Source organism: Anoplophora glabripennis, unplaced genomic scaffold (assembly GCF_000390285.2).
Source record: "Anoplophora glabripennis isolate ALB-LARVAE unplaced genomic scaffold, Agla_2.0 scaffold1547, whole genome shotgun sequence".
Lineage (NCBI taxonomy): Eukaryota > Metazoa > Arthropoda > Insecta > Coleoptera > Cerambycidae > Anoplophora > Anoplophora glabripennis.
Window position 1 is genome coordinate 1 of NW_019417620.1, and position 56,451 is coordinate 56,451.

A 56,451-nucleotide genomic window follows, 5' to 3' on the forward strand; every position below is an offset into this window, starting at 1 on the left:
CATCTTCTTTAAAGGACCCCTCCTAGCGGGAATCTGCCCGGAACATCTTCTTTTTTTACTTCTTCTTCAAAATCTAAAACCCCTCTTCGCGGGAAAATGACACATCTTCGAGGAAATCTGCCCTCAACATCTTCTTCACCCCAAAATTATGCAAATTGAGCTGGATCTCCTTTTGCTTATCTACTTATAAAAGCATGCGCAATAAGAGTTCATACTGACTCAGGAACAATAACGACTGGAGAGGTAGTCCCTATTCCAGAATTTTGGGAACATCTACGTCGGAACCAACTATGGGGATGGTATCCGAAAAGACGGTTCCACGGTTTCAATTCCACAATCCATTTGGGAACTTGTATAGAGGGACAAAGTAAATGAGAGAAAAAGTTTGATGTCCTGGAAAGATGGTATACGGACGGTTCCAAAATGGCTAGAGGGATGGATGCAGGTATATATATATGGACTCAGACCGAGACATAGAATGTAAGCTGCAATCTGAGGAGCTTTCCGATTGTATTTCAAGCAGACATTTTCGCGATAATGACGTGTTTAGCAGAGAATGTACGTAGAGGTTTACAACTGTACTGGCTACCACTGATACCAGGACACCAAAGGCAGTGACTGAAATGAGAAGCGAATGAATTTGCTAGGAAGGGATCCGAAACAGAATTTATTTCTGGATCCCGAGGGGCTAAGAGAAGTGTCGGCAAGGAAGCTTAAAAAGGTCTAAACTGCTTGCTGAATAGGATTGAATAGTGCGATGCAATAGCCTGATAAGACCGCGGTGTTATGTGACTTGAATAGAACCAATGGTACAAATAGAAGAAGAGATAGATTTTAAGTACATCTGTGACTTTTATACCTTTATTATACAGGGTGTTAATGAACTTATGTAAATAATTTAACGGACGAAAAAGGAGCAAAAACTGAGTTAACTGATGTCACAAACTTGTATCAGAAGTTTAAGGTCATAGAGAAAATAGCTAATTAAAAATGTTCTTAACACTATTTTGGAACTGCTGAAATACATGTATTTTATCGCGGCGTCTACTTACAAAAAATTCCGGACTGTATTCGAAAGTCAGTTCGTAATACATTGTTGTAGTGATTGCTGTGCTGTTTTTCGAGAGTACCTACATTTAATAATCGCATTTCCAAGTTTTCTTTTGAAAATGGCGCATTTATTTAGCAATCGCGGATATTATAATATGATTCGAGAGGATGTGGCAATGTTGCAACGCGTGCGAGCGAATCGGATACGTCGCGCTGAAGCTTGTGTGCAAGCAAATGGTGGGTACACCCATCGAACATCTTCTATGAAAATCCGCAGTAAGAAAAATTTTAAAATTACATTTTACTCAACATTAATCCGTGTATTTACTTCATTTTGACATAACGGACATGTGGCGAATATATTTGACATAAGTTCATTAACACCCTGTATTAGTATCAGCCTGCTTTAATTCTGTCATATACGTCGTATTAACTGTTGTGCGTGATATCCTGATTATGAATAATTTTGAACAAACAAATTACAAGAATGGAGTTCGCTTATTTGAATGAATATTCCTCGGAATATTCTATTCTATTGTATATATTTTCTCAGTAACCCAAGACAATTTTTGAACAAATTTTCTGCAAAATATACAATCAGTAAAAATCTTCGTAGAGAATCTATGATATTTTAATACTTTACAAATTATATTGATACGAATCTATAACTTACTTCGTCCCTTAATAACTTTTTCATAACATGTAGTTTTCCTGTTTATATTAGATCCACAAAGAAGAGTTTTCTGAAGTGATTTTAACTTAAAGTTGTGTACAGTGCACTTAGAATTGGCAGAAAATTGAATATCAGTTTATATCGAAGTCATAAAGTTTTGTATCAGTCAACGATATAATTGAAGTTTTGAAAGGTAGCATTATTGATGTTTACAGTTCTGTGTTGGTAATTTTCCCTGAGAGAAGGTAAATAATAATGTAATATCTAAGACTTTTATTGGTTTCCTACTTTTTCATCATTCCATAAAAGTACATTTCTGCTATAACCTGGTTCGAAAAAGTATAATACAGATTTTTAAAAGGCATATTTTTATTCTTCGAGAAATTAAAGTTGAAGTTAGAAATTTCGTATGTGAACAGGTCATTGTGAATTGATAAAAAGATATACAAAAAAGTATACAATTTAAGTAGTATTTGGAATATTGCTGATGCAGTTCTCATTTATAGTCTTGATAAAAGTTAAGCTACCTATCTAGAAATGACTTAAACATATAAAAATATTATTCTTAATACCATAAGCTGCGAATAATATTTTGATACTTTCCTCATTTCCATAGATAGATTAATGGTATTATCCACTTTATTTCAGATTCTGTCTTGATTTCGTTCAGTACAGGCCCCCCCCTGGAAAGTTGATTACCACATACACTATAACTTCTGAGGAGCATCCTTTTGACGAGTCATCCACATTTTTCCTCTACGACTTTTCTCGATTCTTCCGCTTTTCCACTCGGAAAAGTCCGAAAACATGGCAATTTCCCGGGGTCTTGAAAACTTAAGACCACATCTTTTATTATTAGCTTAAGTAACTGGAAATTTTGTTGGAAATGCCGATTTAAATTTGTCCGACAGAAATTCCTCCGACATTGACGTGTCTACCGGACGAAACATGCCAAAATAACAGGTTATTGAAAATCAATTACCACATAGGTAATTTTTAGTAAAATTGTAAATAATTAATTCAGTCAAAAAGTATCGTTGTCCGACAAATTTCAAGCCGCGTTTTTTCATTCCGACAGCTGGAAATCGGAATTTTCACGGGTTATGAAAAATCGATTACCACATGTTGGACAAAATTAACACACAAAAAAAAAGTGTTTTTTATAAGCAAAAATTGTAATGTCCGACAAAAATATATCCGCAAATCGTCAGTCCGACAAAAAAAGGTGAAAAAAGTTTCGTAAAAAATGTGCACATGTATTTATAATTTCTAATAAAGTATTTTCATGTATTAAGCAAAATTCCATATAAATATACAATACAGGGTGTTTCAGAAAGACCTTCCGTAAATAAGGGGGGTGAGGACGACAAAAAATAAGAATTTTTTGTCATATGAACTACATGTCTATCTCCTCTTCTCAAAGCTCAAGCTTACTTTGAGAAAAGTCACTTATTTTATAATGTAAAATTGTAAGTTTAATTAAAAGCCTTTTTTCTCGAAGATCGTCCACATTAGGAAGTTCTAACAAGAGTACATTATTTTTAGGAAATAAAATTGTACAATAGAAATTAGAGTCCGACTGGTAAAAAACCTAACCTTAAAAAAAATATAACTCAAATTGTAATAAGAATGTAGCATAACTAGCGCTTTCTATGAAATATACAAAAATTAATTAGACTAGCGTATTTGGCACCCTTAAAAACCTCGGACTACCAAATTTCATAAAAATATTTCGCACTATTTGGAAATTTTCATAAAAATGTTATTTAAAAAATTTTATTTTGTCTCTCTGTATCTCGAAAACAAGAGGAGATAGACATAGAGTTCATAAAACAAACAATTCTCATTTTTTATCATACTAGCACCCCCTTTTTATTTACGGGAGGTCTTTCTGAAACACCCTGTATATTGTATATATTTTTCGTTTTATTCTTGTAATTGTAAATCTCTATATGCTCAATTTAGCCAAATAAATATCGAGAAAAGAATTAAACGATTTCAAAAAAGTATGTATGGTGAAAAAAATGATGCACAAAAGTTTGGGATTTTCTTTTAGAAAAGTAGGAAAATTTTTGTAAAGAAAAATAACAAACGCGAATGAAACTTGAAAGAGAAAAAAGGAATTTTATATCAAGCATAATATTAATTTATTTAGAAATAATGTATTATGCACTAAGATCGTATTAATCGCCTCAAAAATAACTTCATTTGTTTATCTTTTAAATTTTTAAGCATAAAATAAGCAATATTATAATTATTTATTTGAAACAAATAATAATTTACATAATAATAATTAATAACCATTTATAAATATGAAATTTTTGGAGTGAAAAAATTAAATTTCATCACGATTATTGATTTTTTAATAATTTGCGGAGATTAAATCGTCGGACACTTATATCACTATTTTGTACAGTAAATTTAAAAGTGGGAAAAATGAAAATTAGATATGTGGTAATCGATTTATCATACCCCGTGAAAATTCCGATTTCCAGCTGTCGGACTGAAAAAACGCGGCTTGAAATTTGTCGGACAACAATACTTTTTGACTGAATTANGACTGAATTAATTATTTACAATTAATTTTACTAAAAATTACCTATGTGGTAATTGATTTTCAATACCCTGTTATTTTGGCACGTTTCGACCGGTAGACACGTCAATGTAGGAGGAATTTCTGTCGGACAAATTTAAATCGGCATTTGCAACAAAATTTCCAGTTACTTAAGCTAAAAATAAAAGATGTGGTCATGAGTTTTCAAAACCCCGGAAAATTGCCATGTTTTTGGACTTTTCCGAGTGGAAAAGCGGAGGAATCGAGAAAAGTCGCAGAGGAAAAATGTGATAGACTCGTCAAAACGAAGCTCCTCAGGAGTTATAAAGTATGTGGTAAACAACTTTCCAGAGGGGGCCTGTACTGTGGACTAATAGAAATAATAAAATCACTATGTAAAACTAAATACATTTACCTCTGCTGTTTGTGTAGTAGGTATAAAATATGGTAATTTGTCATTGGTGTTGATCACATTTACAGTCAGCGTGGTGGTTCCCGTTAAACTTGGTGATCCATGGTCGACTGCGATGATTTCGATGTTATACGTGTTCCTCCTGTCAAAATCTAGTTTGGAGGAAACTAGAACCGATCCTGAAGTATTATCTATCCTAAAATCTTCATAAGCTCCTTTTTGAATGAAATATTCAATCTCTGCGTTGACTCCGTTGTCAGCGTCAGTGGCTTCTACTTCACCTACCACAGAACCTGAGACAAAATGAATAAATGCACTTGAAATATAGAATTAATTATAGTCTTACCAACTGGTACGTCTTCTGGTATAGATTTGACGTAGTTTTCTCTGGAAAATATGGGCGCGTTGTTGTTTACATCCAAAACTGTGATATTGACTAAGGCGGTGGCTGTATATTTTGTGTCGCTTGCCTAGAAGATAGAACATAAACAAATTGGAAAAATTAATATTTACTAAATAAATACCATATACGTATGTATACCTCTCCTAGATAGAAAGTGAAGCAAAAATTAGAAAAATATATAACAAATCTAATTGCCATACATTTTAATTGTTATTTTTATTTTAAACTGCTAAACTCGTAGGAATTATCACAGTATTTCCAGCTTTCTGTGTTGCATTTATATTTTATTGGAATGAATGGCCATATTCTGCCTTTTATTCCACGGAAGTTAAAGTTTCGCGTTGGATGTTACATAAAAGTCTATATGGACAATGAATGTAAAACGGCAAATAAAGGTAAAATATAATGGCAGAAGAAATGTGTAATTTTGGAATGAATGGCTTCGTAAAAATAACTCAAATCTTCCCTTTGTACGTTGAGAATGGTGTAAACGTGATTTCTACACATTGTAAGTTGATATACATTTATATTTGTTTCGTTAGGGGGGACTTTCATGTAACTACGTGGATAATAAAAAATAAAATTTTATTTTGTAATGGTGTTGAAAGTCAAAGTGCCAGGTTTAATAAAGATATAAACTCGAGAAGAAATTTATTGTAGTTTGTACTGCTAACAATTAGTTAAAAATAATGTTTCTAATTTTAACAATGATGTCTCAAATGGTAATATCTACTACCTAGTAATTATTAATGATTTATTCTTTGTAGTGATAATGGTATTATCTAAAGCCAACAATGAGTAAATGGGTTGTAAATAGATTAGTACTTGGAAGTGAGTCAAATTTAATGAGATTTCAGGGTATCTCAAAATTGACCAAAGATAAATAAAGAGAAAATTATTAGTTTAATTAATATTAGAAAATGTAGAATTAAAGTAGAAATTGACATGAACTTTTCGACGTAGAGTCGATTGATGATATTATTAATTTTCTAGTGGATCTCGTGGTTGCGACGCTACGAAGCAAACTTATACAGGGTGGTTACTTTTAAGATGTACACCATAGACCACCTAGACTGACTATAGGGTGATATTATAAATTGTTAATAAAATAATGAATAAATGAATAATGAATGATGAATAATGAAACATATTTTTAATAATTATTTACTTTACGCAAAAGTCTCCAATTTATATGAAATTCTTCCAATTCCCGTAATTTTGAGGGAGCTGAAAATTAATGTGATATTATTTTTTGCGATCGAAAAAATCGCAAAAAACTAATTTCAAATTCATGTTCAGCGCCTTGGAAAAGGGGGGTTGGCAAAACTTGATTTTTTGGTAAAATAAATAATTATCAAATTTTTATATTTGCTTCGAATTTTCGAATTTAATTTTTTAATTTTTATAGATCTCCAAAGGATTTTGACATAAAGTAAAGGTAGGTGAAATCTTTTAAAAAACAGGAGTGGATTCCATCAAAATTTCCATATATATGTTCTAATCACTTTGTAGAACATTTTTTAATTTTCAACAAAATCATAGTTCGCAAATTAGTAAAAAATGCAGTTCTCACATTAAATCTACCAGAAATAATAATTAATTATTATACTTTATATGCATAGTGTGTTCAAGTTTGTCCTAGAACACTGCTGCAACATTTGCCTGAACTGTACGATTTGAATGAATTATTTTTGCATGTAGGACTCTCCCAATACTTACTTAGTGAACATTTTAATGCTCACCACATAATTTTATAAAAATTATCTTTACTGATAGTTTTTTATGACATGAACAATCCCAATTTTCAGATTCTTTAACGTCTCCTATCAGCCAACCTACCATGTCGCAGTTATCATATTCTAACGTAAGTAGTACCTCTTCGATGTCAACTTTGAATATCACGGATAATGAAAAGATTATATAAACATTTTAGTGATGATACGCCAAGAAAGCAGAAACTAAAATACGAAGTGAGATGGCATTCCTTCATTTCCAAAAACCAAAAGAAAAGATAACCCGCAGAAAATAAACGTCATTTAAAAAAGAAAAATGACAAATTAAGAAAGAGAAAAAATAATATTTTTTTAAATAACTATAAGAACAGTACACCCAAGCTACAGAAAAATAAAATTGTGTATCATGTATTAAAAAACTTTTCGAATGTGAATATATTTGTATGAACATCAATTTGATAATTTCCCTAACAATTGTAATCATTTAATAGAACTTGTAAGGGCTGTATGTGAAAAGTATATTAATATGAGAATAGATCATGAAGTCAAAATATTTATTTCAGTAAAATCTACGAAAAGAAAAATATTAAATAAACTTACATTACTTAAAGGACAATAAATATATATGAATTATTTTGTAGGTTTATTTAATATAAGCAAGGCATTAAAATATATTATTTTCTGAATTCCAAACTTGAAAAATAAATCTTTGTCATAAGTGTAAAAATATTGCTTAATCCGGACCTGTCCAAAGTATGCACGGTCAGATTACCTCGCGCACTCCACTTCTCCGCAATTTGCATTCACTGATTTAGTGTAATTACAAAAAAAAATTATGAAACCACATCGAGGAAGTTTTTTGCATAATTTAAGAATATTAATTGCATTTTTGTGTTTTTTAAAAAAGTTCCCCCTTTCATTCGGATGAAAAAAGTGAAAAATTAATTTTTTTCAAAAAAATTACATGCTGTTTTTGCTTTATTCAAGAGATTAATAGTAAAAAAAAATTAATAATATAAAACAGTTAGTAATAAGTACAGAATGTACAAAAAAATGTTTAAAAATTATTTTTTTCTATAAACTTTAGATTCAAAAATTCAAATTTTTTCGAGTTCGCATGTAGTCCCTCCATCAGTTCAGCATTTTGGTTAGATCTGGGAATGTCAATTAATGTCTCCGCGACCGACCAGTGCATCTTCAAACACTTAATTGCCTTCTTGCATTTTGTCTTGGTGAGTGAGGTTAACAGTTCATTGAAGCACGCTTCGTTGTAGTGTTGCGACTGGAACCAAGCATTTGCCCATTCATAGCAGATGAAGTCGCATGCTGTACCGAGGATGCGGCGCCACTCTGGCATCAGAAAAAATGCTATAACAGCATATATTGCACGCGAGTTCCATCTTGCCTGGTGTAAGTTTGGGAGTTTCTTCCAGCTGATTCGGGACCATCGTGAAGTTGCTTTGTAATGACGATATGCCTAACATAGTTCATAAAAGAACTTTAAATCATCTCGCCATCCAGGGTTCTCGTCTGAGTTAACATCATCTGTCGCAACTTGTTAGTAACGAGCCTAAAGAGAGACATAATTTTCTCTTAATTTGTCATTGAAGGAATAGTTGAGTTCTGGTTTGCTCGTTGGCTCTTGAATAAGGAAATTCATGACGTGCTTCAGAAGGAGGTCGAGTACATGGTGCTGACAGCCAATATATTGTGGCTTCTGAAAGCCCTTACTCAGGACATCATCCTGTATCAGCTTTACAATCCCGTGCAAACGACCAGTATTTACTGCTGTCGTATCGCAGATTATCATGCGAATATTTCCCCAAGCATCGTATTCATCAATTAGCTGATGTAGTTCCTTGTGAATGGCCGCGGCAGAACCACTCTCACATTTCAGAATACCGAGTTTGATTTCGGTTGTGGTATTTTTCAGCAGAACTACTTGATATTCTTCCCCTTGGACTCTTTTGCCATCAAACTGAAGACAATAGGGATCTTCGCATTGAAGTTTTTCAAAAATTTTGGCTTTCATTTCTTGTCCTTCTGAGATTACTCGTTTCCAGACACCCGACTGACTTGGAACCGGCACATTATGACCCTGTTTAGCAATGGTTGCAAGAACGTTATGTGCTTTATGTGTAGAAATGTTGTTTTCCAGTACCAGTAAACTCGCTGTTGTAGTGCTTGCTCTTTTGTATTTCGGTTTGCATTCAGAAGAAGATGACGTGGAAGAAGAGCTTGGAGACTTGGGTGAAGAATCGGAGGCAGATTCAGAGACAATATCATGTGTGGGTTGCGATTGAGAAGTACTGGTTTGAGCTTGAGATATTGATAGTCGGATTCGTTTTCTTGGGCGGATGGATTCCAAAGGAGCTTGTTTGACCATTGAATAACCAACCTTACCTGCACTCTCAACTTGACTCTGGTAGAACTCTTTATCTTCCGAGCTTTTCCATTCTCCATTCACGTTGATGACATCAAATAACTGAGAAAGTGTTGCAGTGAATTTGTCAGAAGGTTTCTTTTTGTTTTTGTCATTTAGATCAATCAGACGATTGAGTTTCTTTCTGATGAGTGCGCTGGATAAAAATGGAAAGTTAGAGTTTCCCTCCAGAGCAATTCTATATCCGTAATCATATTTTTGATTCCATCCAGTCGCCGTTTCTCGCTGTTGAACAGTAAAGTAAAGTGTCCAAGAATTTAGCGGTTTGTCGCCATCCGTGTAAGATTGGAGAGCTTTTCAACAGATGGAATGCTTGAATCCGTTTTCTGTTTAGAAGAGGAAGGTAGATTCTTCGTCCAAATAGACCTGTTTGCCTTTACACTATTGCTGGAATTTCTAGAAGACATTTTATGGTGGTATAAAAGTGGTTAAATGACTTTTTTTTCTTTAGATTTGCACTGAAAAGATTTAAAAAATTGAAAAAGGGGGAACTTTTTTCAATTGTTTTTAAATTCGATGTTACTAATTTCATCTGAATGCAATTATTCCTCGAATTTAAGGGGTTTCATTTTTGTAATGTAAAATAATAAAAATAGTAATCACCCTAGACCCATACATTAGAATTAGATACAACCAGTCTAGGTGATCTATGATGTATGTACACCATAACTATCTCTTGAACTAGAAGATATACAGGGTTGATTAAATCACAAGAAAGTTACATATTTTCACACCATTTTGGATTTAGAAAAAAATATAAGAGAAAAATTGCACCGTTCCAGAAATATTCTGAAAATAACAAAAACTTTACTTTTCTTATTTCTTCCATTTCTTTTTTATCATTGAACGTACAGTCATGAAAATTGTAGGTAATTATTTCGTACTACACTGTCAAAGGGTCTCATCTGTAAATAATAGAGATATGAAAAGTGAAACACAATGTATATCTCTAAAACAGACGAAGATATGAAATATGCGATTTAATAGATAAATTTATCTCAAAAATCGAAAGAATGTGTTTCCATCTTTAATATTTTCTGGAACATTTTTAATTACAGTTAAATTTGGGTCGTTCTGTACAACCCGAGGTATAACCAAAACCAAACCATGCACTATTATTATTTTTTAAATAATAATTCAGGTATCCCAGGATAAAAATGTTAAAGTTTGTTTTCGTTATTAAGTTAATATTTGTCATGTGTAAGATAAAGTGGCAATTAGAATTAAAAAAGATAATGAAAGCTTCACATTAGTCACAATATCATTAACAATTAAACGCGACTTACCATCACTGTCAGACTAATAACATTATCCGTATCGTTCCTGACCTCCAATCCCTTGTTATTCGTAATCCTAATTTTTCCAGTACCCGAGTCGATGCTGAACAAATTGTTGTCGTTCCCAGATATTATGGAATACGTAACGTGCGACGTCTTGTCGGCGTCGGTAGCCTCCACGATTAGATCCGGATCGAATCTCACTGTTCCCTCGTTAATAAACGCCCTATATATGGGTTGGCTGAAAACCGGAGGGTTATCATTACTGTCGATTAGGGCCACCTTTAATGGCACCGTCGTGGTCTGACCTTTGCCGTCGTCGTCGGTCGCCTGGAACGAATGTCACTTCTAAGTTCAGAACTAATTTAATTTCATTTTCTTGAAGATATTTACATATATAGTATTACAACCATTCTTCACATCACCAGATTTGATTTTATTTCCTTACCAGGTTCACTTCTAAAGCAGGGTTCCCTATTTATGAAGTATGGAGAAAACGGTTTCAAAATACTTACTAAACAATGACAGCAGCATCTTTGGTATAAAGCCTCATAACCAACGCGTCATCGCGTAGTGACGTCACTACAAAGGTTTAACCGTTCTCTAATTGTAAATGCCAATATTTTTATACACGTACATAATAATGATACGTATTTATTATACAACTTCGCCCCACTATTTTAATAGTAGACAGTGACGTATAATATTAAAATGTTGTTCCAATTTCTGTCACAGAATCCTATTGTTCGCGCAACAAACAATGTATTTTACATAAAACTAAGGCAAAATGCTAAAACATACTTACTATGAACTGAAGCTGGTACTCAGATTTGGTCTCGTAATCCAGACAATCTGGCTTTCCGGGTTGCTCACAAAACGCCACCGTCACCGTACCGGTCCTATTATTCACCGTAAATTTCTCAGCTCCGTTGCCCCCCAGTTTGTAAACTATCCCGTTCTCCCCGAACTTCCCGCTGTCCCTGTCTTTGGCGACGATAGTGGCCACCAGACTTCCCGGATTTGCCATCTCTGATATCACAGCGGAATATCCTTCTTGGTCGAACGTGGGGGCGTTGTCGTTGATGTCGAGCACCGTTACAGTGACAGTGGCTGTCGAGGATAGCTTTTCTTGCGTGTACAACTCTCTAGCCACCGCTAGGATGATGAATTTCCTCTGGTTAGGGTCTTCGTAATCCAGAGAACTGTTCGCCATACGAATGATCACCGCCGTCGAACCTGTTGCCGTTTTCGGCTCGATGGAAAATGCCCCGGAGATGTCGTTTAGTTCCAGAGAAAATGCAGAATTGTTGCCCTAAAAATAAAATTTTATATTTATTTGATTATCGACCTATATTATCTAAAATATTTACAGAAATGAAGTTTACTATTCTTGATGGAAACAGGTAACATAGAGCAAGTTTCAAGATACAAAACATTTTTATTGCATCAATAAATAAGCGTAACATCCACAAAAAACTGCTCTATATTGCTCTGGTAAATCCGCAGTTAAAGATAATTTGTCAGTGGAATAAACAGATACAGACCTGTTTCGAACTTATTAGTTCTCTTCAAGATATCATAGGTGAGACAACTGACGAATAATCTAGTTACATAAGTGCCTATTTACCACATGTTTTGACTGTGGGTGAGAAAAAAATGAAGATTTACAGGGCGAATCAATATTCCCGATAAATCGCTTAAATTGATAAGGAAATGTCAGGAACAACTGAAAGTTCTGTAGACTCTACTAAATTAACTTTGACAAGTGTTCGCCGGGATACTTTGGTGTCAAAAGCCACAGTGCTAGACCAAATAATGAATGACAGTCAACATAAGAGGTACTGGAATAATTTGCCTAGCTACCAACATGACAAAATTCTGTCACTGCAAAATTGCTGTCACTAGCAATGATTTATTACCGAGGTTATTACATTGACAGTACATTACAGTTTGAGAAGATATTTGAATGGAGTTGCGTTGTATGACGGAGATGCATAATGTAGATTGCAATAGTGCAACAGAAACTGCCTGATCTATTACAACCTGTCGAGCGTGAAGTATTAGGCCACAGAAAACAGGTTCTTTATGGACAACCAAAACTGGATAAGATTTATTTTCAATAATTAGCACTAAGAAACCAAACAGTATATCCTGCAAATTTCAACAAAAGAATAAAAGCCAAAAATAACTTAATTTATTTTATATAAGTATTCCAAAACTTTACTATCAATTTTTTGTTCAAAATTATATTTGTACTCTGACATAAATGTAACACGATGTGTCTATCAAAGTATTGACACAAAGTTTTGTGATAAAATTTGAGATTTTTAAAGAATTGCGAAACGGTATAAACTAAAAACTTGAAAGTCGTAGGTGTAGCATTTGGGGCAAAATTTGGTGATATTACCGAAAAAATAAAAAAATTCAATGGTGTCGATATAAAGTAAAATACATGGACAATTAATTAATTATACATTGGGATTTCTGGATTGTACTGTAAAATTTTTCGAAATAACAATATTTTATCTAGAAATAAAACTACTTTTAAATTTTTAGTAGGAGATAAGGTTTTCAAGGTCACAACAGTTCTCGAAAGGTGGTATCTCTGCATTAGTGAAAAAAGTTATTAGTAGGCTTTAAATATTGGATGACAAGTTGATTCAGATGAATGACAGATAACAGGCAAACTAATGTTATAAAGTTTCTGTTCTAAATTCAAGTTGGAATCATTTCCTTCAGCAAATACAAATATAGGCTAAATAATCGAAAGTAGCGTTATCAAAGTTTTTAACCTTGGAAATAAAATTCATAAAAATAGTTTGCCTGTTATTTACTTAAAATATCAACATTACAATTATCTTGCAAAACAATACCTCCTACTGAAAACTTGCACACATGTTTTATTTGTAGACAAGAAACTGTTATTTCAAAAAATTGTATCTGCGTTACAGAGTTAATTTTGTCGACAATATCAAGAATAGACTTGTCGTACCAGGATTCAAACGGTTTCAGAATTGTCAACATATTTGAAATTATATTGTACCTCCATAAATAAGCTCAACTGATCATACGATTATTAAGAAAATGCTCATAACTTTCCATGTTTATTAGCGTAGTATGCTTTGAGACATATAGTTATGGACTAATTTTACTGTAGATACCTACATAAGAAAACAATTTATTCGTAACATGTAACGACTTAAAATATGTTTGTATTTTATTTAAATGTCATTCAAAATTTGGAAAAGAGAAAAAATTGTTGCACGCTGTCATGAAACTTCACACAATTGTTTCTAAAATCGTGATAGGGACAAATTGTAGCAAACTTTTATACATACAATATTGTTTGAAAATTTTGAGAAAATCTACAATTTATTGTTAATAATTTCGTAATTGTAAAAATAACACAGCCACACAAAAAAGTGTTATATGGTTTTGACCAAACTAGTAACCTATATCCTATTTTATTATCTACAAAATGAACCATACTGGATCCTGGCCCGCCATATTGTATCAACCATGTTGAATTTGTAATTCTGAGTTCGTATTCGTGATCAGCAACCTCTAAAACCCCCTAGGATCCAATTCAGGATTAATCTGTTGATTTTTCGAAAATCTCGTCTGCGATATTGGATCCGTCATGTTAAATTTTGCAATTCTGAATGAATTCAAATTCCTGATTAGCGAACCTAAGAACCCCGACATCTTAAATTTTTCAGGATTCTATTCATTTCTTGCAAACCTCAATTTATGGCCGATTTTTTTGAGGTTAGAAAAAAATGAGGTGTGCTGTATGATTTCTAAAGATGGATTTGGAAGATATGCTAAGAAATGTGAAAAATAAAAATTTGTTGCAGTTTTTTCTCATATTTCTTTGTCTATTTTTGCTATTTTCACCTATTTTTTGAATTTAGAATAAAATGTGACGTTTTAGCGAAATTCTGACAGTGGATTCGGATTCAATGCGTCAATATACAATAGGATATTTTACACAATTTCTTCCTGTCACGATTCAAGGAACAACAGTGTGATTTTTCATGACAATGTTTTTCCCGTGTGGGTACCCAGTTGTATTCTTTCAGAAAGTCTTCCAATTTTACTGTTGCAGATGAAATAATTTTGGCGCTAATGGTTTACAGTACAATTTTTTAAACATCCTGTGTAAATCAGGTACTAATACATTTAGAAAAAATATGTTCCTCACCTCGTCGGGATCCTTGACGGACATCTCCAGTCCTGGCAGAGGTGCACCTGCCTGTATGTTTTCGGGTATCTGGACGAAATACTCCCTCTTGTTGAAGGAAGGCGGTTCGTCGTTCACGTCTCTAATTTTCACCGTCGCCTCTGCGTTGGTAACGGTCAATGGATCGTTTCCTTTCACCCCGTCTATTAATTCGTGGGCCTACCAAATAAATGCCTTATATTACCTTAACGGATGCATTTAATGGGTGTCCGGCATCAATTTCCGGCCATTAGGAACATTATTGCCAAACGGGGGTTGTTATAAGGCTCAGGCATATCTCACTATGTTTTATCGGGTAGTAATTAAAAGATATTGGGTAATAAAAGAAATGTTAAAATGCCGTAAACTAAACAACGTGTGTAGGGTAACTATGTGATGAAGATTTAATTGCTCTTTTAACCAAAGCATATATAATACTTTTTAATGTCCTTTTTATTGGCTGAACAAGAAAACTTTTTATATTTACTGAGTGATTATCATCAAAATAAAAAATAAAACATCGAGAGCATAATTTTTCCGAAAACATTTCCTAAGGGTTAAAGGATTTTCAAAATTCGGGAACAATTTTTCATAAATTACACATTCAAAACTATTGTACAGACGATGTGGAATGCCCAAAAACTGAGATAATCCGAAAGAAAAGTAATTTCGAAATTATCCATAATAAGCAAGGTTGTCAGAGAGAGCCGCAATTCAATTCAATGGCGTGCAAAGCAGGTCAACCGCACATGCGTGAGCCGCTGCCTCGGAATGCTTTTCACGTTCACGTTACCTTAGTATAGTGTTGCTTTGTTATCGTGCGGATATTGCGTAATTAATTCCTATCCGTTGGTGTTTATGGTGGTGTATTATTGTAGACAATTTAATTTGTTGCTTTTTAATAAATAATGTGAACGTCTATGCTGTCCTACTTCGGAAAAAAACCGTATATGCAGTTTTGTGACAAACTGAGATAATTACATTTTCGAAATGTACATCGCATTATACCCATCTATAAATATGAAATATATCGTTTTAGTTTCTTTAAATTTAAAAAATGTGTACGTTTTAAATTTCTAGTATTGAGTCACTCTTATTTCCTTCGTGGCTATACTAGAAAAAAATGCCGTATGTGTCTGATACAGACTTATGTATTTCATTAACAGGTACGTAGTGTAAACGCCGCATGTGATCACATACGGCTTTCTGCTCTAGCAGAAGCATTGAAATACGATGTTTTTAACAAATTAAATTCACATACGTTGTTTTAAATTAAACAACAATTAAACATTATTTGCAACAAAATATATTAAAAATTGTAAAATATCCTGTAAAAACATCTAAAAATCATGTTTACGATGTACATGTTCTGTTTCTTCTATTAATTTCTGTTGAAAATGCACATACGGCATTTTTACCTAGCAAAATCTTAAATTTATTAAGACAAAACAACATATGTGACGCTGTTTTTATTGAAATCAAGTTATTACCTTAATTAGTAAATGAATTACAGCCAAATGTATGCCTAACATCTCGTTGCAATGTTCTCTAAATTGTAATATTATGAGCTCATACGGTCTTCTTCCGAAGTAGGCAGTATGTCCCGCAGCCCTAATAATAAGTAGGTAATTCTTTTTTACTCCTATTGACAGAGTATGTAACAGGCTTCAAAATTGTATATCTACTATACATAAACTTCTGAAATAGACATACTTTTGAGGTGTTCAAAAAATTTGCGAATTTTTATCTATTTTTTAAAAAGCGTATATGTTTTTTTTGTTGAAAACACTAGTTTTAACTTTTCTTCTTAAAATGATCCATCAATCACATCCTGAAATATTTTTACTATACCTGAGTTGTACTTTGTCTTACAAATTTGCAGTTTTCAACAGAATTTTATAAGCTCAGACAACTAGTATTAGGAAAAGTACCTACTAGCCCGAAACTTTTCTCAATAATGAATTACAAACATTATTTCAAATTACATTTCTGAACAATCTCAGAATCTAAGGAATCCTTTTAGTTTTAAAAATGTTGATCTGGTTGAATTATATCCGGGCGAGTGCCACGTCAAGAAGTGTTTTGACGTTTCTAGAGACATATCGCTTCCTTCTATCTTCCTTGAGATTAAAATTGGGTTTTCTTAAGAGAAAACGGCGTATCATATCAGTATATCCTTTGTATAGGGCAGATAGATGGTCTGTTATTCTTTCTTTACCTCGTTCTGAGGTATTCTTCTGATGCATATTCAATATTTTTGTAAGTGTATCCATTTTCTTTGAGATCTGTTCATAGGTCAAAGGAAAGGTACAAAAAGTACCTACATTTTTCTTTCAACTCCATGGTGAAGCCAATGTTGCAATATTTCTTTAGAAAAAAGGGTCTTGTCTCTGGAAACGTCAAGAACGATTGTCACCGAAGCTAACTGTTGGTTTTGTTTATTTTGTTTATTTCGACGATGTATAAGATAGGCGTATTCGTGGAGTTCTACTAAATGTTTTTAATCTTGTTTGAAATCAATGTAGAAGCAGAAGCTATTAAAGATTAGAATTTGCCGAACAGAACTGAGAATCGCTTAATGGTATAGCAAATAAAGAGAGGTTTATCCATTAGAACGTTTTTATCGAGATGGCTTTGGTTACACAACATCGCTTCAGAATTGTCTCACAGATGTGAGGGGTGAAATCTGGAGAGAAGCGGTTTAAATAGTACTAAAAGCAATTACTAGGCCTTGGGAAATACATTCCTGGGCAACAATTTAATTTATTCAATTATAATGTCATTAATTTTAAGGGAAGATAGGGAAAAACGAGTAGAATACGAATACGCGATCAAGAAACTTAAAAATGCATAGGTATTTACACTGAAAAAAAGTTTTTTTAAATCATTATTTAAACCCTTATTTGGACCAGTCCTAACCGCTGGCGGCATGGCATTCACGGCTCCCAAGTCAACTCAATGTCGGTTTGAAGCAACGTTGCCAAATTTAAATATTTTCCTACACTCTTAAAATTTGGGGTAAATCCAATACATTTATGAATTTACACTATAGTATTACATAATAAGTAAAGTAAAATTAAAAATTCTTCGTAATAATAAAAATATTTATATTTTACTAAGAAAGTTATGTGTTTTTACTTTATAATCTCAATTTCGGTAAATTTACACCGTGCTATTACCACAGTTAAAAAATTTACAATAAAAATGTATATTTCATTTGGTTATGTGATTTTACATTAAAGGGTAAGTATATTTACAGAAGATTTAATGTAGAAACAGCGCGTCTAGACTAGCAATGATGCAATTGGTCAGACAGACCACGCTGTGGAGTTATAATACTGAGCTGTGCGTATATTGTGCGTTATACTTATAATTAGTGATCTTTCTTAAAAAAAAGATAAAGGTGAGATATTTAAACTAATTTATAATTTTAATAAATATGTGTGGAAGTAGTTTACTATGTCATAACATTATTATTAGGTATAAATATTAATAATATGATGAGAAATAACCACTCTGCCTCGACCAGCATTGAATTACTTCCACAATATTTTACTCACATCTATTTCATTATTAGTTTTTTCTTCATTCTAAGGGTATTAAGCTAATTCTAATCAATTCATATAGTATGAAATAGTTCTTTGATAATAACTGATAATAAGCTGGATGCTGGATATGGTAAAGAAATAATTCCACAGACAAGGATGGAATCAGAAGCTATCTAAAATAACAATAATCTACGCAAATACACATGCCTGATATAATGAAATTATTAAATAACTTTCCTAATTACAAAATTTACTCTTCAACATTAGTACATAATTGTAGGATTATAGTGTAATACCTTTACAATAAAATAAATAGTTTATTTTGTAGTTTAGACTAGGAGTTATGAAACTATGTTTTATTCGTGTTTATTTTATACGAAAAAAGTTCTTTTCCTCGAAAAGATATGGATTACTGTAGGCAACTTTTAATTAAAAAAGCAATGTCTTAATTGTTAACAATTAACGATTTTATTGACTTGATAATGTGTACCAAAAAGTGGCTAGTTAAAATTTAACAATATTAAGAATTCTTAACCATTGATTTGATACTCATATACAGGGTCATTCATTGAGAATGGGCAATCTCTAAACTGGACCAACAACAAAGTTGGAATTTTAATTTCAAATTTCTCAATAATTTTGAAATTTTCAGCAGAATCAACTCGAAAATTGGTGATTTTATGTTTTTTGGCACGAGAATTACGAATTTGATGCTGAATTTGCCGCTATCTGTACAGGGTATTACTCTCTGTTACTTCAGTAAATCAGAACACATTTTGGTGTGTAGTAACTCCTGTTTAGAGATTGCCCATTCTTAATGATATACTTATTCTTAATATTTAAACTAACTTAATAACTTTTTTAAGAGGTCCAATTCTAATATGTTTGGGTTAGCTCGGCCGACTAGGAGGTTACATTACATTATATTTTTTGCTTTTTGATTAAATTTAATTTCGGATAACAGATAGTCAAAGTTGTCCACAATAAACATTATTTCAACAAAAACTTTCAGAACTATATTATTTAAACTTTACTTTACTTTACTTAAATCCAGCGCTATGGAGTTAAATAGCATATCCTACTGGAATTAAATAAATTTATACCTATTAACGAAGTTTAAATTTGAAGTTAACAATAAGTACTTTATTATTTAGTATTTATGTACAATAGCATTGCTGTTAGTGACATTTTATGTGAAATGTGTGTATTAAAACTTATTAACTGTTAATTAATAACAAAAGTTTAGCCAGCGCACAGCTCACTTTTGAATTTTTCTGCACAAAATACATTGATGGGAATTGATTTAAGTTAGTTTGACACCTTTACGAAAAATTAAAAAAAAGGTATGTATTATAATTTTGTAGTATGAAATTTAAATGTTACATTATACACTGCATTTCTACATATAGGTGTAAAAATATCTCTAAGGCCCGATACTTTGAGTCTCCGTTAAGGTTTGATTAACTAATCAAGCGATTAGATTCGTGCCGTAATTTTACGTTTCTCAAGGTTTACATTTTTTGCAGTGTAGTATCAGACATAAATAAACTGTTCTATTTACTATTTTAGAAACTTATGTTCTTAAAATTTTAAAATATATAATGAATGATATAAATTATTTTTTTAAAAGTATGCAATTAACATATTAAATTGCCATTGCTGCCCAGTAAAGACCTCGAGGAGGTATTTACGAACATGCCTTGCCAAAAAACAGTGTTCTCTTAATATCATCCAGACCTTGCTTTGGGATGTCCCCAACCGCCTTGAAATAGTAGGTAGTTCCTCAACAAAATTTAAAACAGCTTCTATCATATTCAAGTCATTTTCCTGATGCCCTGCAGGTTCTCGTTGCGGTATCAAAGACACCGAAGTTGAAAAACTCGCAATCATAAACATTCTCCATATAAAACCTCCATTTCCGCATATTCAAAATTCGCAAAATTAGCCATTACGACAGGTACGCGAAACAATCCGAAATAAACTGCGGGTTGTATTGCATTCTACATAATTTATACATATCTCCTCTCCATATGTATGACGTGATCTCCAAATTTGCGGGAAGATGCGATTAACGGTGGTAGTTTTGAATATTTTATTATTATTTGTGGTTCTGACGTGGCAAAGCTGTTTTGTTTCAATATTCGAATGCTTTGCGTTCCTCCGCGCGTCCGGTCAACAAATGTGAGGGCGCCGAATTAGCGGGAGTTAAGGGATAATTGGCTTATCTTTTAGAAAGTCGAGAAATATGTTTTTCGATTTTCTGTCTTTATTAGGCCTCCCGAGTACCTGGTTAAAATTAATGACATTATGAATAAATCACCCTGTATATTAGCTGTTACTACATGAATTTGCTCTGTTTCTTTGATAATTTAAGAACACAACTTCTGCACAAAATAAAGACGATGCAATAGAACTCAAAATAAAAGAGTACAAGAAAGGACGTATAACCGGTTCGAAAATCAATAAGAGCAAGGAAAGGTGACAAACAGTTTGTTTTATTGCTGAAACGTCCGACCAGGCAACCGACTGTGGATCTGATAGAGGAGACGGTATTGATTTTAAAGTGAATATTGTATAAAGTTGCCAAATAACGTTTCTGATTACGGCTGCATCGAACGCCCGAAGCCGGTGTTGACTTACGAACCGAGGAAAAAAACAAAGACCTGAAAGTATGCGAATGCTCTTCGGCATCACACCAAGGCGGACTCGGTGCTGGGATATTGAATGTCACAATTAACTTTAAAATGTGGGTGCACGCCATACGGATTCTATTACTTTCGTTCGTAAACGACTTAGGAAAGTATAAGGCTTCTTGAACAAGCTTATACGAAATGTTTGGATCAAAATATACTAGTATACGAGTATGTACGTGCTTAACATCGTATAGGCGTTTAGTTTAAAAAAGTAACATTAGTTATAAGAAGTTTTAGTTAAATAGTAGAAAAATAAAACTATTTATAGTTTATTTTGTAGTTTATTTGTAAAAAGTGTGAAATAGCCAAATATAATAATTCAGTAAAAACATATAATTTCAGCGTAGGAGATGTTCAAAATAAATTCCTGAACGTTTTGGCAGCATTATAATCGTAAATAAAAATATCTTCTAACGTTTTTAACACCTGAGGCGTTTCTTCTCAAGTCAGCTTAGTTTTGTATACCATACTTTTCACATATCCCCATAGAAATAAATTTAAGGATGTAAGATCAGGAAAACGTGCTGGCTATTCTAGGGATCCTCGCCTCTCTATTCACCGATTTGGAAATGTGAAATCGAGGTAATGTGGTGGTGCTCCATCCTGCTGGAACCATATCACATCGGATGGAACTTGTGGATTTTATTAAGCAGGATATAAGTTTGCCAAAGCTGGCACGACATTATTTTAGAGCAGAAGTAAATAATTATATCTCCAATTATCCCCAAACATTAACCTTCTCAGGTTTTTGCGTATGTAAGTCTCTCATCCAGTGAGGATTTTCATTAGCCCCGTAGAGACAGTATTGAGAAATGAACGTGGTCGTGAAGAGTAAAAGTGGAGTCATCAGGAAACAAAACATTTTCTAGTTGGATAACCTTTGCACCATTTGTTCACAAAAATACGTTCTTCTATCAAAAGCATCCTTACTAAGCTCCTGTGTTGCGAGCAGTTTATAGGGATGCATTTTATTTTCTTTTAATACGCGAATAATCGGGGAATGAGAAATATTCAATGCTGAAGCTGCTTGTCGACTTGAACTGTGTGCGTTTTCGTCGAACTCAAGCAGTACGTCTTGATTACTCATTGCATTGGAAGCTTCTTTTTTTATCTGCCGTATATGTCCATTTTCACGAAACTGCTTTTCAATTTTGTTAATTGTACCTTGAGATATAGGCGGCAAATCAGAAAATTTGTCTTGAAATAGGCGAGTAACTTTGGTCTGTGATCGCATTCTACCTCCGTAACCAACCATCGTATAAATGGAATTATGTTATGCTTAGACATTGCAGTTAACAAAACTCAAACAATATTAAATAACAAGTAGCTACGGCGCTTTCAATAAAACTGGCAATCTCAGCTATGAAATTTGATGAATTTATGTGTCTTCTTTTTATTTGATAATGTTGAAAAAAATCACTGAAATTGTCTCTGCTAGCCTGCAGCATTTTTTAATAGAGAAGGAAAGGACCTTTAAAATAAGGTATCACAAGCCAGTAGGGGCCCATTTAAAAATTTAGGTATTGCAATTGCCACTCAGAGAGGGTTGAATTTAGGGATGAAATTTTTACGTTGCAGGATGTCATTTCAGAATCCAAAATCGATGTGTCTCGGAATTTTTTTATAAATATGTACAATAACTGGGATAGTGAATTTATTCCATTTGGTTGTACACACTGTATGTATATTTATGTAGTAACCCTTCTTGTTGACTTCTGCGTTGTGTTCCTCAATCGTGTTTATTTACATTGTGTACACCAATGGTTTCCAAAGTGTGGGTTGCGACCCCCTGGGAGGATCACGGAAGTGGTAGCAGGGGTAGCTGAAGGGTTTAGAAAATATAAAACATAAATTTGTTATCTTTAAAAAGCCATGATAAATATGCTTGTTTTTCAGAAATTAATTTCTTAATGTTACAGTTCGTTCTAGCTATTGCTGAGTATATTATTAGTTTCTAATTCTAGGTATGGTATCAAAACTTTAAAAGTTTCTTATGTTTTCTCAGAACACTCTTGTTCTCTTTTACTTCAAAAAAGATCTAAACTGCCAGAAACATAATCCTTTATTTTAACATCGTACCAGCATGTATCTCAAAAAAATCAATTTAATTGGAATTTAGGTCAATTGTATACAACTTTTTAAAATTTGATGACAATCATATTCAAAGATGTTTCCACTTTCAGCACAATTTTCAGGTTAGAGTAGTTACAAACTTACCTAGCGGTTTTAATAGCGGATCTGCCCCCACAAAGCCCAGCCCAAGAACAACAAGTGCAATTCAAAGCGCATTATAAATCTGTAATTGGAGGCGTCCTGGTACACAGGCCACGTCATAACAATCCGAAAAACCATGGTATTCTACGTAGTCTAGGGGATTTAAGTTCGGTGATCTAGGAGATCACTGTTGGTTGGGTTGAACTACGCCTTGGCCTATCCATTTATTTTGGTACACTCTATCAAGATATTATCGAGTTGCTAAACTGAAATGAAATGGTGCTCCGTCATGCGTAAATCATAAGCGGTATCGCAGATTAAGTGGTACAACATCAAGAAAGACCGGCAGTTGATTTCCAATAAAGTCTCGATATCTATTTGCCAACTAATCTTAATGGAAGAAAGAAAGGTCCAATCGGGTAATCCCCAATAATACCCATCCAAACGTTTAGGTGGAACTGATGTTGATAATTAACTTCTCGTGTCGAGTGGGGATTTTCATACTCCTATTGATGGTTATAGCGAAAATTTTGTAGGGAGATAAATTGGATCTTTAGCCGTTTCGTAAAATACTCATTGACAGAAATTTAAACGTAATTGTTTGGTAATAATTTTTACGGTTAAAGCTGATATTTCAAAATTTTAGAGTATGTATTTATTTCCAGATTTGATGCAGCATCTTGCAATTGAGGTGTTGTGAGTGTTAAAAGTTATATCTGCCATTCCCAAATTTGTAAACAGAGGCATTATAATGAAATTATCAATAGAAAAAAAGTAGTGACTAATTTACTTGACAGTAAAAAATGAAGTTGTCAGTGTTATTTTAAGATGCGAGTAAATAAAGGCTGTCCCAAAACATACGCAGGCTTTCATATGAGGGAAACAGATTTTAGTAATTAAAAAGTTGGCAAAATGTTTACATGTTTTTAAAAGGTAGACATTGCCATTAAATATGAAAGGGAATATCGGACAAATGTCCTCCACGACTCATCTAGCAAATTCCGTATTACGCTTTCGCATACTTGCGGCTGAATTTCGTTGATAACTCTCCGAATTTCTGCCTTTGATTCAGTAATGGTACTCATTTGAGCAGAATGAATTTTGGATTTTACGAATCGCTTCAGGCAAAAGTCGTAAGATCGCATGATCTTGGTGGCCAAGTCACTTAAATGTTACGTGAGATGAGTCGTCCATTAAATTCCTGCCATAACAAGTAGATAGTTTCACGTGCCGTATGGCAGGTGACACGTAGAAATATTTTCGGATGAACGGTCAGTATGAGGAAGGTCTGTTTTTTTATTGTCTGCAACCGAACCTGTTTATTCAAATTTGGCAGCTAATCCTTTCACAATTGCTTCATTTGGAGTGTTCCTTCTACCGAAAATTCCACGTAATTTGCTCACAGTCTCAGCTACACACTCTCCTTACTTGTAATGAATGTTCGCAATATTCACTCGCTCATCCCTCGTATAGCGCTCCGTTTTGTCTAACAGCAACGTGTTTACTACAACAGGTGATCCTGCGCAATGCTGCCAACTCTTCAGAATGAAAATGGCGTACAATTCAAATCCTGTGTTACTTTTAGGACATCCTTTACAGTTTTTAATATTCAGAGTCATCTTTATGATTAAGTATTTCACGGCTTACTTATACCCCCTATTGCCGTTTGTAATTACTTCGTAAATGGTAGTTCCTAGCAACGTTTTAAAAGAGTAAATATTTTTGTCTTTTCAGTGAAGTTTTAAGGATTTGTCTTCAAACCTTAAAAAATCCAGTGACTCATCGTCTTTTTTCTCAGTAAATACAATCTAACGCACCCTTAGGGGTGAGAGGGATGAGGGTAGATCATGACGAAATATAAAGTTATTTTATAGCACACAAACGAAACTTCTTCTAACTATTAGTTACAGGACCTAAAGTTGTTGAAACTGAGACTACAACTTATCGTAGACTCAAGACGACATAGTGTTATTCTTTTAAATGCTAATATTTCGGTTATTAAAAGAGTTTTAATAAGACTTTTTTTTTTAATTATTATTTTTTTCCTACAAACACCATTTAAAAGGAAAAACCCATTTTCAACAACACCCTGTACTTAAAGTAATCAAAATACCCGACTACGTAGTGAGGTAGCCTGGAACGTAGTAAACAAGATTGATTTTTCATGCGCGTTTTAAGCTATTTGAGAAAAACAAGCTGCTGTATGTATATGTAGGACGGTCGAAAGACGACCTTATCTGAGTTTACGACATAATTACCCGTATATTTAGTTTTAGGATGCCCTCGGGATTTCCAATAGACTCCTTATCCAGGGGTCTTGCGGTTCTCAATTCCCCAGTCACGGCATCAAGAAGAAAGTAGTCCATTGGATCTGAAATAATGACAGTGTTCTATTTTTATTCCTTCTTTTGTTAGCCTTATAATTTACATTTGTCGTCAGATATCTATTAAAATTGTTAAAATTTTGCACCACCAAATATTGATGCGAGGTATGTTAGAAAAAAGATTGAAATGTTGCTTGATTGATTCGTATAAATGTACGTCCAGAAAAGGCAAATATTTCCTTTGAAGTTTGAAATGCAAAGAAAAACACAGACTGGACATCTCTTTTGAATCTACCGGAATTTTTTTTAAGTTTTCAGATATGTGGATACCTTTCTCATATCCAATATTAAAATTTCAACTCAAAAGCTGACTTATTTTCAAATCAGCAAGCATTTTGGTATGCATTAAGCGGATGTTATACTAGTTGCGAATTAATTGTATAACAGGATTGTGTTTTTTAATTCGTTGTTTACATTTAAGTAAATTAAAATTGATCTAGTTTATTCCCCATTGCAAGACCTTTTACATTATTTGGTCTTGTTATGATCATATTCTAATATAATAAATCAAATTTACTTTCTTTGACACTTAATTGTCACAAGTGTCATTTTGTTCGTACGAACTGACCTGATGAAATGAGCTAATATCATTATACTAAATATTTGTACGAATTCATTATTATCCAGGGAATGAAGAGAAAAATAGGGTAAAATCTCTGAATACTTTTACTTCAAAGATCAAAAGTTAAAGGATTAGGGTTAGAGAATAATTAAAATTACGTGCGTGACGTAGTTAGTTGTACTTACTATTAATTAATTCGTAGACAATTTTTCTGGGTATGCCTCTATCGCCATCCTCAGCATGTACAGTCATAACTAAGGTGTTGATGGGAGCATTTTCGTCTACTTCGGTGGTAAGATTCCCTTCGAAATAAGGAGGTGTGTCCTGTACATCCCCTACCTTAATTGATACGGTTGTAGAGTTGCTCAGTTCACCATCCTGGAAACAGAGAATAACATAATAGAAAGGACAGAAAAACCAAAATATCAAACAAATTACTATAATGATTACATATTTAAATCTGTGGAGAAAAATACAAGGATATCGATGTAATTCCAATACCAAAAAGAATAAGAATAAAAATAAGGAAGTAATAACTATTATGAGAATTTGTAGTCCCAATCAACAATGTGGCGCATATTACACGTATGCATCCCTATCATGTACAACTTGTCCAAGAATCAATACCAGCAGATCAATCGTTATGGATTAGATTTTGTATATCATTGTTACAACAAAAAAGTTTAAATTCATCGGGATCGTTTTTAACACCGTTTTGTGAATGTTGATAATCGCTTAATTGGACGACTCCTATTGTCAAATCGAATGGACGATTTTCAATATGTTGATTTTCTTTGAAATAATCTGCCTAGACTTCTCGAATATGTGCCGTTAGATGTTCTACAACGAATGTGGTTCATACATTTGCACGATGGTGCGTCTCCTCATTTCTGACAAAATGTTCAGGATTGTTTTAATAATGACCAAGAAGTACGATCTATTAGACAAGAAGGACCAGTTGCATGGCTACCCCGATCTCCTGACTTAAACCCTCTCGATTTTTTATTGTGACATTTAAAAAAATGTTTATTAGGCTGAAGTGGAAACTGTTGATGATTTACGCAAACGTATTACAGCTACTGCAGTAATTTTGTTTTGGTCTGTCAAAACTGGATCAAATAAGCTCAAATATATTTTCGTGTGGGTGGATAAAACTTTGACTGTTGTTATAACATCATGTAAATACCTAATAATTCTTTCTTGATTAAGGTGCTAATTATCATTTACTGATTACATTTATGTTATAACAGTAGGAACTAATAACAGTAATAAAAGTAATAACTGAAAACATTAACACAAAATACCTGCGATAAAACTCCTTATTTATTACCTTGTTAAATTATTTTCATCTAACTTTTTATGTACACGCCAGTTGACGTGAATGCATTGCGATAGTTCGGGTATTACAGTCGATCAAATTTCAGTGGCATGTAGATAGATGTTTTTAAATAAAATTGAAAATGTCCCAATTGAATTTTTTTTAGACTAGGTATCGCATTCATTGGATAACTTGTGAACCGGCATGTATATTTTAAAATTATAAAATGGTTATCTTAGACAACATTTTGTTAGTCGAAAATCAAATACGTGTTTTTTATTGTGGGAAATGTCAATGACGGCGCCTGAAAATTAAAATAGTCCCACGAATTTCTTTTGAGTAGATTTATTTGCTTAAGTAGAAAACATTTTGAAAACTTGCAAGGAAATTTGCGAAATAAAAAATAAAAATAGAAGTGGCCGACCCTGAAATCTCGGAAAGGTTTGCACTCATTGAATACACCAGGTACATGTGTGAGATTTCCAGGGAATCGTTCGGCTACAGTTTTTTATTTTTTATTTTTACGAACAAGATAAAGCAAAGCCTTCATAAATGATTACAAGTCACGTGATCAGTAGTTTTATTTGGAACAGTAATTTTATTTCTCTTATGTTGACCATTAAATTGCCGCAAAATTAAAAATGATTAAAATAGTAAGATAAACGTTACATTAAAACACAATGTTCTGTTTCACCAGCTATAATTGGTGTAATTTTTCACGAGGTACTATTCAACTACTGTTTAAAGGCAAGGCGATGACAATGCTGCTTCAATATCCGCGTCACTCGTTCTCCCACGCCGTAATACTCCCGTGTTGGCCGCCTTGTTGCCATGACAACTGCCGTAAACAACGCTTCGAAGAGAAGTGGAATACAGACTGATTTCGATCTGCGTCACTTACGTATAATATACGTTGTATGGTAGGAGGCAACGAAGGCAATGTTTTTTTAGAAAGGGTTCATCGCGCAACTATTCTGTTTATTTCTGCGTGTTAAACAAACAAACAATATATGTTCTATATAGAATTATACACAAATTATAAAATTTATATAAAATTAAAAATGATTTTAAATTGCACAACCAAACGCAAATTTTATGTGAAACGGTGCGTCACTTGTCTTGATAAAATAAGTAGGTAACTGTAAACTGGCTACAGGTATTGGCAAAGGTAACTTAATTGAAGATAACAGCTTTTATATAAAAATTGTGAATATATAAGATGAAAATATTAAACCAGATACCTATGTTGTTTTACTATTCATTGACAGTATTAGATTAAAGTAGCAGTTTTCAAATAATTTTCCCAAACTTCAAAATTTTCCTTTGCTCGGATAATAAGGTTATAAAAACCGGTATCTACCTTTTAAGGGACTACGTTTTGATTGAAGTTTCCCTTGGGAGCATATAAATATTTTTTTACAATTCCGTAGAGATCCACCCGCACATTGATATTGCCTAAATAAAATATGATCGTGGCTCCCATTCCGCGATATCCCGCTTTCACTTCTCGTGTTTCATCTATAAGAGATGAGAGTGACTCGTCGCCGGAATGAAAGGACCCCGACCAGAGGCGGTTCGTCGGGATGGGCAAAGCGGGGTGGCTGCCCACCCCAGAATATCTTAGTAAATATAGGAAACAAAATTTTTCACATAAGAATATGTAACATTTTTCTTACTATTGATGAAAATAATAATAATACGAGGGTTCCATCTTCTATTTTATCTCTTCTTCGTCTATTGTTCATCTTCTCGTCTTCTTCTTCATCTATTATTCATCTGTCTTCGTTTTCTCGTCTTATTCTTTGTTTTCTCGTCTTCTTTTTCGTTTTCTCGTCTTCTTCTTCGTCCTCGTCTTCTTCATCTATTCTCTTCTTCGTCTATTTTCGCGTTTCTCCATAAAAATTGCAATGCTGGTTTGTTAAAAAATTGTGATATATTTGTATAATTTTCAGGGATGTGGGGAAGAAAAACTTGTGTTTGAAGGTAACAGGTCGATTAATAAAAAATGTAAAAATATTTGCTATTTAAAAACATTAAAATAAAACAATACAATTGCGAAAAGCAACGAGCCACCACTGAGCCCAGCGCATACCTACCGTTGCTTTAAGAAGAAATCCATATTCCTGCTGGATGGCGTAGTTTAATTTTCTTTTCAGGATAATCGCGCCCTGATACGAACTCTGTTCAGAACTAAGCGTTTCGATATTAAAAATTTCGCACGCGTCCTGGTATTCCGGTAAATTTGTGCATTCCACCTCGATGTTCGAGCCCGTGGTGTCCCTGTCGGTGATGTTGATGCTGGAGAATACTGTCGTGCCCGGCGGCGTGTCCTCGTTTATCACTATTTCGTACGGCGTCTGGAAATAAATGGAAAATTAAAAATTAATAATTAAGTTATGTAATTAAAAAATTAATGTATTTATTAAATATATTAAAATACCGGGAAAAATAGAAGTGGGGATTACTTGCAAAAATTAGGAAAAAGAGTCCCTATGAACATGTGTCCGAAAACGTTTTATTTTAGAGGTATAAGGTGTTGAAATTTCAAATATATCACATATTCTAAACTATCTAGAGCAATGAGACTTCAGATAATGATTTATCTAATTAAAGGTAAAAATTTGCTCAGTTCGGAAGGAAGTCACAAATATTAAAGACCCCATAAATTCTACGCCACTGGGTACTTTAGAAATTTGATCACTGTCTGTAACGTCAAATCGTAGTATATCGTAGAAACAAGATCTCTTCCATTACATCTACAGGGTGGTTCGAAGTTTATGCAGGAAACTTCGAGGGCAGATAGATCCATGTAAAATAATATGTGTTTGCCTTATAAATATCGGTCTGGAACAGCCACGTTTTAGAGATACAGGGTGTTGAAGTTGTTAAAAAAATTGATTTTTTGTTTATATCTCCGGAATCTATTAACCGATCTCAATAAAACATTCCCTTCCCAATACATTCCCTAAAATATGATCTTTAAAGTTATAACCAGTGGTGTACAACTGGGTAGGGGTCAATCTCCTTTTTTACAAAAAAAACCGACGCCACTGCATTTTTTACAAGTTATTGTAACGGATTTATATTGTAATGCACAAAATACGTAAAAAATGTAACTTGAATTTTTTCCCTAAGATTCGCCGTTTTCAAGTTATTCATATCAATACAATCTTCTTGTGCAGACATTTCTAACAATAATATTACAATTATATTTATGTTTATGCTTAAAAGTAAGTGGAATTCGTAAAAACATCAACAAAACTTATTACACTCGCTTCCACACCACCTGTGAGGTAGAGTTCCTTACGCGTTTTGGTTTTCCCTGGAAGCCGAACCCACTATCTTTAAAAATAAGAACAACTTAAATCAAAATAATAATAAATGTAGTTACATTTACCAAAGGCGAGGGGTAGTGAATTTTCACAATCTGCATATTTGGTCACAAGAAAATCGTCATGAAATTCGGACAAGATCTTCTCAACACGAATTTTCTATGAACGTGTGGCTCGGAATAATTCGCAACAAAGTTTGTAGACATTTCTTCTTGCCACCCCGTCTAAATTCCCAGTCATTTCTAAACTTTCTAGAAAATTATCTATTTGAATTATTAGAGGATGTTCCATTAAATATGCGATAAAATAGCTGGATACAATGGATGGTGCTCCCGCGCATTCTGAGAGAATAGGGAGAACAATATAAGAATGGCTTAATGAAAATTATATGGGGCGATGGATAGGTAGAAGACCAAATGCCAATGTCAACCATAATGGAGCAGAGGGTTCAGTGTCTTGGCCAGACAGATTGCCATATCTAAACCGCCTGGACTTCTATGTTTGGGGTCATCTGAGAAGTAAAGTTTATTCTACTCCAACAAATAGAAGACCACAACTACTGCAACGAATAGAAGACGGGTGTAATGTATTAAAAGAAAACCACCACATGATATTCACTTGACACTTCAATTAATTTCATTAATAGAATATGTCAGAAATGTATCGATGTGGGTGGTTCGCATTTTGAACAATTGTTGTAAATACGTAACGTTAATTTTGTTTCTTGTTTAGTTGCTGTTGCTTGGTAAATATATTTTCATTATTTTGATTTAAATTGTTCTTATTTGTAAAGAGTATTAGGCCTCCAGGGAAAACTAAAAACGCTAGGAACACTCACAGCTGATGTAGAAAGGAGTGTAAATAATTTTGTTGATGTGCTTAGAAATTGCACTTACTTTTAAGCATAAACATAATTACTCTTGTAATATTATGGTTTGAAGTGTCTGCCACAAGGGGATTGTATTGGTATAAATAAGTTGAGAACGGCAAATCTTAGGAAAAAAATTCAAGTTACCTTTTTCACGTATTTTATGCATTAGAATATAAATCAGTTAAAATGACATGTAAAAAATGCAGTGGCGTAGTTTTTTTTGTAAAAAAGGAGATGGACCCCTGCCCAGTTGTACACAACTGGTTATACCTTTAAAGATTATATTTTAGGGAATGTAAGGCCTACTATCATACATTATCCGTACTAAATTTTATTGAGATCGGTTAATAGATTCCAGAGATATAAACAAAAAAACACTTTTTGTAACAACTTCAACACCCTGTATCTATAAAACGGGGCCGTTCCAAACCAATGTTTATAAGGCAAACACATATTATTTTAAAGAGATCCATCTGCCTCGATGTTTCCTGCATAAAATGCGGACCACCCTGTATACAAATTACCATTTTCGAGGTAATACATTTTCTTTTGTAACTTGTATTTTGCTTACAAAGCACTCCAGTTAATCTAAAATAATTATTTACAAAGTAAACTTTTTTTTTTCTAAAAAATACGATATGATCGTGACAAATGCGAAAAAATCATTGGCTTAGAAATTCAGCGTTTTATTAAAAGATCAAGGGGCATAGCAGTGAAAAAATATTTTTAGAAAAATAATTTTATGAACTTTTCTTGTAAAACGGCTACTTTTAGTGTTGTTGTAATGCCAATGTAAGCTAAGAAACTAATAACTTGTTAAAAAAAAAGGGAACAAAACTTTTTTTAGAAATGTTTCTAGAAGCTATAGACACTGATCAAATTTCTAAAATGATGTCGTATGACCATGTTACCTCAATCAGTGATTCACCCATTTATATTTAAAATCAAGAAATTTTCACCTTTAATTAGATTAGTCATTAGTCCAATTCGCTTCATCTTCGTTAAACGTGATTTTTCCAAATTTCAACATTCTGTGTCTCTTAACATACATTTTTTGGACATGTTTTATTTCTTTGCAAGGGATCGCCAATTGAATTTTTCTCAATATCAATGAGTCACTCTATATAAAAATCAGGTATTATTTTGAATTAATTAACTTTAATTTTAACAAATCCATCAATTAATTATGTGAAACAACTGTGTGTGTCTATGTATTTATTTCGGCGACCTCATTATTTTATGATTGATATTCGGTTTACCATTTACACATTTAATTATTTACTCATTTATCTACTTATTTACTTAATTATATCAGCACAACAAAAGTGGTATGTTCTAAACTCATGTCATCTATGTATTATGTATATAAAAAATCCAATATGTCATGGAAGTAGTTATTTTTTAATTGCCAAAACCATATTTAACAGCTAAAAAGCAAAAAAACTACATTCAGCAGGTTTCTCCTAGGGTACAGTCCTGGAAATGAGTCGACATCATATTCTTATATAAGGCTTATTGCATATTTTATGTATCAGTCAATCAATCATTGCAGGTTCTTGATGAAAATCGATTGTAACACTGAATGAATGTAATATTGAACTTACGTCGAAAGGATTGAAGTACTTTTTAATTCAATACAAAGTTTTACATTCTTTCCTGCAAACTTTCAGCGTTGGGTGAACCCAATAATTATCTAAAAATCAGCTAAAATTCTACATACGTTGGTTACAAGTTAGAAACATGAACCACAGCGCAGAGACAGACAAATTTACGAACTCTAGACACTCAGACAGACAAGAGCAACGCGGGCTTGTTTAATAAATAATAATGAACTTAAATTTATAATCCATAGACACTGCACATTCATCTAATACCACATGATATTCCGGGCATACAAAGACAAAATCAGTCCTCTTCTCCCCGAACCCCAAAAAATCTGTTACTATTTTGCATTTACTGGATTTCTCTTTGGATACAGCATTCCAAACGAGTTTATCTCCAATCATATCTGAAATATATGAAACTATTCGCAAATTTTTACAGTAATATGATTTATTACTTAAGAACTCCTAATTTCCATGTAGGAATTATTGCATTAATAAAGTAAATCAAAGGAAAATGGGATTCCCAAAGGAAAATTCTGGAGTATTTAGAAGGACCTAGGTAGTAAATATGCCAGTATCAAAAATATAGTTTTCAGTTAGTAAGGCTAAATAAATCTGCCTAGAAATAGAGAAGTGCTCTTTCCTGATACAAATATTAGACTTGTCTTCAAAGTCAAACTCTGCTTTAATATATAAAACCTTCAACACGAATATGTCGAGAAAATCCAAATAATCCAACTATACTTAAAGGCTGTTCTAAAGTGGCTTTTTTTTGGAAATATTATTGGATGCTAAGAAGATGTATAGGGATTTCTAACATCCATGAAGAACTAGAAGATTACAACGCTGATCTTGTCTTCGAATGTCCAGGACATCCCAGTGTGTATTGTATGTGCAGCTCGTTTACTAAAAAAGTTCACGTCTTTCACTTGTCTGTAAATTTATGGTTTGAGTTTGTGACCTGAACCTGAATGTAGAAATTTTACTGATCTTTAGGGTTTAGGAGTAGTTTTCTGATGTTCAACATAACCTTAAAGACTGCAAGGGTTGATTGAGCCTTGAACTCCCAAAATATGCATTAAGTGCCAGTGCTGAATCCAACGAGAAATCTACTGCAAAGTTTTGGCTGTTTCTCAGGTTTTAGAGGCAGTTTTTGGCAAATTAATAAAACTAGTGAGTGATGCAGCATTTCTCGTGGCAAATTACATAAGGTGGCATGGATCTCATCCACCAAATAGATCACATGTGCCTGTATTATTTATAAAATGCTATATCCCAGAAAATACATAATAGGGGGTAGAAAACCAAATAAAGGGCAGAGAAGTACGTAAGAACAGGAAACTACATAGTAATGCAGCAGATTATATTTCTTTCTATTTTCATAATCTGAAGCATTAAACTTCTTAAGTATAGGCTCCTGAGGCATAAAGTGCCATATTTTTGAAATCAATACAAAATTTAAAAATCTTCTTTGAATACCTTCAAGGGCGTTCGGTGGAGTAATTTATACAATATTCTACACCCCTTATCTTTTTATCTTTTTATTTAGGAAAAAATGATACAGTCCAAAGTTTTAGGAAATTTTTTAGGACAAAAGACATTTTTTTAAATACATTTTCTTACAAAGGGATCCGCAAGACCAATTCAATGCAAATATATCATTGTAATTAGAAAAAGGAGAGGAATCCAAAAAACGATCAAAGTACAAGATGCCCATTAAAAAAACAAATGTTTGGTTATGCAACAGTCAATTATTTTCTATATATTGCTATTTTAAAGCAAATCAAGAAACACATATGTATGAAAAAAAGAGAGTTTAGAATCACACACAGATCTTCTTTCGTCTCTGGTTGTTAAGTACATACATAGTCAATTATTAAATAATTGTTTAATAAAACTCGTGTTTGCTTACATTGAGTGGAAGCTGATTGCACTTCCATACAGATATATTAATTCATTTACAATTCCATCATTTATTTCAAAGAACAAAATGTTTAATCGTCAAGAGACAATGATGTTCTACACCATAATTTTGAATTATTATTATTTATAAAAGTACTAGAAAGAAATAACCCTAACATAAATTCTTGGGGTGTTTATCTAACATTTTTAGAAATTTATGGTAAAGGTAAAGGTAAGGTAAAAAATATTTATTGTGCATAGTTATAAGACAATATACAACCTATACACAAAAGGACTAGACACAGATAACTGATAATTAGCCTACCCCTCAGAAAGTCAAGTAACTTACACATATTAAAAGCAATAATATAAACAAATTATAAAGTGTTATTAAAACAATGTAAAAAAACAGTATAACTTACATATACATACACAACACTCATACATGCTTGTGCAATACACATACAAATACGTAGTATAGTCAGACTCACACTCGCACACACACGCATATTATATTAATACTAATATTAAATCAAAAATTAAAAAACTAAAACTAAAAAACAGCAGCATTCGTGGAGTTATCGTTTTCCATGACCAACTCACGAATGCGTTTCTTAATCAGAGCAGCATTACGGAGTGTTAAGTCTTGAGGCACCAGTACATTATTTAATATCATACTTGCTAAATAGGTAAATGAACATCTAAAATATTCAGTTCGATGACGCATTATTTGCAAATCGTGTAAATTACGAAGCTGACGATCATGTACATCATGTCGCCAAACCAACTTCTCATAAAGATAGTCAGGAGTTGTATTACACAGTATCTTATTTACAAAAACACAAAAATGAATATAACGTCTTTCACAGAGTCTTAATTTACCGAACTGTCTAATAAAGGGAGTAACATGGTGAAGAAAGGGTATATATGTGACAAAACGCATGCAATTTTGAATTTTTTGCATTTTAAATTTATCAGCATTTGTAAGTAAAGGACCATAAACATAATCACAGTAATTTAGATGAGACAGAACTAAGGATTCGACCAATACTAATTTAATGTCAGAGCTCAAATAACGTTTTAAAGGCGCTATTTGCTTAAAGGAGATGAACGCCTTCTTACATAATTCACTAACATGTTGTGAGAATTTCAGGTCATTATCAAATACAAGACCCAGATTCTTTACTGAACTACAGTTTTCCAAAGGACAATTGTCAATATAAACAGCAAAATCCCCCAACTGTCTAGTTTTTTGATAAGTACCGATAACCAGGTTTTTACATTTATTTGGGTTAAGCATTAGAGCATTTTTATCGCATAACTCCTTAATCCGATGCAAGTCAGAATTAATAGTTTATTGTCAATTTCAAAGCTGTACAAAATTTGTAAGTCATCTGCATACATGTGCAAAGTAGTATGCACTACTGACGACACAAAGTCCGCAGTACATATACTAAAAAGTAAAGGCCCCAGGACAGAACCTTGTGGCACTTCAGATTTTATTATTCTAGGTTCAGAAAATAAAGAACCGTTTTCAGTTTTAATTCTAATAAGTTAGGTGGTAGGTGACGTGAAACCAAATATTATGACTGAGGCAATTAAATGACTTAGAAAAAAATCTAAATGTAACAGCAGCAATATAAACTTAACAAAATGGCGATTTAAAATATTTCATTGCCTCCTATAGTTACGGATTCAACTTAAAACAGGAAAATAACAATTTATCGTAATAAAATATGTATGACCACACTATGGTTGATTAAAAACGAGTTTCCACAAGCATTTAATAAAATATGGTAAACCCTATCAATTATTCATACTATATATTATTTTAATAAATATTCATGATAAAGGAAATAGCATATTTACGTTTTGAAATTCTGGGGCGTTGTCGTTTTGATCGGCAATGATTACGGTTACCGGTACTACAACGACGTTGTTCTTGCCGCCTCCTTGGACTTCGTCTTCTATGCTCACATTAACGTTCAGTGTCGCATTAGTCTGCAAAAGATAATTTAATATTAAAATCTTTATCATATTTAGGTAACGATATAAGAAAGAAATTATACAAATTTTGATTTCGTAAGTAATAATAATTACCCGGACCTTCCCTTGCATAAACCTTTTGTTTTCATATATTAAATTAGAAATGTAAGTTCTCATTAACGTTCATTCGAAATCTGTCAAGTTGTACAAAAATTAAGGGAATTATAAAGCCCTTCCTAGTAATTTCTAGTATGTAAAGTTTAGAGAAGGTATTCTCGAGAATTTCACATGCTTTCGCTGTCAACTGGTAAAACGTTTGGCAGCAAAATGTAGTTGTGTGCAGGAGCGACATTTCAATAGTCACACTGCAGTCAGATGGCTTTCAGTCCATCGTACATTCAGATATTGCATGAAACTGTCTCGAGATTAGTTGGTAAAGTTTTCTTTAAAAATGTATAGTAAGAAATGTGTTTTGTACGATATATAAAATTTTTGTAAAGTATAGTATTTGTGCTAATAATGGTTTAATTAATTTTGACAGTCTTTACACCTATTTTATTTGCTGCTGAAAATTATTAAGCTTATGAAATACTAAATAATTTCTAGACCTCCAAATTTGTCTTATTTGTTCGACATAATATTAAACATCACATCATGACAATTGATCATCATCGATATTCTCTATCTAACTCACGAGGATTTGAAACAATTAAACAATGTCATAGATAAATATCACTTGCCACATATTCAAGATTTAAATTACGTATTTATAGTTATAACATATTTTCAATAATCGACCTTAAAGCTCAATATCAGATTCCAGTTGACATTCGAAGAAATTATTTCGATCTTTTTGAATGTCTTAGAATGCCATTTGGCTTAAGAAATGATCGCATTTGGAACATTTAAATCAAATATTCGAAAGATTAAGCACTATTAACACAAATCCTTCAAAATGTGAATTTAGTGTTACAAAATTGTTATCATAATTTTCAAAGTATGTAAAATTATTATGGCATACTTCAAAAAATTCAGTTCGACACAAATGAGATATCTTTCATCTGTGAAGTTCTGTCATTTATGAATTTATTTTCGAAATTTATTAGAAGGCCGCAAGTTTTTATGAAATATTAAAATTTTACAACAACTAACAACTAAACTGATGCTGGGCCACATACTACAAATATATCCAAATTTGTAATTGAAATACATAAGGGACAGTATTGGGTATGGGGCCAGGTAAAAGTAAAAACGCTCAACTTCATCATAATTGACGCTTGCTTATACCTACTTCGTAATCTAAGGGCTTAACGACTGTGACATCTCCAGTGGTGTGATCAACTTTTAAGGCATCGGTCCCCTGAAGATCATAATGAACGGGACTGTTTTCTGGATCACTGCCTTGTAAAGTATATATAAGTGTGCCTACAGGTGTGTTTTCCGGTATAACTATGTTGTTCATGTCTAGGATGAATAGGGGTGATAAGTTGGCCAGGCATTCTGAAAGAAAAAAGAAAACATAGTTTATAAAATCAGACGTAAATATATTAATCACAAATTCAATGTCAAGTATTCAGAGGCTTGGATTTTAAATTTTAAATTCTGTGGTGGTTTTAATTCTTTTACGACCCGTACTGTTATTTAAATATGGATTTCCGGGTAGTTATATCGTGGCTTATGTACTTAGTCACTATCAGTTACATACTTATAATGCACTTCCTTAGCTTTAGCTTTGTTTTAACCTGTCATTGTTGTTCTTGGTCTAGGTTCTGTGGGGGGGGGCGGATATGTTATAAGAATCCTTAGCTCTCCCTGATACTGTTTTCGGTTGTTGGTTTTAAGGCCGCTACATACGGACTGTGAGGAAAGATTGGAAGCATTGGATGTTGTCTAAAGTTGGTTTCGTTCGTAGTTGCATTAAAAATAAAAATAAGGATTGAAGTTGGTAGCAGAACAAACCTAGGGAGTCTGCCAGTGGCAGTGCCTAACCCAAGAACAGTACGTCAAAGATTCTTAGTTAAGGATAAGAAATAACATTATAATCAATCGATACTGAGTGTATTCTTAGTAGTGTAAGAATTATTACATTTTTTCTAAATACATCTGCTACTGGCGATACATTTATTAATAATTAGGGAAAAATAGCCTAAGGGTGAGTATTGATTTTTTTTTGTTAGTTTATTGTTTCGCGGTTGCTGACATTTTCTGAGTCAGACTAATTATTAAAAACGTAAGTAATCCTTATATATTTGTTTGGCTTATAGTATTTGCGAGGATAAAATGGGATTTAAAACAATGTTTTTGAGATTACGCTATTATTATATTGTTCTCTGATATACATATTATATCTATTTATATGTTATTTTGCGCAATGTATCTACTGAAAAGTTGCAGAAATAGTAAATTTAAATTTTCTTTAGACTTATTTAAAACGTAGGAGAACGCAGATAAAAGAAATCCAACCTAGAGCATTCTGTTAAGTTTTACGTAGTTACAACACTATTTGTAAATTTCAATCAAATCGTTATTTAGAATTTACAAAGAAGTTAATGGAAATAAATGACAAAATTCAGAATAGTCAGTTCAAAACATCCATTACAATAGAATATGTCACAGGACACTCAACGCTAAAGAAAAATTATGATTGGGCACTGTTCTTATTTAATTAGTCCATTTTAAAATAAATTTAAATAGGGACATGAAAAAATTTTTATTAAATCGTACACTGTAAGAAAAATTGGACTTATTTTCACTCAATTTCACTCAATAATGTCCACACCCGATTGAGTGCAATTTTCCTCTATTAGTTTGTGTACATCTAAAATTTTATGTGTGAAACTATCAGTTTTAGTTAAAATATTATCAAAAATGTGTAAAATTATCAAAATGCTCAATATTGATTGAAAATGTACTCAATAGTTTTACTCAATGGACTCACTACGTATCTTTTGCCTTCACTCAGACCGATTTATTTAGAGTGTGTAGAAAAATTAGATAAATGGAATAAAAGACATGCGTGTGCTTTTGGGCATCTCATGTCCTAAGAGTAAGCATTTGCAAAAAATATTAGGTATTTCTCTATACAAAAAAGTCATATCAATTTCGCAAATCATTGACATTAGGTTTATTGGATCTAAACCAAATCGAAGGACAACTTACTGAGAACGCTTTGTATTTAATTTCATTTATATTTTTGCATAGTCATTGTGAAATTTGTATGAATTTGGAGTCATATTTAAAAAGAATTATAATCGAATAATAGTATATATTTTTAAAAACCTTTTATTATCACCTATTTTTGTGAACAGGTATTTTTCCAGCTGGAATTAATTAATATCCATTCTATTTTAATGATGAAAGTTATTTGCGTTTTCTAATAACTTGACACGGCTGAAAATTTTCTTTATGGGACCTGTCATCCATTAACTAATATAATATATCCGTTTTGTTGCTGGAAGTTATTATAGAATTTATCGATGTTAACGAAAACAAACAAGTGGAAACAAAGTGAGGTATGAGCTAACTCAATTAGCTGTCAGAAAAACATTCTTTATAAATTTTCCAACAACCACTGTCGACCATTTCTCATTCTCGTCCGCGGTACCGTAACATAATTTTATAAGCACTTTTTTACGACTTCCATTCAAACCGGTACACCTACTAATTTCCACGGCTACGAAAAGCTTCCCGTGACGAGTCGGCTTTCATCGGGCTCGTAAATTGGTTACTTTTTAATTGGTTGGTTCTTTATTAAATTAAGAATTTATAGCATTTTTATATGCAAAGGTTTATTACAATTGCAGAATATTTTAAAAGTAGGTAAGACGTGCATATTGTCGTATCTCATCCTCTGCAAAAGTATTTTATGGAGGCTATATCAATGGAAATTTTGTATTAATTATATTATGGTGACTTGGGTTAAAATTTCTCATTCTTGTTGCTTTTATATTTAATTATTTAGATAAAACGTTTATAAATGCGAAAAAGGTTTATTGACTTCCTAATTCATAATAAATCAAAGGATAAAAATGCATTAGAACTAATTATAAAATGTAGTCATATATTTCCTTAGGCATTAACTATAAATACACAATCCTTTGTGTTTATTAGTTCCATACACAAATCTTCGCGTTCCAAGTGCATTGAATGTCCAATACACCTCGACAATTACACTAGAATATATTTATTTATTTATATATTTAGAAGTTACAATATCCAAAGGGACAAAGTCCCTAATACAAGATACGGTAAAACAGAAAACCTTAACTAAATTTTAAAAGAAAAAGACAAACTAACATTAACTGTAAAAATATAAATACTATATAAAATAGAGCAATCAAAATATAAAATATAAAATCCAGACAAACAACTTAAGTATAAACAATAACTGACAAATAGAACAAATAATCTAACTAACATATACAAGATATTGGAAATCACTGATATATGGGCCATGCTATTAGTAAATTGATACGAGGTGTGAATAATTGTAAAACAGAGTGAAATTTGGAATTAAGTCTAGGAACATGATATAAAATCCTTGAGACTAACGAATCTGCATTTAAAGTGTTATTTATGATTTTTAAATGGAATATAATTGAAAACATAATTCACCTACGACAGAGACTATTAAAATTAAAACAAGAAAACAATAAATCTTGAGGTGCATCACGGGGAGGATAAAATCCATAACTAATAAAATGAATAGTCTTTAAAAATCTCCGTTGTATATTTGGAACCTTTACATTCTGAAAATCCTTAGAATTTCGCAGAATAAATCCTAAATTCTTATAAGCTGATTTGGTTACTAAACTAATGTGCTCGTCAAACGATAATCTAGTATCGAATGTAACACCAAGGGCAGTAAATTGCGTACTCTATTTACCTAAAAAAGATTCACCAATTTTATAATCAAAATCTAAATTAGTTTTGCGTCGACTATAAGACATAATTTTACATTTACTTACATTCGGAGGTAGATTATTATATGAACACCAATTGTGCAATCTGTCAAGATTATCTTGTACTGTGGTACAATCGGTAGAGTATTTAACTTCCAAGAACAACTTCAGGTCGTCCGCATAGAATAAATAGTTGACATCGATGAGGCATTCAGTTGTCATTAATAAAAATAATAAATAAAAGTGGTCCCAGGATTGACCCTTGCGGAACTCCTGAAGATTGATGGAATTTACATGATTGAAAGCCTCGATACTGCACAAATTGGTACCTATTACTAAATAAGATTTACACAGAGATAATAGAGCAGGGGATATACCATATGACTCCAATTTCAATGTTAATAAATTATAATCAAGTCGATCGAAAGCCTTGGAAAATTAAGTATACACATCAGCATGACTTCCTGCATCCAAAGCTTCAGCAATAAATTGGGTTTTCTCAACTAAATATGAGGTAGTTGACCGACCCCTCATAAATCCATGTTGGTACGGAGATATTGATTTGCAATATGAAAATAAAGTCGATTGTGTAAAATTATTTCTAGGATTTTTGAGAATTACTTATAATAGCTATGGGCCGGTAGTTAGTTATGTCGTTCTTAGTACCGTTTTTATAAACGGGGCATATTCGCGACTCTTTCCATACTTGTGGATAATCTTTATATGTAATTACAGAATTGAATATGACTTTTAAAGGTTTTGCAAAAATTGTTTATATTAAGCTAATAATCTCCATGGGTGGCATATCAGTAAGGGAATGTACTAGTGAGTCAAATTATTATTTGATCAAAGCCCCAGGGAAATTTAATAATAAATTTTTAAAAACATGGTATTCGTTAATGATTTAATTCATTGTAGCTGTTAGATTGACTTCACTTTGTAGGGGTACATAGCTTTGAATAACCCAAAATACGAGTCTACTTCATTAAAATTTTATAATTAAATGATATTTATATATTATTTTTAATACATCGAATTACGAGACAATTATGTACTACACTTTTTCCATATGTATTTCAGAAAGCGTCAGTTTCAGCAAAGTAAATTTTTTTACAGTACCCGCTCTACATAATGGGCTGAGAAAAACTTGTAATATGTACATTGTTTTTTGATATTTTGGTAACTATAACTTGGGGATCTGATGTATTCTTTTTGTTTTGTACTGATTTTGTGTCCTAGTAAAGACTAATAGAGAACAGGAGCTACAAAAGCAGGAACTTCTGGAAGCTAAATAATCTCCACTGGGTCGACGTTCAAACTCTCTTCTCGCAGGCTCTGCAAGACCGGTTTATCGGCGCCTCGCTTCAAAAACTCGAAACTGCGGTGAATTATTTTTGAAAATTCGAAAGTATGATAAAATTTTAACTTCGAAAGATAGGTAATTGTCGAGGATTCTGGTTATAATGAACTAATAAATGAAACGCGCTGTACTTTTTACTATCCTTGGACTCTATTTTGACGCAAACCAGTACTTATTTCGATTTGCCTAGAGGTCATTGCGTAATATTTAAGTAACTTTCCACTGTCTGGGGGATGTGTGGTTCCACTCGCACAAATGAATGAATACATCTATGGTTTAGAAGCGTTTCGGCACGGCCCATTAGTCGGGATCAGGAGGAGAATGGGGAGCAATTTTTAAACTACACATCCGCGAATGGCCGCTCTGGGTTTAGGTTGAGTTAGGGCTGTTTTCGGAGTTCGCAATGGATGAGGGTTAATTAGAGTAATGCGGGACTTGGGGGTCGTACGCGAGAGCGTAAAAAATAAACTTAAGTGATAAATTCGCGAGATTTATGCAATTCGTGCATTTAATTAATTGGTAGCTCTCCTGAGAGTTGGGAAGTAGGCACTTTTGGGAAAATAATAGGTTTAATAAGATGTTTTAATTCAAAACTTTCCTATTATTTTACCTTCAAATTACAGGAGGTCGGAGGATAATATTTTAAATAAGGCGTAATGAATTGGTGCAATTACTAAAAACAATTTCTTCAAGTTATATTAAGTTGTAATTTTACACTTATTGTGTAATTAATCCAAAATGTAAATTTACATTATCGATATTTGCATATTTACGACAGCCAAAGAGTATTTTTATTAAGAAATAGGAAAACTACATAGTATTTTAAAGAAGAAAAAAATAGGCATAATTATTTTCTAATATTTTTAGAAAGAATATCTCTTCTTTACTTAAATAGTTTTCCAAGACAGGCAAAGTGAAGGGAAAAAACATTAAATAAACTCATTCAACTTGTTTTCAGGAATTAGAATGTATTCCTTGTAGAAAATAGAAAATAAACGTACTTTACTTCGATTTGCAGTTTTTGTGTGCCCCTCGTACATAACATACGTTTTATGAGTTTCCATAGGCGCTATTTTGATTTGACGTCATGCAGAGATAACTGACAATCGAATGAATTTATTAAATTTATAAGCACAGGGTGATTCACTAAATTTTGACCCCCCCATTAACTTTTTTGTTTTTAGAGTAATAAAAAAATGTAAAATACAAAAGTTGACCGATTTTTTATGAATTTTTCGAAAATAGAAAAACAAATTAAGTCCATACAAAATGGCCGCGGATGTTAACTTTGTCTATTTAAATGGAATACCCCGTTTATTTTTACATATTTGGATAGAACGTCGAGCATAGTCATATAGGGTTTGTTTTTTATTAAGAAAATAAAATATGTTGTAATTGTTAGACCTCTTTCAGGTATTTCTGCCTTTTTTCCAATTACAGATTTAGTTGTAATATATTTTGACATATCGGACATTGATATGGTCCAAAATGTATAGAGGTATTTTAACTAAATTTCACTAATTAAGCCGTGAGAGGCCTAATTACTCATGGACAATGTTATATGGTAGGCCGTGACAGTGACAGGTAATGTCATGACAACATTGTTATTGTTTGATAGTTTGTATTATTATTTAATTAGAATGGGTTACGCAGAATAAAAAAATAACAAAGTTAACATCAGTGGCGATTTTGTTTGGACTTCATTTGTTTTTCAAATATCACTTTCGAAAAATTCATAAAAAATCATGCAACTTTTGTATTTTACATTTTTTATAACTCTTAAAACAAAAAAGTTAATGCCAATCATCCTGTACATAGTTTTTTTCCTATATGGGATAGCGCTGTTATTAAATCCACTAGTTCAATAAAATATTTTTATGAGTTCTAGACTTTTAGATGGACTGGAAAAAAATTATGAAGACAATTTTTAACACAACACTTGTGATTTTGTGTAAAATTCGATACAAATAATTTATTTTCACTTGTTATAAATAATAGGCAAATAATTTCACTAAAATTAGTTTTTTTTAAGTTTTAAATACCATAACAGATGAATTGATAAATATGAAATCGATGTACATGTATGGTATCTAATTAATTTCAATATAATCAAGTCTGAGTAAAAATTGACTTGATAATAATAATTAAACCACTCATATTAAAGAAAACTTAATACTTATGAATGATCATAGTAAAGTAAAAATTAATTCACTAGGTAGATAGTAGGTAGTAACAGAAATTTGTATTTCAATAAAGTTCGACCTTTTGGTGGTAGGCTTTACTCATAGAATTGTATTCAATAAAATAACTTGCGGCATTATTATTGATTGTAATTTAAATAAAACGTTTTACATTGTATTTCTCCTAGTTCATTGTCCTTATTTTAATATTTCAATTCTTCAAATGAAAAAACAAAGAAAATGGATAAAAAACTCACAAAAACAAATTACTGTATACGTCAGACATGAATGTTCCCAAGTTTTGGTAATAAAAATAAAGTAGATTGATTTTCGATAAGACAACATAATGAAACTTTCTGTAAGTAGGTTAATGTTTTTTTGTCTGATTTCTTCCATAAGAGATTTTTTATTATCCAAAAATAGTTTCACAAATCAATTGCTGCAAAGATTTACATCATTATTTTTTTATTAATTAATTTATTTATTTCATTATATTTTTATTAATTTCAGTGATAAAATACAGAAATATTAAGGATGGTTCCAAATTGCTTCTCAACATTTTCAGGACGTAGTATGTCTTAAATAAAAGTGCCTTTCTGTATAAACTTTTTTCATGTATAAATAAAATGTTACCTATAGTAAATATTGAAATTGCATGCCATTTTCAGAGTTTGTACTAATGTATTATAAACTTTGCTTTTCCTGAATCTCCAAAAATAGAAATCTAAAAGATTCAGGTCAGGTGACCTGCCAGGCTAATCTACTACTCCATCTTGCCCATGTCATTAAATTTTTTTTTATAAGCTAGTAAACATTTTGATATTGACATTTGAAACGGTTGACTGCCAAATATTAAATATTCTTCTTAATCCTCATCAACTATGATTTAAAAAATAAATTAAAATTAAATAACTTGACAACTTGAAAAATTGTTTATTAACGATAAACTTCAAATAGCAATTATTTCAATAAAATTACGTAATTGAATTGTTTTTTGTTAATCTGTTGCCTTGATAATTTGTTTTCAGATCTCGGTTGAAGTGGAAGTAAGAGAGTTTGGCCTGCTACATTTTTTGCATTTATATTAGGGTTTAAAAAATCTAAACGAATACAATAAATCTGCTATTTAATTAATTGGGAACCCTCCGAAACACAGAAGGTAAACAAATAGCTTATTACGGATTTGCTTCGTGCTCGATATGTTCAGGTATTTATTTCCGGAGTTTGGACCAAGTTCCGGGTTTAATTGGGAATTGCAAATTGTTTGCACATTAGGTAAATTACTTGGTATACAAAGGAGCCTAAACAAACTTAATACTATTAATGGGACGATCGATATGTACGAGTAATTTAATTATTTTTAACGGTTATTTTTCTGTTGCTATATTTTAGAATTTACTGACTCATTTCAATGTTTAGTAAAGCTGTAGACAATAAAAAGTTTCCAAGTTAAACCACATTGTGGTCCTTTCTAATGCAGGGCTTTATCGTTTTTGTATTTTGGACCCATTACAAACATTTTATGGTCAGGGCTGAACCCCTGTATTCACAGTTTAACCCTTTATCTTCTTACTTCTACTTAAAAATAATATGGATCACAAATTGGAGATCCAAGCCAAACTAATATATTTATTTTACACAATTTTCTGTATATTTTTGCCTGTTTGGATAGAGCTCTTCTTTAGAGTTACAGTGATGTAACATTTGATAGATCTATCTCTAATAATAAAGAAGATATGGTCAAAAGAATCTGCCATAAGCTTCTTTATTATTAGAGATAGATCTACTCAACGCTATTGTAACGCTTGTTTCGTAGATGTTTAGATAATATTGACGTGAAATCACAAGATTTTGGCATATGTATATAATTTATTTTCTAACTACTAAAGTAGAAAAGGGTAAGGACAGTAAAATGTTACATGAATAAGTCCACACAGAGTTTATTTTAAAAATCTATCAGAATCTTAAATATCTCAAGATAAATATCTCAATATTTAACTAAGAATATATAGTTAGAGCAAAAGTAAAAGATACATTTATTTATTTATTTATTTATTTAAAATACACATCCAACAGGCGATGCCCAATAACAGGATATGTTAAGTCTATTAATAAAATATAAAAAAAGTTAAAAGAAAAATGAACTATGAAAAAATAGAGAAAAAAATAAAAATAGGACAAACTTACAAATAACACAAATATAAAGAACAAAATAAAAAGCAACAAACTACAAAAGACATGTATGATTATATAAGTAAAGCATTTTTATATCATTAGCCAAACAACAAAAAAGATCGACATTATCTCACTGTACTTAGAAACAATTTGATACAATGGTGATGCTACTGGGATGTTACTACGTGCAGCGAGTAGACTAAAAACATTATTACTTCTAGCTGATAGTCGTGGTACTTTGATATTAATATTACTTAATACACCTGGACAGACCAAAATGTTATGTAGAACTTTACACAAAAACATTACTTGAAAAACAGATCTTCTTTTAGCAAGGACGTGAATATTGAAACGCTCAAGTAATAGATCATGCGGAAACCCCTGAGGGGGATATGTACCATCCAATAAGTACACAGCTGCGCATTCTGTAACATATAGCAGTCAGCAATGGTGTTTATTTCGCAAAATAGCTTAAGGTCATCTGTATACATTAAATGGTGTACTTGTAGATCAACCATGATGTCGTTTACAAAAAGAACAAAGAGTAAGGGTCCGAGTATAGATCCTTGAGGCACACCAAATACATGATGAAACTTGTGCGAATTAAAACCACGATGCTGAACAAACTGATACCTATTTTGTAAATACGATTCAGAAAGTTGCAAAAGTGATTCGGACACACCAAACCCATCTAGTTTGTACAGCAAGAGGTTGTGGTCGAGTTTGCCAAAAGCTTTAGTGAAGTCGGTATAGATAACATCGACTTGTTTCATTTTGTCAAGTTTTTCGCTAATAAACTGAGTATTTTGGACAAGATTAGTAACAGTGGATCTGCCCTTAATTATGCTGCTCCCACGCCAACAGCCCGGACAAGGATCTGTATAAAAAGCCATGTAATAGAATCTCAAATATTTTGGAGAAATTGCAAATAATAGAAATTGGCCTGTAATTAACCAATTCATTCTTGTCCTTCTGCCCTTCTTGTGCACTGATCACACTCTAGATAGTTTCCAACATTCAGGATAACAAGAAGTTTTTATTGATAAATTAAAGATAGTTGTTAATGGGGCAGCAAACTCAGAGGCACAGTCCCTTATAAAAATGCTGGTGTTAAATCAGGCCCTGTTGTCATTTTTGGCTTAATTTGTTTTATCGCAGTATAGACTTCATCTTGTGAAAAGTTTAATAAATTATTGATGGACGTATACAAATTTTATTTCTCCAAAAATATTTGTTGGTTAAAATTACTTTTTACTGACGTTCCTAATCGGCTCAACTATTTGCCTGTATCTACAGAAAAATTTGATTAAATTATGATCCGAGTTAACTGATTTTAGTTAAAAATTAAATATAATTTTTAAATTGTAATCTAGCTAACTACTGTTTGTGTTATGTAGATTCAAAGCGACCATTCGCTACGCTAAAAACAGTGTAACGTATAAAATATACCTTCAAAGAAACAAAGGCGCGTTCCTTAAATTTCTTCGACGAAAATAACATTTCCCGGGAAATGTTTTGTTTGAAATTCTCCACCCAGAGAATTCTTGATGGTGACACGTTCTTTTTCGCATTTGTAAAACTCTACCAGTAGGGATGAACCAGAAAGAGGGTAATAAGGAAAATAACGACACAAGAGTAATATGTATATAGAGTCGAATATATGTTTCTTGTCGAAAACCATGTAAAATTATTTGAAAATTTGATATATTGTTAAAATGGATCTAGGATTGTGATATGCATTTAATAAATACGGTTGTAATATGTTACAGACCTGGTGATTTCTGTCATTTGTAAAAGTTGTTGCTTGTTAATGAATTCAGAAAATTTTACAACTATCGATTGATTAAGGAAAAACGATTAATTTTAAGTCAAAAGTTTTAAGCTTAAGAGTTACAATGTAATAGAGTTTTAGAATACTTTTTTTCATTAAGGATCGACATAAAGTATCTGATTAAAATTTGAGACATGTTATAAGGGTCTGGGAAGCAATAAAAATCATCTTCAAAGATTAAAATTCTTGCATCAACAGTATAAGGAAGCTTGTACTGATTTTTATAAAAAACGACTATATTTATGAATGATTTGTTGATTCCCAAAAAATGCTTCTTGTGATTTTTTTTAATTGCTAGATTTCAAGTAAAAAGGTAAGATTCAATTTGTTGTTCCGAAAACTGTGCAATATTGAAAGCATCAAGAGTATACTATTTTTAGGATCCTGCCAGTTTGTGCCTGTTATGTGTTTTATAATAATATCTCTGTAAAAGAGCAAAAAAGTTATTGTAAATGTAGTGGTAAACTTATATTTCATAGATACGCACAATTTGGTGTCGTTTTCGTTGAAAGAGCACATTTACTCTTCTATTTTTTCTTGAAATTTAGCAAGGGAAAGTAGCAAATTTTTTAATGGAATTCACTGTCAATTCAAAAAATCCGTACAAACAAACAACAAATGAAATGAAGATGATTCTTATTGCTTTTCGCGCCCTTATAACGTACCAAATTTGAATTAAATATCATATGGCGATTTTTACACTATTTTTAATAAGTTGACTCAAACTCAATTGTTTTTACTTGAGGCATCTGTCTTTGTTGTACAGGGGTCTTAAATTCTATAGTATGGGCCTATGTGAGGATACAAAAAAATTAAATAAAATTTGGGACACGTGGTGTTAAATGGGATGAAGTAAGCTCAATTTTCAATCGAAAGTATTATCTTTGGGATTTGACAGAAGCGACTAAAGACGTCATCAATTATATTTTTTCTACATATCTATTTTTTTTCCTGTGAGAAAGCTCTCTTGTTTCTATATAATAATAATAATAATAATAATAATAATAATAATAATAGTAAAAATAATAATAATAGTCTTTATTGTTCTATAACAAACATACATATTACACAAACTAGGTTTCATTAGGTCGAACAAAAGGCGAAGTCTAGTCTGCACAAGCAATTTTGTGCACACTACTCAACATAACCTATTAACTAACATAAATTTTCTAACCCTAAATAATAATTATTAGTAATGACATTTAACCACAATTAAATAGTAGTATTATTGATAACATTGCCGCTCAAATAAAAGTCTTTTATATTTACTTTTGAATGAATATTGAGATGTATGGAAATGTAATGTATTAAAAAAATGTATATTAGAAAGGGGTAAAATTGAAAGAAGAAAATATCTGACAGAAGTCGCTTGTCATAAAATTAAAATGTACTGATAAAATTGAATTGATTTTTTTAAATGGGAAAGTATTGTAAAATAGTATTAAGTAAAGTAAATAGTGAGCTATAAAAATTTAAAATGTGAAAACAGAAGTGCGGTTACTAAGAAAAAAAAGTGTGGGGTTACGAGAAAAAAATATGACAGCTAGAATTTTTGAAGAGTAGAATTTTTAATAAATAAGGAAGATAAAGTTATTGGCAGAAGATAATAAAGTACTAAGAAAAGGAAGAACCATGTATCAGAAAGAATATATGAAAACGGTTTCGATACACATTTTGATTGAAGATTACGGAAGATACAAATACAAGTAAGTCTAATAACGAAAACAAGGTTAAAAACTGTTATAGAGAACAACCCAAATTTGAGAAGAAATTCACATAACTCAAGTCACCGTCAGGGAGCAGAAGTATACAGCAGGAAACAGTACAAGACAACACGGAATAAACTAACAGACGTTGGATAAAGCTAGAGGGTGCATAGTGAAACCAGAAGTGATCAAGGAGAAAAGAAAAAGAAGTTTAGTGCATCGGACAGTATTAACAAAAGGTAAACTAACTAAAATTTATCTAGACCCGAGTGAAATTTAGTATGGAATATTCGTATTTTGAACATTGTTTAAGTTAAGTTTTAGTATAAGGATTGGCGTAGGAAAAATATAATTTATTTAAATTGTATAAAAAAAATCAATTTAAATTTAATATAAATTTTTGAAAAACAGAATTTCATTCAGAGATACTTTCTTGTAAAGAACCACCCCTAGAGATAATAGAATAAATTTTTGTTTACATTCTATAGAAAAATTTTACTTTCAAATTTATTTTGTTTTGAAGAAATTCAATTTCCATATTAACCAAAATTATATTCAAGAATAATTTATTGTGACAAAGAGAAATATAAATTTCATTGAGACTAATGTCTTCTTTCTTAAGCAATTGAAGGTAAGTAGATATTCCCATTTGACCAGTTGAGATATCCAAAGACACATAAACATAAATTATATAAACAAATTATATTTAATTTGTGTTCGTGTTATTACACGACTAATACAAAATAACAATACAATATACCTATATTGCTCTCTTTTATATCTTGATCCAAATTATTATAAACATCGCAGATTTGATAACTAAATAACCTCTTAAACATCTCAGTATTATGTTGTGGGGGAGTTAGAAGACCCTCATATCTTATATTAATTGTATGTACGTCCGTTCTAAATTTGATCTTTCTATATAAATAAGGCGGCGATTTATTTAAAATAATTGAATGATATAAACAAGCTGCATGGTGTAATTGTCTGTTTTCCATATTAAGCCATTTCACTTCTTGAAGTTTGTAGGATATTCTTTGATTTTTCCGAATTCCATAAATAAATCTGAGACAAGAGTTTTGTAACTTTTGAATTTTACGTTTATATAATGCATTGATGCACGGTCCATACAAAACATCAGCAAAATTTAATAGTGATAAAATTAAACTTTCACAAATCATAACTTTAGTTTCAGTAGGCATATGTCTATTAGTATATATTGCCCTTAATACGGAGTATCCTTTTTGTATAGTTTTATCTACATATTCTTTAAATCTAAGATCACTATCAATAATTACACCAAGACTTTTGACGTTATCTAATTTTGGCAAAATGGACCCTTGTATATTAATATCTATTTGATTTTGCACAACTAATAGATGCTTTTTGGGACCAAATATGATGACGTTAGACTTTGATGTATTGATTAAGAGGACAATGGTCTTTAGCTTCATTTACAAAATTATTCAAATCATTATTAATACGCGCAGAAGCAATTTCTTCCCGTTTTCTATTTTACTATCCTATATTACCTAATATTTTCCTATATTACTTCCCGTTTAAAAGTTATAAACGAACATTCAATTATTTTCCAACGACTACTTGATCTTTCCACCGCTAATGTGATTTTTAGGTGGTATTTCTTTTGAGATTTTAGGACGATATTAAAAGTTATAACAGGAAGTAATATAGAAAAAATTCTCCAATGAAAGTTTATTAGAAAAAAGAGAGCTTTTAAACAGGAATAGGAAAATTTGGGTATGTTTCTGGAAAAAATATAATTGATGACATGATTAGTCGTTTCTGTCAAATCCGAAAGATAATACTTTTGATTGAAAATGGAGCTTACCTTATCCCATTTAACAATACGTGTCCAAAATTGTATTTAAATTGTTGTTTAAAACATCCTGTACAATCACAGTTTATTGCGATACCCGGTGTATTTGAAGATTATTGAATAGTCAAAATTTCATCAATTGTGTCAAGCATCTTCAGAGATACTTCAGAAAATGTGATTTTTTTCAATTCTAAAATTCAGTATCTCGTAAACAGCCCCTTAAATTGACATTTTAAGTTTGGTTAATTATTTTGCACTTTTTGGTGCTGGCATTGTTTTTAATTTTGACTTAAATCTGTCAGTTAACTAGACTCTTTAGATTTACTTTTCTTTCTAGATTTCGAGTTATTTTTTTTAATAATACAAATTCAATTTCTTCCAAGTTACTTCTCTACCACCACACAGAACAAGAGGGGAGCGTGATTAATCGAGAGGACGCAATAAATTATATACATGCGTTTTTTATGGGCATCAGACCACTAAATCCATGTTAAATTTGTCTGCAGTTTCGGTACTACATATGGGTTTGTTGTAACTTTTAACACTCGGGATAATAAATCTTCTATTCAATTTATCACATAGCGGGGAATTTAGGGCTGACAAGAAAAATGAACAAAAACTAGGTCTACTCAAAAGCCTCTCGGTCTATTATATTACAAAAAAAAGTCTGTTATACCAGGCACTTACAAATTGGTTGACTTCGGGAACAATGGGAAAACTTGGAATCAAATCTTTCGCATTATGTTCCCCGTCTTTGTTTATATTTGTTAGGGACTATTAGCAGTCTTTGACAGAGTAGAATCAATCACATATTCCATTATTTATATACCCACATCTCTTCCGATTCAAGGGTAGGGCGAATTGCTAAATATAAGCGGGAATAAATTTACAGCGTTGGAGGTAATATCCTTTCTTTACCAGAGCAATTAAATGTCGGAAAACTTCAGTAAAGGTATTATCCGCAGACGTTTTAATCATCCTATGTTGAAACTTCTGAAATAGTTTCATTCAGACTGAATATTATTGGTCTCATAAATTTTTCATACACATTCAGCATTGCAGGTCTGTTTATTGTTGTTTTAATAGTCAGGGGTAACTATCGAGTAAATTGCTTTAGTTTCACAGTTAAATGTAAAATATTGACTACTCTTTACGTGGTACGGAATCCTGTATTTAATATTTTAGTCATAGATATTTGGTTTCTGGAGGTGATTACATTTTATCTAAGTTATTCTTTTAATGTAACAGGTGTTATACATATAGTGTAACTACTACACTAACGCAGGACGATGATTACAATGTAACATTCCTCCTTTATATACATTTGTGGCTAAAAATATTAGTAGGAATCAATAAAACTCCTTGAGTGACCCACGAAGAGTATTTTTAAAGGGTGCTGGGAACGGAAATGACTACTCAATAATTTTAGCACGTTGCTCGGCATCCGATATTTTAATTTCCAACTGTGGCAGTTGAAGTGCTTTGGAGAGAAACAATGGAGAACTTCCTCAGAATATGAACTAAGCTCGTGAAGTAGTTCCTCTTTAAAGTGGAAAAGGTATTAAAGAAATCTTTTCATTTTCTTATTCCTTAACACTTTCAAAGAAGGCGGTAATGAAGAGAGACCCCTACGGATATAAAACATACGTTTTTAGAGTCTAATTTACTATAGCATCTTATAAAACTCCCAGCGTAAATGTTTGAACTTAAAAAAATATCGTTCTGCTTAAAGATATAAAGTACTTGTTTTGAACAACATAGAAACATATTACAGGCTATTCCGAGGAAAAGTTTTTGTATCTTGCTCTCTTTTCAATTGTAGCATTCATATTTGAATTTATAAAATATGAATTCGTTATATCATTTTGCTTTGAGAAAATACTTTTAACAGAAGCACACGAAAATAATAAACTCTTTTCAGTATCAACGTGTTTGGATAAAAAAGTCAGTTTATAACGAAGTTTGTGAAGTTTTACGTCAAAAATTTATCTCTTAATTAACTCGTAAAAATGAAAATAACGCAACAAATGCTGTCAGAGAATAAATATATAAAATATAGTTTGCAGGCAAATTCATGCTAAAAAAATGTAGGTATGTACTTTTTTATGTGAGGCACGAAATACGTTGGATTTTCTATATCTATAATGCAACAGCGTCATTGTTTCCGGTTTTATAAAAAATATATTTAACATGATTTATTCACGTTTATTTGCCTTCTGAACATAAATATTTAAGTTTGATTTTGAAAATGGAAAAGCAAATCGTTCAAATAGTTGTTGGCAAAATATGGTGTTAAATATTAAATTGAAATCGTTTTATGAAAATGCTTCTAAATTTTCATTTAATTAAGCTAATTAAACATAAACAGGAGCCAATATTTATTATAAAATACTAATTAAGCTCAATACGAGCAATAAATAATACGGCTTTAAAATTAGGTCTGTATAATAATAACAAAAATATTAAATGACAATTTAATTTGTGTAGGCAAGTAAAGTTAGATTCACACCAGGAATAACTGAAGACCTTTTTATTTAATACAAGCAATCAAAATGACTGGTACCGTGATACTAAAACATTAAAGGAGAATGTCTTTCTGAAAGACAGAAATTAATTCAACACCTGTAAACCTTAGCCATTTACTTTAAGTACGGTCTATTCCTGAATAATATATCCAACATCCCTCGTCATCCCTCAACAATAGAATTTTATGACCATCACTAATATCGGTCACAAACGACCTTTATCTGGAGTCTATTAGAAAGAGGTTTCAATATATTTTATGTTGTTAATATCTTGTCATGTCATTTTTTGTGAAAGTAACAAAAAATGTGGAAGCGGCAGCTTCTGCAGCTTCTACAGCTAAGCTGCGGGTCAGGATTCTCTTGTTGATCTTTGGGCAATGGTCAAGACAACGGTTAACAAAAGGTAAACTAAGTTTTGTTACATGAATGTTATTCATGGGCGCCAACCTAATAATAATACTGAAAACTCCAATCTCGCTTTTGTTAACTAGCATAGGAGGTAAGGTCGAATATATGTAGAAAGAATTAGAAAACACAATAACAAATTGACAGTTTATTATTAACCTCCTTGTGGTTGTGAAGTGTTGGGTATACGATGAAGATGTTTAGATTCAGGATCTCGTGGTTCGGTACTGCTGGTTTTCTATTAAGTAAGGATAGAAGGAAATAATGTTGAAAGTAGTAGGTTATTATAGCCGGTGCTGAGACTCCCCCCTCCACTTTCGACCTTGGGATGACCTTGGGTGACCTTG

The 56,451-nt window shown here is 32.1% G+C and overlaps 1 protein-coding gene across 1 annotated transcript; it reads right to left on the reverse strand.

Moving 5' to 3' along the window:
• Window positions 1–4,692: 4,692 nt before the first annotated feature.
• Window positions 4,693–38,686, reverse strand: LOC108916112 (cadherin-87A-like; the record flags this gene model as incomplete). Its single annotated transcript, XM_018722314.1, has 10 exons — window positions 38,473–38,686; window positions 37,065–37,196; window positions 29,583–29,843; window positions 26,354–26,546; window positions 25,481–25,593; window positions 14,750–14,947; window positions 11,351–11,857; window positions 10,555–10,875; window positions 5,036–5,159; window positions 4,693–4,982 (listed from the first exon to the last, which is right to left on the reverse strand). Coding segments are annotated over exons 1-10 (2,310 nt in total), but the record flags the coding sequence as incomplete, so codon positions are not given.
• Window positions 38,687–56,451: the final 17,765 nt, after the last annotated feature.